The sequence below is a fragment of the Nicotiana sylvestris genome, chromosome 7 (assembly GCF_000393655.2).
Source record: "Nicotiana sylvestris chromosome 7, ASM39365v2, whole genome shotgun sequence".
Classification (NCBI taxonomy): domain Eukaryota; kingdom Viridiplantae; phylum Streptophyta; class Magnoliopsida; order Solanales; family Solanaceae; genus Nicotiana; species Nicotiana sylvestris.
In genome coordinates this window covers 110393266-110465354 of record NC_091063.1, presented here as the reverse complement: position 1 = coordinate 110465354, position 72089 = coordinate 110393266, and the positions used below count along the sequence as shown (strand labels likewise).

At 39.5% G+C, this 72089-nt stretch overlaps 1 protein-coding gene and 1 long non-coding RNA gene across 2 annotated transcripts; one reads left to right on the top strand and one right to left on the bottom strand.

Moving 5' to 3' along the window:
• Window positions 1-27034: 27034 nt before the first annotated feature.
• LOC138872484 (uncharacterized) lies at window positions 27035-34325 on the bottom strand. The gene is made up of 4 exons (XR_011400873.1): window positions 34145-34325; window positions 33418-33476; window positions 32883-32973; window positions 27035-27095 (listed from the first exon to the last, which is right to left on the bottom strand). It is a non-coding gene; the product is annotated as an uncharacterized lncRNA (long non-coding RNA).
• A 23778-nt stretch (window positions 34326-58103) lies between these two features.
• On the top strand, window positions 58104-60974 carry LOC138873620 (uncharacterized). The gene is made up of 5 exons (XM_070152093.1): window positions 58104-58389; window positions 58477-58952; window positions 59170-59198; window positions 60197-60500; window positions 60585-60974. Exons 1-5 carry the CDS (start codon window positions 58104-58106, stop codon window positions 60972-60974), a joined length of 1485 nt encoding a protein of 494 aa, XP_070008194.1.
• The last annotated feature ends 11115 nt before the right edge of the window (window positions 60975-72089 follow it).

The following is a 72089-nucleotide window of genomic DNA, read 5'->3' as shown; positions in this document are numbered from 1 at the left end:
TCCCGTGCTCCATCAGTTTAGGGATCTTCTATGTCAGGTGCATCTGCTAGTCATTTTGGTGCTAGGGGTTTCCTTCAGTCCTCGTCTCCAGCACCTGGGAGGTTTTATGAGTATGGAGAGAAGGGTCATATGAGGAGGCAGTGTCCTCGTCATCTTGTGGGTTCATCTCAGCAGAGGAGTCAGCCATATACTTCAGTGCCACTTACTTCACCACCACCCATCCAGCCAGCTAGGGGTGGAGGTCAATGAGCTAGGGGTCACCCTAGAGAGGAAGGTCAATCAGGTGGCGGTCAGGCCCGTTTATATGCACTTCCAACTAGACCCGATACTATTGCTTCTGATACTGTTATTACAAGTATTGTCTCAGTCTGCCACAGAGTTGCCTCTGTATTATTTGATCTCGGTTCCACTTATTATTTTAAGATATTGTTGTGGTGACTATTAGGGGTCTGGAGACCCAAGTGGATCTTTTGTTGTTATGTATGGTGGACTTCGATGTTATATTGGCCATGTATTGGCTATCTCCGAGTTGTGCTATTTTGGACTGTCATACTAAGACAGTGACCTTGGCTATGCCGGGTGTGCCACGGACTGAGTGGTGAGGTTCGACTGATTATGTTCCCAGTAGGGTAATTTCATTCTTGAAGGCCTAGTGTATGGTTGGAAGGGTTGTCTTTCGTATCAAGCCTTTATGAGGGATGTTAGTGCAGAGACTCCCAATATTGATTCTATCCCAGTTGTGATGGATTTTCCCGATGTGTTTCCTGCAGACCTATCGGGCATGCCACCGGACAAGGATATTGATTTTGGTATTGACCTGGTGCCAGGAATTTAGCCCATTTCTATTTCACCGTATCGTATGGAACTAGCGGAGTTGAAGGAGTTAAAGGAGAAGCTTCTGGGGAGGCCTATAACTCGCGGTATTCAATTCATCGGGTGCTGCAAAGATGTATCAGGATATGATACAGCATTATTGGTGGAGGAGAATTAAGAAAGACATTGTGGGATTTGTAGCTCGGTATCTCAATTGTTAACAGGTAAAATATGAGGATCAGAGGTCGGGTGGCTTGCTTCAGCGGATGGATATTCCAGTGTGGAAGTGGAAGTGGATCACCATGGACTTTGTAGTTGGTCTCCCACGGACTTTGAAAATGTTCGATGCTATTTGGGTGATTGTGGATCGGTTGACCAAGTCCGCGCATTTCATTCCTGTGTATACTACCTATTCTTCAGAGCGGTTGGCAGAGATCTATATTCGGGAGATTGTTCGTTTTCATGATGTCCTAGTTTCCATCATTTCAGATAGGGGCACTCAGTTTACTTTGCAGTTTTGAAGGTCTGTGTAGCGAGAGTTGGGTACTCAGGTTGAATTAAGCACAACTTTTCACCCTTAGATGGACGGGCACCGAGCGCACTATTCAGATATTGGAGGACATGTTACGTGCTTGTGTCATTGATTTCGGAGGGTCATGGGATAAGTTTCTACCGCTCACAGAGTTTGCTTATAACAACAACTACCAATCGAGTATTCAGAGCTTTGTATGGGAGGCGGTGCAGATCTCCAGTTGGTTGGTTTGAGCTGGGTGAGGCTAGGCTACTAGGGATGGACTTGGTGCAAGATGTTTTAGACAAGTTGAATGTGATTTAGAAGAGGCTTTGTACATCGCAATTGAGACAAAAGAGTTATGCTGACAGGTAGGTTCGGGATGTGTCCTACATGGTTGGTGAGAAGGTTCTGTTGAAGGTTTCACTCATGAAGGGTGTTATGAGATTTGGAAAGAAGAGTAAATTGAGTCATCGGTTCATTGGTCCTTTTAAGGTGCTTCGGAGGATTGGGAAGATGGCTTATGAGCTTGCGTTTCCACCCAGCTTGTCGAGTATGCATCCGGTATTTCATGTTTCTATGCTCCGAAAGTATATTAGGGATCCGTCTCATGTTCTGGATTTCAGCACGATTCAGTTAGATGATGATTTGACTTATGATGTGGAGCCAGTAACTATTTTGGAGCGTCAGGTTCGAAAGTTGAGGTCAAAGGATATAGCTTCAGTGAAAGTGCAGTGGAGAGGTCAGCCCGTGGAGGAGGCTACCTGGGAAACCGAGCAGGAGATACGGAACAAATATCCTCACCTTTTTAGGCTTCAAGTATGTTTCTTGACTCGTTCGAGGACGAACTTTTGTTTAAGAGGGGGAGGATGTAACGACTCGGCCGATTGTTTCGTAAGTTACCGCTCCATTTCCCCCATTTTTGCTTCTTATTTCTTTGTTTATCGGTTCTATGTGTGATCGGGTTGGTTGGCTCGGGTTCGGAAAGGTTTTGGTAAGGTTTGAGACACTTAGTCTATTTTGAGGAATCTTAAGTTGGAAAAGTCAACCGAATGTTGACTTATGTGTTAAAGGGCTTAAGTGTGAGTTCCGAGGGTTCAGATAGCTTCGGGAGATGATTTGGGACTTAGGAGCGTGATCGGAATATATTTTGGGGGTTCGGAGTAGATTTAAGCTTGAATTGGCGAAATTGGAATTTCGGCGTTTTCTGGTTGATAGGTGAGACTTTGATATAGGGGTCGGAATTTAATTCAGGGAGTTGCAATAGGTCCATGGTGTCATTTGGGATGTGTGTTCAAAATTTTAGGTCATTCGGACATGGTTTGATAGACTTTTTGATCAAAAGTGGAATTTGGAAGATATTGGAACCCTAGGCTTGAATTCAATGTGGTTTGGTTGATTCGATGTTGTTTGAGGTATTTTGAAGATTGGTACAAGTTTGAGTAGTAGTATATGATGTGTTTGTGCTTTTGGTTGAGGTCCCGGGGTACTCGGGGTGATTTCGGATGGTTGACGAAAAGTTTGGAAGTTTGTTTTGGCAGCTGAAGATCTTCCATTGCTGTCATAACCACACCTGCGGCTAGGGGACCGCAAGTGCAGCCTCGCAGAAGCGAGTTTGGAGCCGCAGATGCGGCCAAAGGTACAGTGAGTGGAAACCGTAGATGCGGGATATGAACCGCACCTGCGGACCTGCAGTAGCGGATGTTGTTTTGGAGCTTTTTGGGAGATTTTGAAGAGGGATTCAAGGGATAACGTCTGGGGGTAAGATTGTTGAACCTAAATGTTGTTTCTATGGCATTATTTCATAGATTAGAGCTGTAATTATAGAAATTAAGGGTTAAAAATTGGGAAATTAGGGTTTGGTATTGGAGACCTTGACTTGAGGATTTGAGGGGCCATTTATGGTTGGATTTTGGGACTTTTGATATGTATGAACTCGTGGGGAGATAAGGAATCTATTGAAGTAAATTTTATCGAATTCCAAGATGTGGGTCCGGGGGTTAGGTTTTGGTTAATTTGGGGATTTATGTTGTAAATTGATTATTTTCGCATGGGCTTCGTTTCCTTAGCATATTTTGATGTCGTGATTCTGATTTTGGATAGATTCGACGCGAGTTGAGGCCGATTCGAGGGGCAAAGGCATCACAGGCTAGAGTTCGGACCGGATTGAGGTGAGTAATGATTGTAAATGTTGTCCTAGGGGTATGAAACCCCGGATTTCACATCATTATGCTATATTGAGGTGACGCACATGCTAGATGACGAGCGTGGGGTCGTGCACCATTGGGGATTGTAACTTAGTCCATCCCGAATGATTGTTTTACTGCGTATTTGATTGAAACAGTTTGCTATCATCATGTTTGGGGCAAAATGCCATATCTGGGCCTCGTACCAACTATTTGGACCCTTAGGGGATTTTTTACTGCTATTTCCTCACTGTTTTGACTTTATATCTGTACTAAGTTATGCTATATGATGCTGTTTTCATAACTCAGCCATGTTTACCCATTTTTTAACACTTTAAAAGATATTTTGGGCTGAGCATCATGATTTATTGTTGCCCGAGTGCTTATGAGATTCAGACTAAGCAAGGCCAAGGGCCTGTGTTGTGAGGATACTTTTGGGTCGGGCTGCACGCCGCAACAGTGATACACTGATTATGATTATGAGGCCTAGAGCCTGAGTTTTACGCCATAAGGTGGCTTGATATGAGGTCGAAATCCTATTGATTATGCCATGAGATGACTTGATATTGTGTTTGAGACTTAAGGGGCCCCTCCTAGAGTCTGTACATCCCCAGTGAGCGTGGGTACCCATTGTGATATGAGATTTAGCTCGAGGGGCTGGTGTTGTTCCATGTTGTTGCCCGAGGGGCTGATTCTATTGATATTGTGCCCGAGGGGCAGTTTTTATGTGTTTATCTTTTCTAGTTGCTTGTCATTTACTTGTTTAATTGTTAAAAGGTATTTCAAAGAAGCTTAAATTGAACTAAGGTGTTTTTATGAGATTCCATTGTTTTATTGCACTTTACTAGTTTTACTCTGCCTCTTTATATCATATTGTTGTGTTATTTACGTGATTTCTTATAGTTCAATCTTCATTTATTATTATTACTCACTGAGTTGGAGTAATCACTTTACTCCCTGCACCCTGTGTGCAGATTCAGGCACTTCAGGTCCTGCTAGCGAGGGTTGATAGCTTCCAACAGATTTCAGAGTCCACTAGGTAGCTGCTCGGCGTTCGCAGCCCAGTGTTTCTCCCTCTTATCATCATTTTTTCCCTTGAACTAGATTTTGTAATAGACTGTGTAGTCCCTTTTCCTTATTCCTAGACTTATGTTAGATGCTCATGACTGGTGATACCCCGATGTCGGCCTGTGTTTGATTTTTTGTAGTTGTTATATTTCACTCTATTATGGAATTTATCATGTTTAATGACTTAATTATGAATTATTATCTGTTAATTTAATTGGGTGTTGTGTCAGCTGGCCTTGTCTTCACGAGTGGTGCCATCACGACTGGGTCTGGGTTTAGGGTCGTGACACATATGAAGTATGCAAAAGAGAGCTAGATAGTTTGGACTAAGTGTGGGGTGCTCTGAGTACCTCATGAGCTGCTATTGCTTTGGCCTTTGGCCTTCCTGGAAGTTCATCTTACCCTATTGATTTTATTTATGATGTACATTACACTATACTCTTTTAAGTTAGGGGTGGGAGAATTCCTTTGGAAAATTATTTTTTTATTATTTTAGCGTCTTATTTTTTTTCTTACGTAATAAAATACGTCTTTTAGTTTTTCTTACGTAATAATAATCCCCCGCGATTTTTCTTTGTACCTCGGTTCTTTTCCATGAGATGTAGTTTGAACCGGGTAGTAGTAGTTTTTAATTATTAGAGTAGATTAAGATGTAGAAAATAAATAGAGGAAGAATGATGAACCTAGACGCTTTTGACTTGTTTGATAGTAGCATATTTAAGCTTTGACATGTGTAATATCTTCTCTATGTGTTTGAAATTGATCATAATGCTTTGATAAAATTGGATAGCATGTCTTGTGACACCTATGTCCTATTTACTTGACTTATGTTCACTTTGTGATTAATGATTAATATCTCGTGGCCTCGTGAATACTTGCATTTGTTGAGAGTCGGAAGGAGACCGTCCTTAGTGAGCCATGTGCCATGTGTGATGAGATTTTTTCTTGTAGTCCATGTATTGTACTTGCATCTAGAACTTGCCCGGTATGTGAATTGAAGCAAAATTTTAGGTGATGCTCTGTTTGAAAAATAATTTTAGGCTTCCTTTGATCTTTTTGAGCTTAATGCTTACCTCTTAAAAGCACTTTAATCCTTTTACCTCTTAAAAGTACTTTAATCCTTTTACCTCTTAAAAGTACTTTAATTGTAAAATAAGTGCTAAAAGAAGTAAGAAGGGACTAAGTGTAGGGTGACTTTTGAGTAGAACCAATAAAAGAAAAAAAGGTGCACTTATTTTGTAAAATAATACACCAATAGCAAAAATTGAAAAAGAAAAAAAAAGAGAAGAAAAATCTGGAAAAAAAGAGAAGGAAAATATAGGTGAATAAATTGTTGTCTTGTTCTTGCTAATGAGGTATAAATTAAAGTAGTGCTTAAAGAAAGAGGAAACATTGTTGGGGGTGATTGTAGTTGTGAAATTAAAGTGGATTGAGGAATTTGTGCTTAAGTTATCATATGATGTGTTAAAGTGCTTAGGAGGTTGAGTCACTATTTCTAAATATATCCTACTCATCCCTTAGCCCACATTACAACCACGAAAAAGTCCTAATTGATTTTAGATCGAGTGAGCCTACATTAGTGGAGATTTATATTAAGGGCAAGACTATGGTACTAATTACATGCATGTGACTTCTTTGTGAGAGTGAGAGATTTTCTTTGATATATGTGAGTTATTAAAATATATTTGATCTTGAGATTCGAATGTGTGGATTGAACTTGCTCTCTTGTTCTTGTTGTGAGGGCATATGGTCTCACGAGGAATATGTAACATTATTAGACTTCTCTACAACATTGGATGTTAAATCCATGAGTGCATTGTGACATTGAGTTGGTCTTTGAGGCTAGAATTATTATGAGCATGTTGACTTTGTTTTGATTATTTTGAAGTGTGGTATGAGTTATGGGAAGTGTGTGTTGAATGCATATGCTAAAGTTCAATTGTTGCAATCAACCATGATCATACATGTAGCATGCTTTGAATTGTAGAAGCTTAATTTTGTTTCGTCTATTATATTTGGTTGTTTGAGGACGAACAAAGTTTTAAGTGTAGGATAGTGATGTTGGTTATATTTTCGTATGATTCAATATTAATTTACTCTCATTTTTATCGTTTTTTGATTATATTTGATATTGAATACGCCTAACTTAACTTAATTATTGAGCTTTATAGTTATTTGGGTGTTATTGGATAATGCAGGTACTTTGAAGATGGAATTTGAAAACAAAGTGAATATTTTGAAGTTTATTATTAAGTGATTGGCTCATGATTATGTCCATGCAATTGAAGACAAAAAAAACAATAAATTAAGAGAGTCAGTTGTACAAAGCTTGGAATAGTGCATCAGACTTTGATTATTTGAAATTAGACAAAGCAGCACATGAAATGAGCCTTACGTAGAAGAGTGAAAAGTTTCAGTTCGCAAGGCTTTGCCAAACTCGAGAATGTGCGTTGCTTTACATTGCGCAAGGCGTCCAGATTTGGGAGAGTTAACCATCGCGAGGCGACGTGATTTCTGATGGAGATTTCTCCCAATTCTTCTTGGACTTAGTTATTTCGTTTAGGCTTTTTCCTAACACCTATAAATAGTCTTTAAACACAATTTTTACATAACTTTTGACCAAGGGAGAGCACAATGCCCTCGTAGAGGTCGGTTTTCATCTTTATTCCATCAAACTTTGTAATTTTTATGTTTCTTTGTATGATTTGTCATTTTGCTATCATGTGTATGTACAACTAAACTTCACGTTCTAGGGTTGTGATTCTTTCATGACTATTGTTTTTCGAATATTGATTTTGATTGCTTAGTTTACCGTATTGGTTTATTTATTCAATTCTGCGCTTAATTATTTGATTGCTTGATCACCAATTAAATACTATTTACGAATCTAGAATTGAACTCGAAAGTGGGAATTCTAGATTGCACATAGGATTGAGTAGAGCAAGTTCTTGAACCTGGGCATCGGGGAACGAATTCGAGGTTAGGATAGACGTATACCTAATTGCCTTGCTTGGTTGATTAATAGGAAATATAAATGCGTTTTTGTTAGTTCTAATTTCATAGGCATATAGACGTTAGATTAGCTTGAGTAGGCGAGTAAGAACTTGACAGATTCTTATGAACGATATTAACCATGTTAACCAATAAACTAGATAAATTAGTTAGTCAATTCAATTGAAGAATACAATAGGAATGTTAGATAACCCATAACCCTAGATTGTTTTCATCATATTGATAACATAAAAATCTGCTCTTCCTCTGCTTAAAGTTCATTAGTTTTTTCTTTTTAGTTTAATTACTTTAGCATCACTACTTTTGGGTTTAATCCTTGTTTAGATAATTAGGATAGTCTAATTTAGTTAATAGTTAATCGCAAGTCCTCGTGGGTTCGACATCTGACTTTTAGTCACTTTATTACTTGACGACCACATATACTTGCTTGTGCATTTGGCGTCAACAAATATTTGTCGCAGTTGCCAGGGACTTAGAAATTAGTTGTTTTTCTAGATTTGACATTTATTTTTATCTTACAAGTTCTATTTTTTTAATAAATATTTGATTTCTCTTAGTGTGTTTCTACTTCTCTCAGCATGACATCTGGGATATGAAATACCAAGGTAAGGCTATTAATGAAGGCGCTTGGTTGACGGAAGACTTTTATAGCCCGTATTGTTAGGCTTGTCGTGGCCTAACCCCTTGGAGATCTGAATTTGAATATGGGAGTAAGGGTTGGTAATGGAACAAATATTCTCGATTAGGGAAATATGTGGAACGACGTTGTCTTCTAACAATGTTGGTAAATGATTAGTCTAAGGAGAGATTTGATCTTGTACATAAAATTAATAATTTTTGCTTGACTGTGCATAACTTGAATGCATATTTGAGTGCAAAGGTTGATGCGTGTAATGCCCAACAATTTAATGATGAGTCTGTGAAGCTGGAAAAAAAATTCTAGAACAAATTGAGCAGCTAAAACGAAAATACCAATCATTAGACCATGTTTTTCTTGATGACACCAATATTGAGAAGGATGCTCTAGAGTTATGTAAGAAAGTAGATAACATAACTTTTGCTGACTTGAGTATGTGTATATATGACGATGTAAATAGCAGTACAATTCATGAGTTAGGATGCATTAGACCTTATTCCAATCATTTTTTCACATAATGTTTAGATAGTAAGATAGTAATTGAGCTATCTGAGCCTATGAGGTAGTCAAAGGATGAGGATGAGAGTGCCTATATTCTTGAATTTATTGTGATAAAAAGCAAAAATTACATTCCTCATCAAAAGGCTGAAAAGTGTAGAGTGAAAAATTTATTACCTGGCCTGGTTATCTTTGTAGTTCCACCAAAGGAGCATAACCGCAGACTGGATGCCGTATTATGGGTACAATTCATAAGTTCGAGATGGAGGCAAAAAAGTGGTTCACGTCATGTCGCGACGTTAAATTAGGCGCTTGTTGGAGGCAACTCAACTTTACTGCTTTCTTTTATTTTATTTATTTTTATCTATATTTTTTTCTATTATTTTGTAGTGTTTATTTTTGTTTTGTAGGATTATGAGAAGAGGAAGCAAAACCATATGAAGTATGCAAAAGAGAGCTAGATGGTTGGGACTAAGTATGAGGTGACCATACAAAGGACTATCCTTGGGAAAGTCGGAGTATTCCGTGAGCTGCTATTGCTTCGGCCTTTGGCCTTCCAGAAAATTTCTCTTACCCTCTTTATTTTATTTATGATATGCATTAAAGACATTGCACTCTTTTAAGTGTGGAGTGGGAGAATTCCTTCGGGTAATTAGCTTTTTTATTATTTTAGCTTCTTATTTTTTAGTAATGTAGTATTATAGTAGTAGTTTTAGTAGCTTAATTTTTTTAAATGTGAAAAAAATTAAAAAATTGAAAAAAAATTAATAAAAATAATTTGGACTTTTCCCAACAATGGATCTCTTAGGCGGTTTTTTTGAGGGATTAAAGTCTAATAAAAAAATTTAAAAAAAAATTGAAAACAGAAAAATACAAAAATATGTCTTTTAGTTTTCCTTAGGTAATAATAATCCCCCGTGATTTTTCTTTGTGCCTCGGTTATTTTCCATGGGATGTAGTTTGAACCGGATAATAACTTGTTTTTTAATTTTTAGAGTACATTAACATTTAGGGAATAAATGGAGGAAGAATGATGAACCTAGGCGCTTTTGACTTGTATGATAGTAGCATATTTAGGCTTTGGCATGTGCAATATCTTCTCTATGTGTTTGAAATTGATCATAATGCATTGATGAAATAAGATAGTATGTCTTGTGACACCTATGTCTCATTTACTTGACTTATATTCACTTTCTGATTAATGATTAATATCTCGTGGCTCCGTGAATACGTGCATTTATTTAGAGTTAGAATGGGACCATCCTTAGTGAGCCATGTGCCATGTGTGATGAGATTTTTTGGTGTAGTCCATGTATTGAACCTGCGTCTAGAACTTGCCCGGTATGCGAATTAAAATGAAATTTTAGGTGATGCTCGGTTTGAAAAATGATTTTAGGCTTCCTTTGATCTTTTCGAGATTAATGCTTACCACAAATAAAATTTATCCCTTGTTAACCCTTTTGAGCCTCTATACTTTTATTTGGAACACATATTACAATCCTATACTCTCTTTGTTCTTAATTGATATTATTTTGATCATTTTACCTCTTAAAAGTACTTTAATTGTGAAATAAGCACTAAAAGAAGTAAGAAGGGATTAAGTATGGGGTGACTTTTGAGTGGAACCAATGAAAGAAAGAAGGGTGCACTTATTTTGTAAAATAATGCACCACTAGCGAAAATTAAAAAAGAAAAAAGAAGAAGAAAAATTTGAAAAAAAGAAGAAGGAAAATATAGGTGAATAAATTGTTGTCTTGTTCTTGCTATGAGGTATAAATTAAAGTAGTCCTTAAAAAAAGAGGGAACAATGTAGGGGGTGATTTTAGTTGTGAAATTGTAACGACCCGGCCGGTCGTTTCGAGAGTTATTTCCCCGTTCCCCCATTTTCTACTTTTTTGTTGTTCTACAACTGTGTTTTGATTTACTGGATTAGTCGGTTTGGGTCCGGAGTGGTTTTGGAGTGAATTAAGACACTTTGCCTCTTAGTTGAAAGCTTAAGTTGGAAACATCGACCGGATTTTGGCTTATATGTAAATGACTTCAGATTTGGATTTTGATGGTTCCGTTAGCTCCGTTAGGTGATTTTTTACTTAGGAGCACGTCTGAAATGTGATTTGGAGGCCCCTGGTAGAATTAGGCTTGAATTGACAAAAGTTAGAATTTTGGTGATTTTGGTCGGTAGTGGAAACTTTGATATCAGGGTTGGAATGGAATTTCAGAAGTTGGAGTAGGTTTGTGGTGTCATTTTTGACTTGTGTGCAAAATTTGAGGTCATTCGGATGTTGTTTGGTGGGATTCGGCATCGTTTGTGAAATTCGGAAGTTTAGAAGTTCTTAGGCTTGAATCCGAGTGTAATTTAGTGTTTTGATATTTTTTTGAGTGATTCGAAGGTTCGAATAAGTTCATATGATGTTATGGGACGTGTTGGTATATTTGGTTGAGGTCCCAAGTGCCTCGGGTGAGTTTCGGGTGGTTAACGGATCATTTTTGGCCTTAATGAGATTGTTGATGTCTGTTGTATATTTCTTCTGGTTTCCTCTTTTGCGTTCGCGAGTGGGTCTTCACATTTGCGAATAATGTTTTCTTTGTGATGAGGATTTTGTTCTTCGTGTTCGCAAAGAAGAGTATGCGAATACAAAGGTGTAGTCTGCGTGTGCATCACGGACACGTGAGCAGGGTCGCGTTCGTGAAGAGGATAGAGGCTGTTAGGGCCCCAGGTCCTTGTTCTACGCGTTCGCGAGGTGGTGGTCGCATTTTTAAAGGTCTGAGACTGTGAAGCATCACATTCACAAGGAATGTGTCGCGTTCGCGAAGAGTAAAGTGTAGAGGCAGTCAAGTTGTTATACGCAAATGCGAGAGGACGGTCCTGTTCGCGAAGAAGGAAATCTAGGCAGACAGTGTTATATTCAAAATCGAGGGTTTGAGCCCATTTTTCATATTTTGAGCTAGAGACCACTGATTTGGGCGATTTTTTAAGGGGGTTTTCAGGGAGTTGATTGGGAGTAAGTGTTTGTCACTTGGTTTTGGTTAAATCCTATGATTATATCTTTGATTTTATCATCTAATTGTAATTTGGGGTGAAAAATTGAGAAAAAAGTGGAAGTGTTCTTGAGATGGAAATTTGAGGTTTTGAATGAGATTTTGTGGTTGTAATTGAGGAAATTTGGTATGGTTAGACTTGTGAGTGAATGAGCTTTCGGGTTCAATGAATTTTGTCGCATTTTGAGACGTGGGCCGATTTGGGCCAATTTCGGATTTTGGTTATAATTTGGAATTTTTCTTGTGTATTGATTCCTTTAGCCAATACTGATCATATTGTGTTGCTTGTGGGTAGATTCGGGACGTTTGGAGGCCGATTTGAGAGGCAAAGGCGTCGCAAAGTAGGATTTTGGCTTGGTTTGAGGTAAGTAATGCTTCCAAACTTGGTTCTGAGGGTTCGAAACTCCGAACTACGTGTTATGTGATTAATATTGAGGTAATGCACATGATAAGTAACGGCGTGCAGGCGTGCACCATGAGAATTGTGACCTGGGTGATTCCATTGCGCCGACTAGTGATTCTATCATATTGATATCCATGTTTTTCTTTTTGTGATAAAGTAGTTGAGCTGCTAGATATCATGTTTAGTCTTTGTGCCGGTATTGTTTGGACCCTTAATGGTTGTTTCTTGCTGTCATCTCACTAGTTTTATTTAATATTCCATGCTCAGTCATGATCATGCATTTTCATATCATATCTTAGTATCATTTATTTATTGATTCATCATATCATTGTTCCGGGTTGTTTTCATGACATTGTGAGCCCATGGTTAGACTGGAGAGGTTGATGACTGAGTGAGGCCGAAAGCCTATTTATGTGTGATAATTATGGGATCGGGCTGTACGCTGCAGCAGTTATATTGATGATTACGATAGCGCTCAGGCTGTAGGAGCCCCTTCGGAGTCTGTAACACACCCCAGTGAGCGTGGATGATATTATTGAGGGATGGATTTCCCTGGACATGGATTTGATTGATGTACTTAATACATGGAGATGGATTTCTCCACATGGTTGGATTGTCCTTTTTCCTCGGTACTGGATGACTTATTATCAGTGTTATATATGTTCCGAGATGGATTTCCCTGGGCCGGGTGGCCATACACATTACCGAGTGGTTGAGCACTTGAGAGTGAGAATACATGGTGCAAATTCATACGGTCTGTGCATCGGCATGTAGAGATAGTTGAGTTGTTTTTCTTACACTATTCATATCTGTTTCACCTTTACTATTTTGAACTGTATATTTGACTTGAAAGCATGCCTATGTTTCCGCACATCTATTTATGTTACACCTATTGAGATTGAGTTCGTCACTACCTTTCAGTCCAAAGTTTGGACTTGTTGCTTACTGAGTTGGCATACTCACGTTACTCTCTGCACCTCATGTGCAGATCCAGGCGATACCAGTCGTAGTGGATGGTGCTGATGTATTTTTTCTGATCTAAACGCTCATATACTCAGTGACACCCTGGTTTTGGGATGGATTGTATCATTTTGGGATTTTTCTTATGTTTCTACAATTTTTCTTTAAATGTCTAATGCTTTCGTTAATGCTTTCAACTTATTGCTGTTGGGTTGAGTTTTGTTGAGTTGAGGCTGGCCTAGTTCCACGATAGGCGCCATCACGACGGGTGAGTTTGGGTCGTGACAAGTTGGTATCAGAGCCTAGGTTACATAGGTCTCACGAGTCATGAGCGAGTTTAGTAGAGTCTCGCGGATTGGTACGGAGACGTTTGTACTTATCTTCGGGAGGCTGCAGAACTCTTAGGAAACTTCACATTCTTGAATTCTTATCATGCGAATCTGTTGATACTGCTAAGTAAGCTTTTGTTATTCTATTCTCTCATAGATGGTGAGGACACGTCTTTCTGGGCAGGACGGACAGCCACCAGTGCCATTAGTTAGGTTCGTGAGAGGCCGAGGTTGCAATCGAGGTCGTGGTAGGGACAGAGGTGTAGCCTGCACAACAGCTAGAGCAGCACCTGCAAATCTACTAGTTGCCCCAGTTCAGGATCAGGTCCCAGTTGTGCATGCACCAGCGGGACCAGCTCAGGCACCAACTATGCCCTTCGTGATTCCAGGTCTTCAGGTGACCTTAGCTCAGATTTTGACCGTGTGCACCAGTCTTGCTTAGGCAGTCTCTGTTTCTACTATTGCAGCCACTTCACAGGCAGGGGGAGGTAATTAGACTCCTACTGCCCATACACCAGAACAGGTGGTACTAGGACTCCAAACACTGGGGGCACCACTAGCCCAGCTGGTTGCACTTGCTCTGAATTATGTGGTTCCAATCATGCCGGACGATGAGCAGCGTAGATTGGAGAGGTTTGGGAGGCTTTAGCCTCCGACTTTCAGCGGTACAGAAGGTGAGGATGCCAGGGTTTCTTGGACAAATGTTAGAGGATTCTCCGTATAGCAGGTATTTTGGATACAAGTGGGATCTCGTTCATAACTTTTCCTTCACTGGAGCTGCCTTCACTTGGTGAGAGGCTTATCATAGGCGTAGGCCGATTGGTGCAGCGCCACTTACATAATAAAGTTTTCTGTTCTCTTCTTGGAGAAATTTGTGTCGCGGTCTCGCAGAGAGAAGTTGCACAAATAGTTCGAGCAGTTGCGTCAGGATGGTATGACGGTGATACAGTAAGAGATGAGATTTTTTGATTTGGCCCGTCATGTTGTTTGGTTGGTTCCCACCGACATGGATAGGATCAAAAGGTTCATTGATGGCCTCACACACATCTGCGGATAATTATGACAAGAGAGAGGATGAACGGTGCTACTTTTGAGGAGGTCCACAGTTAGGAGCGAGTTGAGAGGGATGCAATGAGGTCTCGTGGTTTAGGTAGCTTTGGTAGTATTCCCTCTGGAGGGTCAGTTTCATCACAGTAGAGGTCGTCCTTACTGGAATGCTCAAACGGCCTTCCCTGTTCATTGTGGTGCAACATATGGCCATGGTTCTTCACAGGGCCACTCATCTCTCACTGCCCTTCCAGCTTATAGTTTGTCTCATGCACTATCAACTCAGGTTCATCTATGTTGGGGCCTTTTAGCGGGTATCCCGGTGCTCGGTGCTCCCTTCAGTCCCTAGTGACCGACAGAGGTTGCTTTGAGTGTGGAGATTTGGGTCATATCAAGAGGTTCTGTCCCCCCCTTATGGGAGGTTTATCACAGCAGAGGAGTCAGCCTTCGACTTTATCCCCAAAACTTCACCACCTACCCAGCCAACTCGGGGTAGAGATCAATCAGTTAGGGGTCGCCATAGAGGGGGAGGCCGGTCAGGTGGTGGTCAGACCCGTTTCTATGCACTCCCTACCAGACCAGATGCCATTGCTTCAGACACAATAATCACAGGTATTATCTCCGTATGTCATTGAGATGCTTTTGTATTATTTGACCCTGGTTCCACCTGTTCATATGTGTCGTCATAATTTACTCATTAGCTGGACATGCCCTGTGAGTCCCTAGTTCATCTGTTCATGTGTCTAAGCCTGTGGGCGATACTATTATTGTGGGCCGTATATACCGGTCGTGTTTAGTGACTATTGGGGGATTAGAGACTATAGTTGATCTGTTGCTGCTTAGTATGGTTGAGTTTGATGTGATATTGGGCATATATTGGTTGTCTCTGTGTCATGTTATTCTGGACTGTCACGCTAAGATGATGATGTTCGATATGCTGGGATTGCCACGAATTGAGTGGCGAGGGTCATTGTATTACGTTCCTATTAGAGTAATTTCAATCTTAAAGGCCCAGTGGATGGTTGGGAATGAGTGTCTTTATTATTTGGCCTTTGTAAGGGATGTTAGTGTAGAGACTCCTACTATTGATTCAGTTTCGGTAGTGCGAGATTTTCCGGATGTGTTTCCTGCTGAACTGCCGGGCATGCCGCCGGATTGGCATATTGACTTCGGTATTGATTTGGTGCCGGGAACTCAGCCTATTTCTATTCCACCGTATCATATGGCACCGGTGGAGTTAAAGGAATTAAAGGAACAACTTTAGGAACTCCTTGATAAGGGGTTTATTCAGCCTAGTGTGTCACCTTGGGGTGCACCTGTTATATTTGTGAAGAAGAAGGATGGCACCATGAGAATGTGTATTGATTACAAGCAATTGAACAAAGTCACAATCAAGAACAAGTATTACTTACCTCGTATTGTTGATTTATTTGACCAGCTTGAAGGAGCGAGGGTGTTCTCCAAGATTGATTTGAGGTTAGGGTATCACCAGTTGAAGATCATGGACTCAAACATTCTTAAGACAGCTTTCAAGACCCAATATGGTCATTATGAGTTCTTTGTGATGTCTTTTGTGTTGATCAACGCCCCAACAACATTCATGCATTTGATGAACAATGTGTTTCTGCCTTATCTCGACTCATTCGTTATTGTATTCATTGATGATATCCTGGTGTACTCTCGTAGCCAGGAGGAGCATGCCGAGCATTTGAGGATTGTATTGCAGTGGCTGAGGGAGAAGAAACTTTATGCCAAGTTCTCCAAGATTGAGGTTTGGCTTAGTTCATTTGTGTTCTTGTGACACGTGGTGTCCAATGAGAGTGTTCAGGTTGATCCGAAGAAGATAGAGGCGGTTAAGAGTTGTCCCAGACCGTCCTCAGCCACAGAGATTAGAAGATGTCTTGGTTTGGCTGGTTATTATCGTTGGTTTGTTCATGGTTTCTCGTCTATTGTATTGCCCCTAACCAAATTGACCCAACAGAATGCTCCTTTATGGTAGTCGGATGAGTGTGAGGAGAGATTTTAGAAGCTCAAGACTTCCTTGACCACAACTCCAGTATTAGTTCTGCCATCAGCTTCTGGTTCTTATATCGTATATTGTGATGCTTTTGGGGTCGACATTGGGTGTGTTTTGATGCATAAGGGTAGAGTGATTGCTTATGTTTCGCGTCATTTGAAGCCCCATGAAAAGAACTACCATGTTCATGATTTAGAGTTGGCTGCCATTATTCACGTGTTGAAGATTTGGAGGCACTATCTCTATGGTGTGTCTTGTGAGGTGTTTACTGATCATCGTAGCCTCCAGCACTTGTTCAAGCAGGTGGATCTTAATTTGAGGCAGCGAAGATGGTTGGAGATACTAAAGGACTATGATATTACCATTTTGTACCATCTGGGAAAGGCTAATATGGTGGCCTATGCCTTGAGCATAAAGACAGTGAGTATGGGTAGTCTTGCATTCCTTCCTGTTCATGATAGACCCCTTGTAGTTGATGTTCAGGCCTTGGCCAATCGATTTGTGTGACTAGATATTTTGGAGCCCAGTCAGATCCTAGCTTATGTGGTTTCTCGGTCTTCTTTATTTGATCACATCAGGGAGCACGAGCATGATGATCCTCATTTGGTTGTCTTCAGGGACAGGGTTCAGCACGGTGATACTAGGGATGTGCCTATTGGAAATGATGGGGTGTTAAGGATGCAAAGCTGAATATGTGTGCTCAATGTAGATGGGCTTCAGGAGTTGATTCTGGAAGAGTCCCACAGCTCGCGGTATTCCATCCATCTAGGTGCCGCGAAGATGTATCAGGATTAGAGATAGCACTACTGGTGGATGAGGATGAAGAAAGATATAGTTGGTTTTGTAGCTCGGTGTCTTAATTGTCAGCAGGTGAAATATGAGCATCAGAGACCGGTTGGCTTACTTTAGAAGAAAAAAATTTAAGAGTGGAAGTGGGAGTGGATAACCATGGATTTCGTAGTTAGGCTCCCATGGACTTCGAGGAAGTTTGCTGCTATTTATGTGATTGTGGATCGGCTGATCAAGTCCGCGTACTTCATTCCTGTGAGTACTACCTATTCTTCAGAGCGGTTGGCTAAGATCTACATCAGAAATATTGTTCGCTATCATGGGGTTCCAGGTTCTATCATCTCATATAGAGGCACGTAGTTTACATCGCAGTTTTTGATGGCCCTGCAGCGAGAGTTGGGCACTCAGGTTGAGTTGAACACATCATTACCCTTAGACGGACGGACAATCCGAGCGAACTTTTCTGATCATGGAGGACATGTTACATGCATATGTCATTGATCTTGGTGGTTCACGGTACCCGTTCTGACACTCGCAGAATTTGCTTATAACAATAGTTATCCATCGAGTATTCAGATGGCTCCGTATGAGGCTTTATGTGGAAGGAAGTGTAGATATCCAATGGGTTAGTTTGAGCCGGGTGAGGCTAGGCTATTGGGTACTGACTTGGTTCAGGATGCTTTGGACAAGGTTAAATTGATTCCAGAGCAATTTTACACGGTGTAGTCAAGACAAAAGAGTTATGCTGACAGGAAGGTCTATGATGTGTCTTACATGGTTTGGGAGAAGGTGTTGCTGAACGTTTCACCCATGAAGGGTGATATGAGATTTGGGAAGAAGGGAAAGTTGAGCCCTAGGTTTATTAGGTCGTTTGAGGTGCTTCGGAGGATTGGGGAGGTGGCCTATGAGCTTGCTTTTCCACCTAGATTATCGAGTGTGCATCTAGTATTTCATGTTTCTATGCTTCAGAAGTATATTGGTGATCCATCTCATGTTCTGGATTTTAGAACGGTTCAGTTGGATTGTGATTTGACTTATGATGTGGAGCCGATGGCTATTTTGGGGTGGCAGGTTCAAAAGTTGAGGTGCAAGGATATAACATCAGTGAAAGTGCAGTAGAGAGGTCAGCCCGTGGAGGAGGCTACTTGGTAGACCGAATGGGAGATGTAGAGCAGAGATCCACACCTATTTGAGGCTCTAGGTATGTTTCTAGACCCGTTCGAGGACGAACATTTCTCTAAAAGGGGGAGGATGTAACGATCCAGCCGGTCGTTTCGAGACTTATATCCCCATTCCCCCCATTTTTTTGCTTCTTTTATGTTCTACAAATGTGTTTTGGTTTACCAGGTTAGTCGGTTTAGGTCCGAAGTGATTTTGAAGTGAATTGAGACACTTAGTCTCTTAGTTGAAAACTTAAGTTGGAAAAGTTAACCAGATGTTGATTTATGTGTAAATGACTTCAAATTTGGAATTTTATGGTTCCGTTAGCTCCATTAGGTATTTTGGACATAGGAGCGCGTTCAGAATATGATTTTGAGGCCCGTGGAAGAATTAGGCTTCAATTGGCAAAAGTTAGAATTTTGGAAATTTTGGTCGATAGTGAAAATTTTGATATCGGCGTCAGAATGGAATTCTGGAAGTTGGAGTAGGTTCGTGGTTTCATGTTTGACTTGTGTGCAAAATTTGAGGCCATTCAAACGTGGTTTGGTGGGTTTCGACATCATTTGTGGAATTCGAAAGTTTAGAAGTTCTTAGGCTTGAATCCGAGTGTAATTAATGTTTCGATATTGTTTTGAGTGATTCGAAGGTTCGACTAAGTTTGTATGATGTTATGGGACGTGTTGGTATTTTGGCTGAGGTCCCGAGGGCCTCGGGTGAGTTTCGCTGGTTAACGGATTATTATTGGCCTTGGAGAGATTGCTGATTTCTGGTGTATATTTCTCTAGGTTTCCTCTTTTGTGTTTGCGAAGAGTATATTCTGAGTGATGAGGATTTTGTTGTTCGCGTTTGCAGAGGAGAGGACGTGAATGCGAAGGTATAGTCTGCATATGCATCACGAACGTGGGAGCAGGGCCACATTCACGAAGAGGAGTGAGGCAGTTGGGGAGCCCATGTCCTTGTTCTACGCGTTCGCGAGGTGGTGGTTGCGTTCGCGAAGGTCTGAGCCGGTAAAGCATCGCATTCACGAGGCATGTGTCACATTCAAAAAGAGTAAATAGGAGAGGCAGTCAAGTTGTTCTAAGCGAATGCAAGAGGACGGTCACGTTCGCAAAGAAGGAAATCTGGGCAGATAATGTTATATTCAAAATCGAGGGTTTGAGCCCATTTTTCATATTTTGAGCTAGAGACTATGGATTTGGGCGATTTTTAAATGGGTTTTCAGGGAGTTGATTGGGGTAAGTGTTTCTCACTTGGATTTGGTTAAATCTCATGATTATGTCTTTGATTTTATCATCTAATTTGTAATTTGGAGTGAAAAATTGGGGAAAAAGTGGAAGTGTTCTTGAGATGGAATTTTGAGATTTTGAATGAGATTTTATGGTTGGAATTGAGTAAATTTGGTACGGTTAGACTTGTGAGTGAATGGGCTTTCGGGTTTTGTGACTTTTGTCAGATTTTGAGACGTGGGCCCGAGGGCTGGGTTTTGACCGATTTCGGATTTTGGTTATAATTTGGCATTTTTCTTGTGGATTGATTCCTTTAGCCAATATTGATCATATTGTGTTGTTTGTGGGTAGATTTGGGATGTTTGGGGGCCGATTTGAGAGGCAAAGGTGTCACAGAGTACGATTTTGGCTTGGTTTGAGGTAAGTAACGCTTCCAAACTTGGTTCTGAGGGTTTGAAACCCCGAACTACGTGTTATGTGATTAATATTGAGGTGACACACATGTCAAGTGACGGGTGTGCGGGCGTGCACCGTTAGAATTGTGACCTGGGTAATTTCATGGGACCGATTAGTGACTTTATCCTGTTGATATCCATGTTTTTCTTTGTGTTATAAAGTAGTTGAGCTGTAAACCATGCTAGATATCATGTTTAGGCTTTGTGCCTGTATTGTTTGGACCCTTAGCGGTCGTTTCTTGATACCTGGAGATTGATTTCCCCACAGGGTTGGATTGCCCTTATTCCTCGGTACTGGATGACTTATTGTCAGTGTTGTATATGTTTCGGGATAGATTTTCCTGGGCCGGGTGGCCATATACAGTAGGAGTGGTTGAGCACTTGAGAGAGGGAATACATGATGCAAATTCATACGGTATGTGCATCGGCATGTAGGATAGCTGAGTTGTATTCCTTACACTGTTCATATTTGTATCACCATTGCTATTTTAAACATATATTTGATTTGAAAGTATGCCTACGTTTCCGCACATCTATTTCTGTTATACCTATTGAGTTTGAGTTCGTCGCTACCTTTCAGTCCAATGTTTAGACTTGCAATCAACCATGGTCATACGTGTAGCATGCTTTGAATTGTAGGAGCATAATTTTGTTTCGTCAATTATAGTTGTTTGTTCGAGGACGAACAAAGGTTTTAAGTGTGTGGTAGTGATATTGGTTATATTTTCGTATTTTTCGATATTAATTTACTCGCATTTTTACCTTTTTAATTATATTTGGTATTGAATAAGTCTAACGTTACTTAATTATTGAGCTTTATAGTTATTTGGGTGTTATTGGAAAATACATGTACTTTGAAAATGGAATTTGAGAACAAAGTAAATAGTTTGAAATGTATTATTAAGTGATTGACTCGTGATTATGTCCATGCAATTGAAGACAAAAGAAAACAAATAAAATTAAGAGAGGCAGTTGGACAAAGCTTGGAATAGTGCATCAGACTTTGATTATTTGAAATTAGACAAAGTAGCACAAGAAATGAGCCTTACTTGGAAGAGTGAAAAGTTTTAGTTCGCAAGGCTTTGCCTAACGCGAGAATGTGTGTCACATTACAACGCGAGAATGTGTGTCGCATTACATTGCGGGAGGTGTGACGGGATTTCTGATGGAGATTTCTCCCATTTATTCTTGGACTTGGTTATTTCATTTAGGCTTTTCCCTAACACGTACAAATAACCTTTAAACACAATTTTTACATAACCTTTGACCAAGGGAGAGCACAGAGCCGCCGTGGAGGCCGATTTTCATCTTTATTCCATCAAATTTTGTAATTTTTATGTTTCTTTGTATGATTTGTTGTTTTTCTACCATGTCTATGTAGAGCTAAACTTCACGTTCTAGGGTTGTGGTTCTTTCATGACTATTGTTATTCGTATATTGATTTTGATTTCTTAGTTTATCGTATTGATTTATTTATTCAATCATGCGCTTAATTATTTGATTGCTTGATCACCAGCTAAATATTATCTACGAATCTAGAATGGAGCTCGAAAGTGGAAATTCTAGATTGCACATAGAATTGAGTAGAACAAGTTCTTGAACCTGAGAATCGGGGAACATATTCACGGTTAAAATAGACATATACCTAATTGCCTTGCTTGGTTGATTTATAGGAATTATAATTTCATAGACATATAGACGTTAGGCTAGCTTGAGTAGACGAGTAAGAACTCGACAAATTCTTATGAGTAATATTAACCTTGTTAATCAATAAACTAGATAAATTAGTTAGTCAATTCAATTGAAGAATACAATAGCAATGTTAGTTAGCCCATAACCCTAGATCGTTTTTATCATATTGATAATATAAAAAACTGCTCTTTCTCTGTTTAAAGTTCATTAGTTATTTTCGTTTTAGTTTAATTCCTTTCGCATCACTACTTTTGGGTTTAATCCTTGTTTAGATAATTATGATAGTCTAATTGTAACGATTCGACTGGTAGTTTCGTGAGTTACAGCTCTGTTTTCCCCGTTTCTATTTTCTTCTGTGTTCTTCAACTGTGTTTTTATCATATCATGTTGGCTGATTTGGGTTCGGAGTGGTTTTGTATTGGAATGAGTCACTTAGCCTCCTATTTAGAAGCTTAGGTTGGGAAAAGTCAACTTGATGTTGACTATGTGTAAATGATCTCGAAATGGAATTCCGAGAGTTGGAGTAGCTTCGTAATGTTATTTGTGACGTTTGGGCAAAATTTGAGATCATTCGAACGCGGTTTGATAAGTTTCGACATCATTGTGGAATTTGGAGACTTAAAAGTCCTTAGGCTTGAATCCGAGTATGATTTGGTGTGTTGACATTGTTTTGAGTGACTCGAGGGTTCAGCTAATTTTGATGATGTTATGGGATGTGTTGGTATGTTTGGTTGAGGCCCCGAGGGCCTCGGGTGAGTTCCGGGTGGTTATCGGATCACTATTTGGCTTTAGAAGTTGGAAAATGCCTGATATATGGTGTTCTGAAAGTTGCAGGTCTCAGATCATTGGAAGTGCGACCGCGGTAGGAAGTTCGTAGACTGCGGTGGAAGAGTGCGGCCATAGTAGGAGTTCGCGGACCGCGGAATGGAGAGGAGATTAGGTTGACGGCCGCGATGGATTTTACGCGGACCGCAGCAAGTGAGGCTTGAGGTTCACAGCCCCGACGGAAATTCTACGGACCGCAGTGATGGTTGCGCGGCCACGGTGAGGAATATGTGGACCGCGAAATGGAAGTACAGAGGGCACTATATAAGTGATGTTTAGGATTTTATTTCACATTTTGGACTTTGGGAGCACAGTTTGAAGTGAATTTTCGGGAGTTTTTCAAGGAAATCATTTGGGTAAGTGATTCTCACACGGTTTTGGCTAATAATCATGAATATATCTTTGATTTCATCTTTTGATTAATAACTTGGAATGGAATTTGGGGAAAATTTGTGGAAACTTCATAAAATGAACTTTTGGGATTCGGAAGCCGATTCGAAGTCGGACTTGAGTGAAACTAGTATGGGTAGTCTCATAATTGAATGGGTTGTAGGATTTTATGACTTTTGTCGGATTTCAAGACATGGGCCCAAAGCTCATTTTTTGAGTTGGCTTTTTGACTTTTGGCCTTAAGCTTAGTATTTTCTTATGGGATTGATTCCTTTAGCTCGTGTTGATTGTATCGAATTGTTTATGGCTAGATTCGAAGAGTTTGGAGGTCGATTTGAGGGGCAAAGGCATCGCGAATTAGGATTTTGGCTTGGTTGAGGTAAGTAACGCTTCCAGACTTGGTTCTGAGGGTTCAAAACCCTGAACTATGTGCTATATGATTGTTTTGAGGTGACGCACATGACAAGTGATGGGCATGTGGGCATGCACGACGATAATTGTGGCCTGGTTCGTTCCATAGATCTGTGTAGTGGCTCTTTCTTGCCGATATCCATGTTTAATATGTGATTAAGTAGATGAGCTATAAATTATGCTAATTATCATGTTAGGGATTCAATCTGATACTGTTGAGACCCGAGTGGTCATTTTTTGATGTCATCTCATTAGTTTCATTGATATTCTGTACTCAGTCTTGTTTCTGCATATCATATCATGTCTCAGTCTTAGTTGTTATTATATTAACAAATCATATCATTGTTTCGGTCCAGTTTTCATGGCACTGTGAGCCCCTAGGTGAGATTGGAGAGTGATGACTGAGAGAGGCCGAGAGCCTGATTATGAGTTATAGTTACGGGTCGGGCTGCACGCCGCAACAGATTATTGATTATGCCTTCATTGTCTTGTTATAGTGCTTGGGAGGAGTGAATCCGGATTCTACACACCCATAGTGGGAGCGGATGATATTATTTAGGGAAGGATATATATATATATATACACATATATATATATATATATATATATATATATATATATATATGGATATAGATTTCTCCATAGGGATGGATTTCCCTTTTTCCTCGGTACCGAATGACGTCTAGTCATTGTTGAGTATGTTCCGGGATGGATTTCCTGGGTCGAATGGCCATATGTGGTACCGAGTGCTTGAGTGTGTGTGTGTGTGTATATATATATATATACACACCTGGAGATGGATTTCTCCTATGGGTTGGATTACCCTTGTATCCTTGGTACTGGATGACTTGCAGTCAACGTTATATATGTTCCGAAATAGATTTCCCTTGGCCGGATGGCCATATGCAGTACCGAGTGGTTGAGCAATTGAGAGTGGGAGCACATGGTGCATTTCATACATTCTGTGCACTGACATGTAGAGTTAGCGGAGCTTTATAATTTACATTATTCAGAATCTGCATGTATTTCACTGTAAAGTTGCATTCCTGAAAGAAAAGCATGCCTACTTTACTGCACAACTTATTTCTATTTTCTGCTGAGGTTACGTTCGTCACTACCTATCACTCCATAGGTTGGACTTGTTACTTACTGAGTTGGTATATTCACGTTACCCCCTACACCTTGTGTGCAGATCCATGTACTTTCGATCCCAGTGGCAGTCACTAATCGAGGTTGCAGGCTTTGGAGATTGTTGAGGTATCTGCATGGCGTTCGCAAAATCTTGACCCTCCTTCTCCATTCTAGGTGTGTTTTAGTTGTATTCAGTAAACATTGTAGTAGACTATGTTATTTCTCTAGACGTTGATGTACTCCATGACACCCTGGTTTTGGGCTGGTTGAACCGTGTTATGAATTTTGCTTATCTTATGAACAATTTATTTTCTTAAATGATAAAAGTACTCTTCTGCAAATGTCCTAAATTTTAGCATTGTGGTTGGTTTTTCGATGAGTTGAGGTTGGCCTAGTTCCACGATAGGTGTCATCACGACGGGTTGGGTTTGGGATCGTGACACTAATTTAGTTAATAGTTAATCACAAGTACGACATCCAACTTTTAGTCACTTTGTTACTTGACGACTACGTATACTTGCATGTGCGTTTGGCCGCAACAGTTGACTCGAGGGTGTGAAACATTTAAGTATGGGATGGTGATGTTGGGCTATAATTATATATTTTATGATATTAATTGCCTTATATTTTTGTATATTAATGCTAATTTATGTGACGTTTGAGGTTAATTGAATTGACTTTAAATGTGGATGCGAAGTGGGAAGAAAGTTGCACAAAATGGTACCTACAAACTATAAAATAGAGTACAAAAAGAAAACATTATACGACATTAAAAAGTCAGCATTCAAAACAGTGCAAGGCCATGAAAATTCACAGCCTTAGACAACCCAAGGCGTTGTCCAGCGCTCCAAGATTGGCGCCCCTGATGGAGCGAGGGGAGTGAAGCTGGCGCCTATGATGGTGCCTAGCACTGAAATATTGGCGCTTCTGATAATGCCCTCGCACTGACGAGGCCTATCTATCTAGTTTTGAGTCCCACTCAGTTTTGTAATCGGTTATTTCGATCTGAACTTTACCGTAGCATATAAATACTGTTTAAACTTTACTTTTAGAGGGAGAGACATTATTTTGGAGGCAAAAGGCTGTTGGAATGATTAGGAGCACCGGATCGCAAGTTTTTCTTTCGTCTTTACGTAGTTTGCAGTTTTTATGCTTTCTGCTATTAACATGATTGTTAACATGTCTATAAGTAGCTAAACTCCTTATTTAGAGTTGTGATTGAAACATTTGTGCTTGTTATGTTTAATATAATTTTGTCATTGCACTTCTCTACTTGTTCAACTACGTATTGAGTGTTGTTGTTTGAAGGTCCCTTAATGTCACGACCCGAATCAGAGGGCCGCGACGGGCACCCGGTGCCTTACTCAACCGAGTACCAACGTAACATATCTTTCTTATCATGTTATCATGAGTAAATGAGCCAGAAAACCCGTCATGAGATAAAAAGAATAAAACATAAGGGAATACTCAACATATGAAGACCCGACATGATATACAAACTAATATATGTGACATACGGGCCTATAAGGCCGACATGACCATTAGTAAACTCGAAACATAGGCCGACAAGGCCATACAATTATCCATACACCTGACATCTGTCTACAAGCCTCTAAGAGTACATAAAATCATAAAGGTCGGGACAGGGCCCCGCCATATCAATCAATACATATCCAAAGCATACTGACCAAATAGGCAACTCCGGAGCAAGTGGAGTGCACCAACACCTTCGCTGAGCTGATAGCCTACTAGGAGGACTGTCAACCTATCAATCGGGACCTGCGGGCATGAAATGCAGCGTCCCCAGGCAAAAGGGACGTCAGTACGAATAAAGTACCGAGTATGTTAGGCAGGAAAGCATAAACAAGAACAGTAATGTAAAGAGAGAGATAGAGGAGATACAACCTGTAACATCAGAGTGCCTCTGGGGGTTACTGATATGAAATGCATAATACATATATATACATAAACTTTTTAAAACATTCGCCTCTGTGGGCATCATCATCATCATATCGTACCCGGCCTGAAAGAGGACTCGGTAAAAGCCTACCCGACCATCATAAGGTTCGGTAGAATCGTACCCGGCCACATGGAGCTCGGTAAAACTCAACTGATCAGTGGTTGCACAATAGATGTCGTACCCGGCCGACTATAGCGCGGCTCGGTAGAGTAAAATAGATACATATATATAATGCATGCTCAACTCATGGAATCACCTTCTAAACCTTTTGGAGTGACTTAAGAGCACTATGGACATCCATACCCTCAATATGAACCTTAGTAGGATTCAAGGATCATACACACTTGCTTAGAATAATTTTATAAGGAAAGAACAACATGGACAACCTTAGTTGCTAGGAGTAGATCCGTTATGAAGTAGCGTATTCATTTCACTTTAGATCATGCCAAAAGAAAGAAGAAAGTGCCTTAACATACCTTAAACCTGTTGAGTCCTTAATCACTTCCAAGAAACTCTTCAAACAAGTCAACTCAATCTATCATAGTATAAGGAGATTCAAAATCAGTGCTGAGCACAGGCTAAGTCTATAACTTAAGCTAGTAACTCGTTTACGTAAATTTGGGCAGCATCTCCCTTGTAACAAGGGCCTCCTCCAATACCATATACCAACAACAATGACCAGAGCAATCCATCAATACATAATTATCAATATCAAGACACCATATAACAACAACAAGTCACAACTACATTACGACGAGCGGCAAGCTCCGATTGGAATCCGTATACCCCTTATCAATCCTTATAGACTTCTTACTTCAACATAAAAGTATCATTAACATGATAATGAAGTCATTAATCAATGATTCCAGCCTTATACCATATATTTATAACAACGAAAATAATCCACAACTTCAACTATCCTCAATTAGCAACTTTATTCACTAGTTCATGTCTAGCCCATCCATTTAACTTAATCAACATCAAGATAACCTTAGGCACAAGCAAGATCACAATATACATACCTTATACAGTAACTTCAAGTCAAAATCCAAGTTATATTCAGTTTACAACAACCCTTAATAGCAATACAACACCATAGAAGTGACTTAAGCTAATCCAAGTATTATCTTGTAGTTTATCATCCTAACAACTTAACCAACATACAAGAAATATTAAACACAATTAGTAGGCTGTTATACTCACCTTAGACAGCAGCAACAACTTGGAATTTCATCCGAATACAGCCCACAACAATCCTCAATGACAACACAACCTCAAAGAGGTGTTGTTCTTCACTAGAACTAAGTTTTGATGTTGAAATATGGTGTAATCACTTCAAAACCTTGTGGTATATGTTTAGGAGGGTTAGGAGAAGTTTGGAAACGAAGTTTAGTTGAAAAATGAGCAAAAATAGGCGTCCAAATCGTTTATAAATTGAAGTAGGTCAACCACCGCCTAAGTGGGTCCCATTGGGAGCTGCTTGCGCGATCTTAGAAAACGCGGATATCTCTCTACTCCGTTTTCGTATTGACGAACGGTTTAATTTGTTAGAAACTAGACTCGTAGAACTTCAATTTGGTAGGTAGAACACCCCATGATTCCAAGTATATTTGGAGAAATGCTCAGATATATTTGACCTAAATTTCAGTAAATTTATGAATGTAACTTGTGATGACCTTTGCCAACTCTTGTTCCACAACTTGCTTGCCTTCAAAATGTAGAAATGAATTTCATACGACTAAAATAACTCATAGAATAACCTCCTTATCATATTAATAACCCTAGTCTTACCCCAAAGTACATGTTATAACATTCGAAACTTGTCGACTTTCGACGAAACTTATTTTCTTCAATTGGTTTAGCTTCTAAGATTTCCAACCCTCTTGGTACTCGTTATTCATGATCTTAAATATTTGTAACCTCCAAGGTAACATGATTAACTTACTTTATTTTCTTCCAAATAGAATCTCACTTCCGAGCTTACATCAATGACTTACGACATACTCTCACGTATGAAAACTTGGGGTGTAACATCATTCCCCCTTTGGAACATTCGTCCTCGAATGTTGACTGATGCGCTTATCAGTTTCATAAACTATGGCTCTTACGAATATTTTAATGCTCATCTTTCCATCTAAGCAACTGTTTTGTGAATAAATCCAAATGCTTGGGCATTCTCCCCCTTTTAGGCCTCTTTGTCACACCATGACATGTGGTTGGAATTCTTCCAACATCGTAACATTTGATACCTTATGTCATGCAGTATGTACGACTGTGTCCTTGTATGAGCGCCTAGCGACTCGTCTTCTCTTTTTCCTCCATCTTTTAGCTAATCTCTAAGCCTCACTTTATGAACATATACAGAATTATGACAAGCTGTCCCTCTAGGCATCTATAGGTGTACTGATGTCTTTCGCTTGGTACTTTATCGAACTTAAGACTATTTCTATCTCTTGTTTCATAGCCTTGTATATCTATCCTTATGGATTTACTACATCTAGGTAGGTTATACTATACCATAAAACTTACTTCGGTTTATTATTACCGAGGTTTGCTACCCAACTCCAGGTTACTCTCTCGCTGCTTATCCTATATGTATAAATCTAAGTCCTTTAGTGCTTCCTCATTATTATTCATCTAAGAATAACAAACAAATCTCATCTCGAACTTTGGAACTTGTACCCATCTATTGTTTATTCACCTTAATGTTGATCTATAATCTATCACTGATAACTTGCAACCTCTTACGTAATACACTGTCACTAGGGCTCACATCTTATCGGGGAACATATGAAGTGATTTTCCTGATCCACCTAGGGATAATACTATACTTCAATAACCGTATTTCATTGCATCCCAACGCGATTCATCTTATGGGGGTATTCTAATCCCGTGCAATTAATGAAATCCCTTTCTCGTTAAATCATTACTCAATCAAAGGTCTAAGAATCATCCTCTTATCTATCACAATTACACCCTTATTCTACCGCCAGGGAAGCATTCCATCTCTTCTAAATGCACCTAGTCTCAGACTTCTCTATGTTCATTCAGGCTGTATAGAGTTTTTTATTCATATGGAAATCATCAGCTCCCTTGTTTTGATGGGTTTAATCCCGAGGACATACATATTCTCGTCACCTTCTCACTCATCTTTTCATATCCTTACTCCTATCTACCTAAAACCTTGTTGCTCTACAATACTTTACCTTAGGACCTACACCGATCTATTTATACTACTCCCAACCTTCCTTTAACTTGATAGCACCATAAATTTCCTTTTGTGCCTTCTCAGTTGTCCTTAAATGTAAGCAATTACTTTTGCTGGTCGTTCTATCACTTGTTGCATGAATACTTGGCTTGTCTTTTTGCCCACGAATACTATAATTTCCTGTACCTCATATGATCTCAAACATCACCTTTGATGGCTTTTTTTTTTACCATTCATTATCCATGATAGGTGCCACTTTCTTATGGAGTATATACAATATTGTAGTGAGACTGTTGTTACAAGATCATTTACTCTTTAGCTCACTATGCTTAGGTGGAAGCCTTCTTCCTTATTTCCTCAGCTAGTCTTTCATTGTAGTACTTAGGGAGACCTTCTGGCTCTTGTAAAGTTGCGAGCTTGATATATCGTACACCCGAAGGTAATTTTCGTTATTCTTACTCGCCTATAATAATCCTTAGTTACATAAATTTATGCCTTTGTGCTCGTAGGGTTACTTCTAAGCTCAAATTTTTATTGTCTCCTTAGTGGCACTCTCTCTTATTTTTATAAACCTTAAAAATGGTACCTTTAATTGCCTCAACTCCTATCTGAAATTTTTTCAAATGATTGCGATCTCGTATCTGCGAGACTGAATTCACTATGCCGCGGTTCACTACATTTATCTTGCATGATCTATTGATTTATCCGTGACCTCTTGTCTAGCCATAACTGGGCTCTTCCTGAATCAACTACTAATTACTCGTTGGTCCATTCTCATATATATATATATATATATATATATATATATATATATATATATATATATATATATATTCTGCATAATCCCTCTTGGGATATATCCTTTGTCTTAACTTATCTCTCGCCACTAGCTCCTAATGTATCAAGTGTCCATTCACACTTATTTATCAATAACATCCTGGCCGAAAACTTTTACTGTCTCTCCCCGGTGCCGTGCTTGTATAATGTTCTGGAGTCGCAACATATCTGCATGAACTGAATAAATGCAACATCATCCTTTTCTCCTTTTTACCACATTCTTCCTTTACCATTCCATAGTTAACTGAACCGCTTAACTCCGACTTAATATCATATCACACCATATTCCCCCCTTCAGGGGAGTACTAAGATTTAGTACTACGACGATCTACCTATAGTTGTTTTACCTCTTCATCTTTGGCGTCTTTTCACATTATCAATGAACCTTAATCACCTTATGGTAACCTTCTGTACCAGAGATAACTAAATTTCTTACGCACGAAGGTGACACCTACGGTAACTGGCACACTTAGTCCCTTAAGATTAACTCTTCTCAGAGTGCTTGCTTTAGGTAAGCGACTTCCTAAATTAACCTTTAAAGGTTATTCGTCTGTTGTCTATTCTATTATTGTTGGAGCACGATCTTTGAAATTCTCACGATGTCGACCATTATCAAATCCTCCGGTCCCTAATTCATGTTCGGTTTTATCTTGTTCACCAGCCCATACTGATTTTTATTACTCTGGGGTCTAACCTTTCCTCCTGGTAATCACGTTGAAGTCACCAACTCATTTCTCGAAATAAGAATATGACTTTATGGCTTATACTCTTTTATTGCCTTAAGGCTTGTCACCTCTTGTATTTTCCTTCACTTGACTATAGACTCTGTCATCGTGTCATATTTTGATTTACTGTTATCACCCATATATCACATCTTACTCATGATGCTTCATTTATTTTCTTCTTATTCTCCGGATAATATTTTTTTTGTCTATCACTTTATTCTGAAAACTTCAACAAAAAGTTCTTTCCCTATAAGCTCCCCTAGCTTCATCTCACTGGCTCTTGGGAATGCCTAACATTCTTTTTTTTACTCGGGGCTAGAGTCATACTAAGGTAAATATTTGTCCCTTCTAGGATCCCACTGCCTATCTTCTGAAATTTTTGAATATTCCAGTATTCGTATCTGATTGTACTACTCTAGAGTTCACCATCTGGGTGTCTTAGAAGGAGATCTATTACCACATTTGCACCATCTTTCGGAAACGTTAGTTAATGATAACAACCTATCCACAATTTTTGGGTTACTCTAACTCCAACTGGATCCTGATATCCCATCTTTCTCTTAAATAATATCTGTTAGCTCCCATAGAACATAACTGAGATGGGTGTGGCCAATTGTACTTACCTCTGTCATTGATGAAGGTACCAAAATGCTTATATTTCTCTGCCTGATTTGAAAATATTGATAATCTTCATTATCTGGGTGCCTCGTACCCCTCTTCACCTTACTTCTTTTACTTGTTAAAACTTGTATCTAGCTTCTGAATTCCTCATAGATTTTCACCATATTCGTGAATAGATATCCGTGCCTTAAGGCTCCTTATTAAGAAGCATACACATCTTAGTACACACACGATCTGTTGAAGACCTCATATTTACTCATCATAAGCATGATGTGAAATCGAGTTCCTCTGACTCAACTCTTTCACATCCACATGCAATCTCTTACCAACTATCTTTGTGGAAGTAGGTATCGTTGTATTACGACTAAAGTCGAATTTAGGAGTTTGAATTCTTACAACTGAGCTCTACTGCACGATCTAGAGTAAGAAGAAAGAGTGACTGACCTAAATGCCCTGTAGTCTCCTGCTTATAAGTGTGGTGCACAACACACCCATAAACAAGACTCTACTAGACACGGCTTGTAGACTCCCTAGGACAGAACTGCTCTGATACCAACTCTGTCACGACCCGAATCAGAGGGTCTGCGACGGGCACCTGGTGCCTTACTCAACCGAGTACCAACGTAACATATCTTTCTTATCATGTTATCATGAGTAAATGAGCCAGAAAACCCGTCATGAGATAAAAAGAATAAAACATAAGGGAATACTCAACATATGAAGACCCGACATGATATACAAACTAATATATGTGACATATGGGCCTATAAGGCCGGCATGACCATTAGTAAACTCGAAACATAGGCCGACAAGGCCATACAATTATTCATACACCTGACATCTGTCTACAAGCCTCTAAGAGTACATAAAATAATAAAGGTCGGGATAGGGGCCCGCCATACCAATCAATATATATCCAAAGAATACTGACCCAATAGGCAACTCCGGAGCAAGTGGAGTGCACCAACACCTTCGCTGAGCTGATAGCCTACTAGGAGGACTGTCAAGCTATCAATCGAAACCTGCGGGCATGAAATGCAGCATCCCCAGGCAAAAGGGACGTTAGTACGAATAAAGTACCGAGTATGTTAGGCAGGAAAGCATAAACAAGAACAATAATGTAAAGAGAGAGATAGAGGAGATACAACCTATAACATCTGAGTGCCTCTGGGGGTTACTGATATGAAATGCACAATACATATATACATAAACTTTTTAAAATATTCTCCTCTGTGGGCATCATCATCATCATATCGTACCCGGCCTCAAAGAGGACTCGGTAAAAGCCTACCCGACCATCATAAGGTTCGGTAGAATTCAAGGATCATACACACTTGCTTAGAATAATTTTATAAGGAAAGAACAACATGGACAACCTTAGTTGCTAGGAGTAGATCCGTTATGAAGTAGCATATTCATTTCACTTTAGATCATGCCAAAAGAAAGAAGAAAGTGCCTTAACATACCTTAAACCTGTTGAGTCCTTAATCACTTCCAAGCAACTCTTCAAACAAGTCAACTCAATCTATCATAGTATAAGGAGATTCAAAATCAGTGCTGAGCACAGGCTAAGTCTATAACTTAAGCTAGTAACTCGTTTACGTAAATTTGGGCAGCATCTCCCTTGTAACAAGGGCCTCCTCCAATACCATATACCAACAACAATGACCAGAGCAATCCATCAATACATAATTATCAATATCAAGACACCATATAACAACAACAAGTCACAACTACATTACGACGAGCGGCAAGCTCCGATTGGAATCCGTATACCCCTTATCAATCCTTATAGACTTCTTAATTCAACATAAAGGTATCATTAACATGATAATGAAGTCATTAATCAATGATTCCAGCCTTATACCATATATTTATAACAACAAAAATAATCCACAACTTCAACTATCCCCAACTAGCAACTTTATTCACTAGTTCATGTCTAGTCCATCCATTTAACTTAATCAACATCAAGATAACCTTGGGCACAAGCAAGATCACAATATACATACCTTATACAGTAACTTCAAGTCAAAATCCAAGTTATATTCAGTTTACAACAACCCTTAATAGCAATACAACACCACAGAAGTGACTTAAGCTAATCCAAGTATTATCTTGTAGTTTATCATCCTAACAACTTAACCAACATACAATAAAGATTAAGCACAATTAGTAGGCTGTTATACTCACCTTAGACAGCAGAAACAACTTGGAATTTCATCCAAATACAGCCCACAACAATCCTCAATGACAACACAACCTCAAAGAGGTGTTGTTCTTCACTAGAATTAAGTTTTGATGTTGAAATATGGTGTAATCACTTTGGAATCACTTCAAACCCTTGTGGTATATGTTTAGGAGGGTTAGGAGAAGTTTGGAGACGAAGTTTAGTTGAAAAATGAGCAAAAATAGGCGTCCAAATCGTTTATAAATTGAAGTAGGTCAACCACCGCCTAAGTGGGTCCCATTGGGAGCTGCTTGCGCGGTCTCGCGAAAACGCGAATATCTCTTTACTCCGATATCATATTGACGAATGGTTTAATGCGTTAGAAAGTAAACTCGTATACCTTCAATTTGGTAGGTAGAACACCCCATTATTCCAAGTATATTTGGAGAAATTCTCAGATACATTTGACCTAAATTTCAGCAAATTTATGAATGTAACTTGTGATGACCTTTGCCAACTCTTGTTCCACAACTTGCTTGCCTTCAAAATGTAGAAAATGAATATCATACGACTAAAATAACTCATAGAATAACCTCCTTATCATGTTAATAACCCTAGTCTCACCCCAAAGTACATGTTATAACATTCGAAACTTGTCGACTTTCGACGAAACTTATTTTCTTCAATTGGTTTAGCTTCTAAGATTTCCAACCCTCTTGGTACTCGTTATTCATGATCTTAAATATTTGTAACCTCCAAGGTAACATGATTAACTTACTTTATTTGCTTCCAAATAGAATCTCATTTCCGAGCTTACATCAATGACTTACGACGTACTCTCACGTATGAAAACTTGGGGTGTAACACTTAATTAGTTGTGCCTATTTATTATGTATTGCTTAGAAAAGAGTATATATTTAGGTAGTTGTTGAACAACGTCACTCCTAATAAATGTGAGGAATCAATACAATGGATTTAAAAGTAAGTTTAGGAATAACAAAGTCTTGACGTGGTCATAGTGAGCGGTAAGATAGTGCCTACTAGCGTAATTCGGGTCTAGTAAGTTACTGTAGTTGCTCGAGAGATAATTACGACACCTAAAGTGCTCATGATCAATAGGGAATACTTAGGCGAAATTATAGGAGACGTAGCGGGAAGAAACCAGACAATTAAAAAAATTATAACTCTAGGCTTTTTCCAATCTTGTCTCCATCCTTTAGTATCTTTAATTGATAATTTGTACTACTTTAATAATTATTAGTTAATTAGTTAGAAATAAAACTCTTAATCTTTATAACTTACAAAATTATTCGAACTTGTCTTCTTAGTGATAATGAATAATTGTAGCTTAATCTTAATTCTCTGTAGGATTCATGTTCAGACTCTTAGATCGGATTATATTTGCAACAATCGTTTAATCCTTTTATAAGGTATAGTTGGGCGTGATTTGTTTAAAATTAATGTAAAAATGCTTATGTTATGTATTTTCTTCTCTATAATGATCGCCGACAACTGTCTTGAATACAACTTATTGCAAATTTGGTTTTAAAAGAATGCTTTATTTTAGAAAATAAAAATATATACTGGTCTCACGTCCTTAAATATATATTTGTTAATCTTTTAAAGAAGGCAAGAGAAAGCTGGAGAAAAAGAAAAAAGAGAAAGCGACAAAGGTGACATGCAAGAGCCAAGAGTAAGAGGGGAATGATGTAAGGGAGAATATGTGTCCCCAGGACCAAATCTTTTAAGGTGGAATGTGCTTAACTTTGCCTGCTCCGTAGAATCTTTAAGACCCCATAAATAAATTGGCTTTTTTGATGGCAACAATTCCCCTACTTCCAACTATTTTCTCATATTTTATCTAGAGTATATACCTTTTTATCTTTCTATTATTATTTTGCTGCTCGGATTAAATAACTCTTAAAGTTTGGCTGCTTTCTGTTTATTTAGATACCAAAGAGAATTTTATTATTCTATTAAATTTATTCCTTCTCTGCTCTGTCCCGTTCCCTATTATATGCAGGATTGTCAATAAAGAACTATATTTTCTGGCGACAAAATAGCTAGCGAATAAATGGATCCATCGCAATAGGCACTGCTTTGTTTAATTCTGGATCCTACTATCACCATCTTGTCGAGCCCGGGGAAATTTCTGACGCAGGCCTAGGCACTGCCGAGCCAGCTGTCACGAACCCGGTTCGCCCTCCATGAACCATCGTGACGGTACCTAGTCCTCTACGACTAGGTAAGCCTAAATTGCGGAAGATAACCAAAGTGCGGAATAAAAATAAATTAAAACAGAATGAAGAGTGATAAAACAGTGTTTAAAAGTACCGCTCGACATACAAAATATTTAACTCTCAACCAATACATAGTTCCAAGACCCGGAAACTCATGAATCACAAGCTAAGGATCACTACACAATACTCTAACTCTAGAATATCTAACAAGGAAAATAAATACAGAAGGGCAAATGTTTAAAAGCTAGAATAGAAATGGACTCCTCGGTCTGCAGACACGGCAGATGTACCTCGAAGTCGCTGGAGCAGTCGCCTCGCCTCAAGGGTGATAGGACTGAGTCGCAGTACTTGGATCTGCACATGAAAACATGCGCAGAAGGGACATGAGTACACCACAACGGTACTCAGTAAGTGCCAAGCCTAACCTCGGTCGGGTAGTGACGAGGAAGGTCAGGGCCCTACAGAGGTTAAATAAAATACAAAGTATAATAGTGTAGAACAAGACAGTATAATTAAGTGCAACAGTAAGAAATAACATAGAATAGAAAGAGCAACAACAACTAGAACAGAGGCAAAATAATCACGGAAAGGAAATACAACTCAACACAGAGATAACAACCGGGGTTACCTTCCAGGATACTATCCTGTAGTCCCAATTACATCTATCCAGTGGATCTCCCGGGATACCGTCCCGTAGTCCATCATATATATCAAGATCTCCCGGGATCCCGTCCCGTAGTCCAACTATCAGTGCGCGGGGATCTACCAGAATCATGATCCGTAGTCCCAAATATAAATACCCAGTACTGGGGGAATCTACCGGGTGCATTCCCGTATTTTCATATAACTGTGCAGGGGGATCTACCGGAATCCCATATCCATAGTCTCAAAATAAACAGGCGGGGGGGGGGGGAGGTAGCTACCGGAATCCCACATCCGTAGTCCCAATGTAAATACACAGTAGTAACAGGAAAATATTCAGAAATGACAATTTCATATTAAGGCAAACAAGTAATTCTAGCCTAGAATGCTGCACAAAATTTAGGTAAGGCAGTTTGAGCAAGTAAGACAATTAAGTCACTTAGACATGCTTTCCTAAGCTAACAACAGACATAATAGTGCAAGTAACAAAAACAGGAAACGAAACATACTAGTAACTACTTAAAGAAAATCGGATTTCCAATAATTAGCACAAGTACGCACTCGTCACCTCATGTACAAGGCATTTCAATTACAAAATATACTAAATCCTAAGGGGAAGATCCCCACACAAGGTTAGACAAGCCACTTACCTCGAACCGACTCAATAATCAATTCGAAACCACGCTTTTGCCACGAGTACTCGACTTCAAATGGCCCAAATCTATTCAATTCAATTTCATAACGTAAATAACACTTCAAGTAACTGATTTTACAAAGAAATTCTAAGCTACTACGCGAAATTAGGTTAAAATGACCAAAATGCCCCTCGGTCCCACGTCTCGGAATCAGGTAAAATTTATATTTTCAGAATCCTCACACTCTCCCGAGTTCATGCATACCAAAATTATCCAAATCTAAGGTCAAATTCCCAATTAAAAGTCGAATTCTAGGTCTAAGAACTTTCTTCCAACTTTTCCCTAATTTTCATTTCCAATCCGAAATTAAATGATGAAACTAATTATAGATTGATGGACTATAAGTAGAAAGGGTTAAAGAATCGTTACCGAATGATCTCTTCTTCACTTTCCTCTTAAAATCACCCTCTCCCGAGCTCCAAATCGAATTTCCAACTTTTGAAACTAAACCCTCAAAATTTCATATTTTTGCTCAGTTGTTTCCGCATCTGCTGTAGCAGTCTCGCATTTGCGGAACAATGGTCGCATTTGCGACTTTTCACTTAAGGCCCAGCTTTCCCAATCTGTGGCTATCCTTTCGCAGATGCGTGGCCGCTTCTGCGGTCCCTACTGCCTTTCCTCCTTTTCCGCTTCTGCGGTATATCCGCCGCTTCTGTGGCTCCGCACCTATGGTCCCACACTTGCAGGTGCGGTTATGATAGAAGAACATCTGAAGCTGCAACTCCAAAGTCCCAAAATCCTTCCGTCAACCATCTGAAATCATCCCGAGGCCCCCGGGACCTCAACTAAACCTACCAACATATCCCATAACTTCATTCAAACTTGTTCCAACCTTCAGAACGCTCAAAATAACATCGAAGCACCTATTTTTTATCGGATTCAAGCCTAAAAATTCCAAAAACTCTATAAATATGCTTTCGATCAAAAAGTCTATCAAACCTCGTCCGAATGACCTAAAATTTTGCACACACGTCACATTCATTCAACACTGCAAAGCTACTCCAACTTCCGAAATTCCATTCCAACCCTCGGATAAAAATCTCACTATCGGGCCGAAAACTTCAAAATTCGAACTTTCGACATTTCAAGCCTAAATTAGCTACGGGCCTCCAAAACACAATCCGAACATGCCCCTAAGCCCGAAATCACCCAACAGAGCTAATGAAACCATCAAATTTCCATTTCGAGGCCGTCTTCACACTGTTCTGACTACGATCAACTTTCCAACACTTAAGCTCTCATTTAGGGACTAAGTGTCCCAAAACTCTTCGAAACTCAAAACTGAACATCCCGGCAAATCAAAATAGCAGAAATAAACTTGGGGAAAGCAGTTAATAGGAGATCGGGGCGTTAATTCTTAAGATGACCGACTGGGTCGTCACATCCTCCTACACTTACATATTCGTTTGTCCTTGAACGAGCATAAGGACATACCTGAAGTATTGAAAAGATGAGGGCAACGGCTGCGTATATCCTGCTCGGTCTCCCAGGTCGCCTCCTCGACCGGCTGACCCCACCACTGAACCTTCACGAATGTAATGTTCTTTAACCTCAGCTTTCTAACCTGCCTGTCCAATATTGCCACTGGCTCCTCAACATAAGATAGATCCTTGTCCAACTGGACTGAACTGAAATCCAACAAATGTGACGGATCACCGTGATACCTCCGGAGCATCGAAACATGAAATACTGGATGAACTCTTGCCAAACTGGGAGGTAAGGCAAGCTCACAAGCAATCTACCCAACACGCCTCAATATCTCAAAAGGGATAATAAACCTCAGACTCAACTTCCTTTTCTTCTCAAATCTCATAACGCCCTTCATAGGCGAAATCCGAAGAAGAACCCGCTCTCCAATATATAGGAAACGTCACGAACCTTCCGATCCGCGTAACTCTTCTATCTGGAGGGGTGTACAGAGTCTATCCCGAATCACCTTGACCTTCTCCAAAGCATCTTGAACCAAGTCTGTGCCCAATAGTCTAGCCTCACCCGGCTTAAACCAACCCATCTGGGATCTACACTGCCTACCATATAAAGCCTCATATGGTGCCATCTGAATGCTGGACTGATAGCTGTTGTTGTAAGAAAACTCCTCCAATGGCAAGAACTGATCCCAAGACCCTCCAAACTCAATCACACATGCACAGAGCATATCCTCAAGAATCTGAATAGTGCGCTCGGACTGTCCATCCTTCTGTGGGTGAAATGTTGTATTCAACTCTACTCGAGTACCCAACTCATGTTGAACGGCCCTCTAGAACCGTGATGTGAACTGAGTACCTCTATCTGAAATGATGAACACTAGAATACCATGCAGACGAATAATCTCTCGGATATAAATCTCCACCAACCGCTCCGAAGAATAAGTAGTACACACAAGAATGAAATGAGCGGACTTGGTCAGCCAATCCACAATCACCCAAATAGCATCGAACTTCCTTAAAGTCCGTGGTAGCCCAACTACAAAATCCATGGTGATTTGCTCCCACTTCCACTCTGGAATCTCTATCTGTTGAAGCAACCCACCAGTCTCTGGTGCTCATACTTCACCTGCTGACAGTTGAGACACCAAGCTACGACTCCAACTATATCTTTCTTCATCCGCCTCCACCAATAGTGCTACCTCAAATCCTGATACATCTTCGCGGCACCCGAATGAATGGAATACCACGAGCTATGGGCCTCCTCCAGAATCAACTCCCGAAGCCCATCAACATTGGGTATACAAATCCGACCCTGCATCCTTAATACCCCATAATCACCAATATTCACATCTCTGGCATCACCGTGCTAAACCTTGTCCTTGAGGACAAGAAAATGAGGGTCATCATACTGACGCTCCCTGATACAATCGAATAAGGAAGACCAAGAAACCATGCAAGCTAGAACCCGACTAGGCTCCAAAAGATCCAATCTCACAAACTGGATGGCTAAGGCCTGAACATCCATCGCCATAGGTCTATTCGGTGCTGGTAAATAAGCCAAACTCCCCAAACTCTCTGCCCGGGTCACTTTAGGACAACTAAATTTTCTTGGATGTTCTCTTAAGAGGTGGGTCTTATTTTGTTTGCTTGAAGAGAAGCAAAGCTTAAGTTTAGGGGAGTTGATAACTAGGAATTATGACGCATTTTACACTCCTTCATGCTTAAGTTTTGATTAGAAATGTGTACAAAATAGTCCCAAAGGCTCACAAATTGTGCTTGATTGCAGGTTTGATCAACAAGTTGACAAGATGTCAAACACCAGCTAATAAGGGAGTGAAACTTGCACAAGTACCAAGACAAGGCAAAGCTCAGTCAAATAGGGATAGTGCGGCTGCACACCATTTTGTGTGGTCCGCACAAGTGAAGTTCAGAGAGTGTGCATCTCAGGCCAAAAAGGCAATGCGACCGCAAAGGATTTTCTGCGGTCCGCATTGGATTCACTGCGGCCGCACTCGATTTAGTACGGTCCGCAGAGTCAAAGTTCAGAGAATTTCCAAGATTAAGATTGAAGCCCAATGCGGTCCGCGCTCTGTTTCATGCGGACCACACTAGAAGCCACCGCGGTCGTACTAAATTTTTTGCGGTTCGCATTGCCCAAGTTCAGAGAGCTAGATATTCAAGTCAAGAGCTTTAGTGCGGCCGCACTATCCCCATAGGGGTAATTTTGTCCAGAATTGTCAACTCAGTATAAATACCTTCTTTTCCCATTTTTAGGTTAGCAGATAGTTTTTCCTGAGAGCTGCGCTCGTGACTTAGCTTCTTTTACCTGTTTTGAGTAATTTTAGCTCCATTTCAACATTGAATCTTCAAGTTTAATTTAGCAATTACTTAATATGAGTTTTTCGTCATCTATTTCTTTGTTTTCTTCTCTAATTATGAGTAGCTAGACCCATAAGCTAGGGGTGTGGCTCAACCCTAGTGTGGGTAATTGATGGATCTTGTATTTTGATGCTTGATTCTCTATGGGTGTTTGATATTTGGACTAATTTTATGTTTAATTGCTGAATTAGTGGTTACAAATACTAGTTTGTGTTTAGTTGACTTTGTCTCTTCTTGAAAAAGAGAGCCTAAGTCTCTGAAATTGGTCCAACAAGGAATTGGGGCGTACTCGAGAGATTGATAGCCCCAATTAAAGGGTTAAACCTAGAGATAGTAATACCCGACTTGAAGCTTCATTGCTTTTGCAAATTTGCATACCCAATCGGTCTTGAGAAAGTTAGTTCGGGCAAAATCACTCGAACTACCGAGCTGTATAGAGTGAGTAGAATCGTGCAATGGCTATATCATACTCCCCAAATGTGACAATCATTCCTTAAACTCAAGTATCCGTCAATTGACCACCTAGGCGAAAGTCACTACCCTAGTGTCTTTTAATAATTTGAACAACTCGCAATAGTTTAACCTTAGCTTATTTTAGTTTAGTTGAGCATTGTAGTTTTATAAAATTAGAATCATAATCAAAACCAAAAATGTGTAGAAGTGCAATTTGGAGCAATTACGCATCTCTCATTTAGATAGACACCCGACTCCAATATCTAGCTCCCTAAGGAAATCGATCCCGACCTTAATTGGGTAAAAAGCTGCTTCGACCTCTCTCGCTACTCCGGCAACAGATCAATGCCAAAATCAATATCTCTATCAGGCGGCATGCCCGGAAGGTCAGTTGGAAACACATCGGGAAAATCTCATATTATTGGAACTGAATCAACCGAAGGGGTATCAATACTGACATCTCTCACATAAGCTAAATACGCGTCACACCCCTTCTCAACCATACGCTGAGCTTTAAGAAAAGAAATAACTCTACTGGGAGTGTGATCTAAAGTACCCCTCCACTCAAAACGCGGTACACATGGTATAGCCAGTGTCACAGTTTTGGCGTGACAATCAAGATTAGCATAATGGGGTAACAACCAGTCCATGCCCAAGATAATGTCAAAATCTACCATGCTGAGCAACAATAGATCGGATCTGGTCTCAAAATCACTAAAAGCAACCAAACACAACCGACAAACGCGGTCCACAATAAGAGAATCTCCCACAGGAGTAGAAACATAAATAGGGGAACTCAAAGAATCCCTAGATACACTCAAATGCGGAGCAAAATAAGAAGACACATAAGAGTAAGTGGAGCCTAGATCGAATAGAACCGATGCATCTATGTGATAAACTAGTATAATACTGTGATGACAAACTCGGAGGCAAAAACCTCGGTTTGGACAGGAAGGGCATAGTATCTGGCCTGGCCTCCCCCTCTAGGGCGACCTCTATCTCCCCGACCTCCACCTCTAGCTGACTGAGCAGGTGGGGTAGCAATTGGAGCTGTAACTATAGCCTGAGAACTCTGCGGGGCACATTGTGGATGGGAAGTTTGTGGAGGTGCACCCTCCCAAGTCTGGGGCAATCCTTCACCATATGGAGTGTGTTGCCACAATCAAAACAAGCTCTAGGAGGACGTGGCGGTTGTGACTGGCTCGGGCCAGGTCTGCTGGACTGACCCCTGAAAGCACCCCACGCAGGAGGCGCGATAGATATCAGTGGTGCATAATAAGGCTCCTGAGGTCTAGGAGGAGCTGGAATGCCACTGGCTATTGGAAGAACTAAATGAACAGGGCGACTCATATAACCCCTACCATAACAACCGGCCCCTAAGGCACGGGCACCAGAGAAATGGCCCGACTCTCGAGACCTTTTAGCCTCCCTCTCCTCTCTCTCCCTAGCATGCATACCCTCAATCCTCCTAGCAATGCTGACCACCTGCTAATAAGAAATATCCATCTCCAACTCACGAGCCAAGTTAGACCTGATGCTGGGAATAAGGCCCTCAATAAACCGGCGAACCCTCTCGCGAACAGTAGAAACCAAGGCTGGTGCATGACTAGCCAAACTGGTGTAACAGATAGCATACTCTGAGATAGTCATAGTACCCTGGCGCAAATGCTCAAACTCTGCTTGAGGCTCTGAGGAACATACTCTCTCAGGAACAAATCTGAAAACTGAGTCCAAGTCAACGAAGCAACCTCATTCGGACTGTCTAACTCATAGGTGCACCACCACTCATAAGCGGCTCCTCGAAGCTGGAAGGTAGTGAAGGAAACCCTGCTCGATCCTGATATACCCATGGTATGGAGAATGCGGTAACTCTCATCTAGAAATCCCAGAGCATCCTTCGATGCTAGACCGCTGAATATAGGAGGCTTGTACCGCTTGAACCTCTCAAGCCTCAGCTGCTCCTCCTCGGAAGCCGCTGTCCTACCCTCAGGCTGAACTGGCATTGCAAGCGGTATAGGAATAATCTCAGGGACCTGCTCAACATTCACTCGCTGCTCAAGAGTACGGGCGGTGGGAGTCTGTGCTCCTTCCCCGTCCTGAGATGTAGCTGCAGCAAGGGGAAGCAATCCTGCCTAAGCCAAAGTAGTGTACATGCTCATGAACTGTGCTAGTCTCCTGAAGACCTAGAGTAGTAGTAACTGTAGGCGTGTCAGGTGCCTGGACCCTTGCTAGAACTGATGGTGGTACCCCGGCAACAGCTCACGCAGGTGCTCTGGCTACACCACGTGCGCGTCCTCGGCCTCTACCCCGGCCCCGGCCTTTGACGGCTGCAGTAGGGGGAACGGGTGCCTGATCATCTCGGGTAGCACGTGTCCTCACCATCTGTGAGAGAATAGAAGACAGAAGTTTAGAATTGTGATGTCAAAATATCGCACGACAAGGAAATCAAAAGTGGAATTTTCCAAATAATTACATAGCCTCTCGTAGATAAGTACAGACGTCTCTATATCGATCAGTGAGACTCTAATAAACCGGCTTATGATCCATGACTCCTATGAACCTAGAGATTTGATACCAACTTGTCACGACCCCGGTTCGCCCTCTGTGAACCATCGTAATGGAACCTAGTCCTCTACGACTAGGTAAGCCTAAATTGCGGAAGATAACCAGAGTGCGAAATAAAAACAAATTAAAACATAATGAAGAGTGACAAAACAGTGTTTAAAAGTACCGCTCGGCATACACAATATTTAATTCTCAACCAATACATACTTCCAAGACCCGGAAACCCATGAATCACAAGCTAAGGATCACTACACAGTACTCTAACTCCAGAATATCTAACAAGGAAAAGAAATGCAGAAGGGAAAATATTTAAAAGCTAGAATAGAAAGGGACTCCTCGGTCTACGGATGCGGCAGATGTACCTCGAAGTCGCTGGAGCAGTCGCCTCGCCTCAAAGATGAGAGGACTGAGTCACAGTACCTGGATCTGCACATGAAAACATGCGCAGAAGGGGCATGAGTACACCATAGCGGTACTTAGTAAGTGCCAAGCCTAACCTCGGTCGGGAAGTGACGAGGAAGGTTAGGGCCCTACTGAGGTTAAATAAAATACATAGTATAACAGTGTAGAACAAGACAGTATAATTAAGTGCAACAGTAAAAAATAACATAGAATAGAAAGAGCAACAACAGCTAGAACAGAGGCAAAATAATCACGGAAAGGAAACACAACTCAACACAGAGATAACAACCGGGGTACCTTCTAGGATACCATCTTGTAGTCCCAATTACATCTATCTAGTGGATCTCCCGGGATACCATCCCGTAGTCCATCATATATATATCTGAAGGATCTCCCAGGATCCCGTCCCGTAATCCAACTATTGGTGCGCAGGGATCTACCGGAATCTTGATCCGTAGTCCCAAATATAAATACCCAGTACTGGGGGAATCTACCGGGTGCATTCCCATAGTTCCATATAACTATGCAGGGGGATCTACCGGAATCCCACATCCGTAGTCCCAAAATAAACAGGCAAGGGGGGGGGGGTGAGGGGAGCTATCGGAATACCACATCCATAGTCCCAATATAAATACACAACAACAACAAGAAAATATTCAGAAATGGCAATTTCATATTAAGGCGAACAAGTAATTCTAGCCTAGCATGCTGCACAGTATTAAGGTAAGGTAGTTTGAGCAAGTAAGGCAATTAAGTCACTTAGATATTCTTTCCTAAGCTAACAACAGGCTTAATAGTGCAAGTAATAAAAATAGGAAAGGAAACTTACTAGTACCTACTTAAAGAAAATCGAATTTCCGACAATTAGCATAAGTACGCACTCGTCACCTCACGTACAAGGCATTTCAATTACCAACTATACCAAATTCTAAGGGGAAGGTCCCCCACACAAGGTGAGACAAGCCACTTACCTCGAACCGGCTCAATAATCAATCAGAAACCACGCTCTTGCCACGAGTACTCAACTCTAAATGACCCAAATTTATTCAATTCAATTTCATTACATAAATAACACTTCAAGTAACTGATTTTACAAAGAAAGTCTAAGCTACTACGCGAAATTAGGTTAAAATAACCAAAATGCCCCTTGGGCCCACGTCTCGGAATTAGGTAAAATTTATATTTTCAGAATCCTCACACTCTCCCGAGTTCATGCATACAAAAATTATCCAAATCTAAGGTCAAATTCCCAATCAAAAGTCGAATTCAAGGTCTAAGAACTGTCTTCCAACTTTTCCCCAATTTTCATCTCCAATCTGAAATTAAATGATGAAACTAACAATAGATTGATGGAGTATAACTAGAAAGGGTTAAAGAATCGTTACCCAATGATCTCCTCTCAAACTTTCCCTCTCCCAAGCTCCAAATTGAATTTCCAACTTTTGAAACTAAACCCTCGAAATTTCATATTTCTGCCCAGCTGTTTCCGTATCTGCGGTCCCGAATTTTCGGAACAATGGTCGCATTTGCGACTTTTCACTTAAGGCCCAGCTTTCCGCATCTGCGGCTATCCTTTCGCAGATGCGGGGCCACTTCTGCCGTGAAGACCCCTCTTCTGCGGTCCCTGCTGCCTTTCCTCCTTTTCCGCTTCCACGGTATATCCGCCGCATCTGCAGTCCCACACTCGTAGGTGCGGTTATGACAGAAGAACAACTGAAGCTGCAACTCCAAAGTCCCAAAATCCTTCCATCAACCATCCAAAATCATCCTGAGGCCCTCGGGACCTCAACCAAACCTACCAACATATTCGATAACTTTATTCAAACTTGTTCCGACCTTTGGAACAATCAAAACAACATCGAAACACCTATTTTTCATCGGATTCAAGCCTAAGAATTCCAAAAACTCTAAAAATACGCTTTCGATCAAAAAGTCTATCAAACCTCGTCCGAATGACCTGAAAGTTGCACACACGTCACATTCAACACTGCGGAGCTACTCCAACTTTCGGAATTCCATTCCGACCCTCGGATCAAAATCTCACCATCGGACCGGAAACTTCAAAATTCGACCTTTCGGCATTTCAAGCCTAAATTAGCTACGGACCTCCAAAACACAATCTGAACACGTCCCTAAGCCCGAAATCTCCCAACGGAGCTAATGAAACCATCGGATTTCCATTCCGAGGCCGTTTTCACACTTTTTCGACTACGGTCAACTTTCCAACACTTAAGCTCTCATTTAGGGACTAAGTGTCCCAAACTCTCCGAAACTCAAAACTGAACATCCCGACAAATCAAAATAGCAGAAATAAGCTTAGGGAAAGCAATTAATAGGGGATCAGGGTGTTAATTCTTAAGACGACCGGTCGGGTCATCACATCGACACTTAGATCAACTCGGTTCTATTGTATTTAGCTTGATTCAGCTGAGTTCGATTATGAAAATTCGGCATGTGAGTTGGCTCGTATAAGCTCGAGCTCAATTGAACCAACTTGTAATGATCTGGCAGGTTGTTTTGTGTATTGTAGCCATGTTCCCCTATTTATTGCCTTCTCTATGTTCATTTGTGGTTATGAGACTTACAGGGGTAGTTGGATTGGTTCCGGGGAAGTTTCGGAGTGAATTGAGACACTTAGTGTCACGACCCAAATTTCCCTCCGTTGGGTATCATGATGGAACCTAGTCTTAGGGACTAGGTAAGCCTAACATTAAATGAAACAACAATAGTATTTAAATAACATCTAACCATTTGAAATAGAAATTCTCTTTAAAATTTACAACTCCAAAACCAGTAGTACAAGTCATAAGTTCTACAGAGTTTGCTAGAAAACCTAAAAAATACAACTGTCTCGAAATAAGAGTGAATAGTGTAAATACAAAATAAGAAGGTGACTCCGAAGTCTGCGAATGCAGCAACAGGTTTACCTTGAGTCTCCACAGCAACGATCCCACAACTACTGACGTTCAAATACCTGGATCTGCACAAAAATTTATACAGAAGCGTAGTATGAGTACACTACAGTGGTACCCAGTAAGTATCAAGACTAACCTTAGTGGAGTAGTGACGAGGAACAGTCAAGACACATTCTGAACTAAATAACCTAAACGAATATAAGTGTAGAACAATAGAGTACGATATCTATATAAGGACTACACATAATGACAATGATAATAATATGGTAATTGCAGTAAGAAAGGAAAACAACAACTAACAGCGAAACACCATAATAATAATAGAGTAGGATGAGCGAAACACAATTTAAATCTGGTGATCACAAATAAAGGACATTCAAGTAATAACTTAACAAAAACGTCCGCTTTCATACCAAGTTTTAGCCAATAACCATCACGAGGTATCAAACCTCAAAGTATTCACAATTCACGGGTCCAAATTCTGGAACCCTAACCACTTGGCATCCTGTGCCCTCATTACCAATTTATAACCACACTGGCGAGTCACGTACCAAGAGAGTCATTCTCACATAGAAGGCAAGTAACAAAGGTGTGCATCAATGCTCAACAATATCAAGATCCATCCTCTTAACTGATAGGAGTGCTTAACTATGTGTATACTTGTGCAAGTGTTCTAACATAGATCTTACCAGCTAGTAAGTATAGAAAAAGAAACAAACAACACGTAAAATGTTTTTTCCACAATTTTCACAAAAATAGAACTCATACAGGTAAGTGCATCTCTATTCAAATATCAACAACAAGAATGCCCTAGGCCATCACAAGTCATCACAAATCAATCCCCGATATAGCCCACCTTGTCTCGCCATGTGTGCAATAATAAAGTAAGTGACCGTCTTGTCTCGCCACACGTGCAATATAATATTCCCACCTTGTCTAGTCACATGCGATATATATATATATCTCACACCTTGGCACGCTGCACGTGCAAATATCAGAAGTAACAATAGCACGGCAGGAACCTCGTGCAATCCAATAACACTCGCACGAAAGAAACCTCATGCATTACAATAACAACAACCGCACGGCAGAAACCTCGTGCATCATAACAACAAGTACAACAACAACAAATGACAATAAATACAAGAGTACGAGAAGTACATCAACTCAAGAACTTTCAATCATAAAGAAACGGTAAATCTAGTTTACAAGGAATAAACACAATAGAGAATACTAGGCATAATAAGAACAATTCACCAAAGGAGAAATAATATGTAACAACAATCCCACAATATGCAGTTCAACAACAAGGGAGCTAACACGAGTCAATTAATTCCAAATAAGGACCTGCCAACTAAGATATAGGATATCTAAACTTCTTTTAAGGTTGGGCAATTACGAAGAAGATACAACCACTTCAATTAAGGATAAGCATCAGAAAGATAATCATAACCTCAATTAGGACTAAACAATTACAGGAGAGATATTAATAATTTCAAATAAAGACAAGCAGTTGTGAAAAGATAGCATGACAATAGAAGAGGTAAAACTCTTCCGTTAAGTCAAAGGCCAACTTTCCACAAATAAGTCCGAGCACGCACTCGTTAACTAGCATATACGGGCTACAATTAGCATAGGAGACTCAAATACTAAGGGGTAGTTCCTCCACACAAAGTTAGGCAAGATACTTATATCAAAGAAGACAAACTGATATTCAAAAATGGACTTCTCGGGTGAAATAACCTCCGAACGGCTCAAATTTAGCCAACATAACTTCAAAGCATAAATAAAACTCATAAGAAACTATTCCGGATCATAAAGTCTTAATATTTATCAAAAACTAAAAATCAACCCAAAGATCGACCCCCGGGTCCACACCTTGAAAGCCGACAAATTTCACAAAACCTGAACACGCATTCCGATACGAGTTCAACCATATAAAAATTATCAATTTCCAATACCAATTCGTCCCTCAAATCATGATTTTTCATTTCGAAAAATTTTCTTCAAAAACCTCCATTTTCCTCAACTCAAAACACAAACTAAATGATAAAAATAAAGATAAAATCATGGAATATAATAAATTCTAGGTGCATAACACTTACCCAATCGATTTGCTTGAAAAATCAACAAAGAATCACTCAGAACCGAGCTCTACAAGTCAAAATATGATAAAATAGACTAACCCTTCATTTTGCCCAGGTCTGTATGCATCGCGGACGTGGAGAAAGGGTCACGTTCGCGAAGAAGAAAATAAAGGCTGCCAAGAAAACCCTTCGCAAACGGGAGGGAAGGGACACGAATGCGAAAAAGGAAAAAGGTAGACCTTTGCGAATGCGAATAAGAAATATGAGGTGGTGAGAAGAAACACTTCACAAATGAAAAAGGCACTTCGCGATCCCAAAGAAGAACATCAGATGACATAAACAAAAATTCAAAAATAGGGGAAAATGGCCCATAGCCCATCCGAAACATACCCGAGGCCCCCGAGACCCCGTCTAAACATGCCAACAAGTTCCATAACCTAACATGAACTCTCTCAAGGTCTCAAATCATATCAAACAATGTCGAAACTATGAATCACACCATTAATCGAACTTATGAACTTTCACATCTTCCAACTTCTAAAACTCATGCTGAAACCTATCAAATCAACCCGGAACGACGCCTAATTTTTTAGAAAAGTACCCAATGACATAAAGGAGTTGATCCAACTCTCGGAATTGCATTCCGACCCCAATATCACAAAAGTCAACTATTGGTCAAACTTCTCCATCTTCCAAACTTTAACTTTTCCAATTTTCGCCGAAATGCTTCAAATTACCCTACGGACCTCCAATTCCATATTCGGACGCGCGCCTAAGTCTAAAATCACCATACGAATATGTTGACATCATCCAAAAGTCATTCCAAAGCCGTTTACACAAAAGTCAAATTACGGTCAATTCTTACCGCTTATGCTTCCAAAACTGAAATCTTTCTTCCAATTTGACTCTGAATCATCCAGTAACTGAATTCAACAATGCACATGAGTCAATACACATAATATGAAGTTGTTCTATATCTTATGCTGCTGAATAGAGCTTAAATTCTCAAAATGACCGGCAGGGTCGTTACAGTTAGTCCTAAAGTTGGAAGCTTAGGTTAAAAGAGTTGACCAGAGTTTGAATTTTATGTAGACGACTATGAAATTAAGGTTTAATGGCTCCAATAGCTTTGTATGGTGATTTTAGTCATAAATGTATGCCTGGATATTGATTTGGAGGTCTGTAAGTCATTTTAGCTGAAATTGGTGAAAGTTGGAAAAATTGAAGGTTTAGAAGGTTGAGAGGTTTGACCGAGAGTTGACTTTATTGCTAATGGGGTTAGATTTCTGTTCCAGAAAATGAAATAGGTCTGTTGTGTCATTTATGACATGTATGCAAAATTCAAGGACAATCAAAGTTGGTTTTGTATGTTTCGGCATTAGTTTTAGAAGTTGAAAGTTCAATAGTTTATTAGGCTTGAATTGGGATGCGGTTCGTGATTTCGATGCTGCTTGGTGTGATTTGAGCCTTAAACTAAGTTCATATAGTGTTTTAGGACCTGTTGGTATGTTTGGAAAGGGTCTCGGGAGCCCTGGGGGTGTCTCGAATAAGTTTTGGACATTATTCCTCATGTTTTGGGAAGTTGTTCTGATGTCTGATGTAGGTTTCATCGCGTTCGCGACACAGGGGTCGCGTTCGCATAGTGTTCCTTGGTGGCAGATGGTTTTACTCTTCACATTCACGAAGGTTAAGTGTAGTTGTGCATCGCGATCGCGAGAAACGAGTCACATTCACATAGAAGGATGAGGCCGGCTTGGGCACCAGGCCTTAAGCCTTCACGTTCACGGTCAGGGGGACGCGTTCGTGTAGGAAATGCACTGTGAGGCATCACATTCGCGACAGGGGCATCATGTTCACAAAAAAGGTTTTGGTGGCTGGTATATATTATGCTTCCACGTTTGCGAAAAAGAAAGAACTGGGTCGCAGAATGTTAAAACTCAAATCGAGAGTTAGAGTATTATTTTCATATTTTGAGTTATAGAGCTCGGTTTTAGGCGGTTTTGGAGGGGATTTTCATGTCTTGAATCGGTATAAATATTTTTGACTCGGATTTGTTAATAATAATGATTCCATCTTAGTTTTATCATTTATTTAGTGAATTAAAGTGAGAAAAATGAGGGATTTTTGTAAAATTTTCAAAAGTGAAAATTGAGGATTTGAAGGTCGATTTGAGGTCGGAATTGGATAATTTTGATATAGTTGTATTCAATATGGAATGGCTCTTCGGATTTTACAAGGTAACGAGTGATACACGGGCTATATGTAGTATTTGGCCGGTTTAGACTATTTAGACTCTTCCCATACCTTTAATCGAATTATTATAACATGTCACATATTTTATTGTTAATCTATTCTTACATTTGTTGATCTACTCTTACATACGTATTTGACATTGTAACACTTGTTCTACCCTTTACTTCTTCTTTTGCTCTTATATGCTTTAGTTGAAGTAATTGCTTCCCTTATTATCTTGTTACTCCTTTAATTATTGAACTACCTTATTTGGAGTTATTATTTCATGGAATATATTCTTGTTGAGTTATTTGTGTTGAAGTTGTAAAAGTTGTTACCACATTGAGGCGAAGTTGTTAATTGTTGAGATATTTTTCTTGTTGAGATATTCACTTTTATTTAATTATTGTTGAGATTCTTGTACACATTGTGGTTGAGCCATGAGCTATTTATTATGGAAATATTGGTATTATTGAATTTGTGATAAGTTGTGGCATATGGTCATTTGTGGTGCGAGTTGTGATTGTGTTGCGATATTGATACGCATGCGGTGGTATAAGGCTAGGAGTTGAAACACATGCGGTGAGATAGGGTGGGCTTGATACGCATGTTGCTACTAGGGTAACTACTTGAAGCCATAAGATGGGCTAAAACGCGGGTAGCTATTTTGGGAAAAATAGTTTCTAAAACTAAATGTAAGGCTTTCGCGGTGATATAAGGAAAGATTGTGATTGAAATTATGAAATGTGAATACGAGATAGTACCTCGATTTTGATTCTTGTTGTAGTGCTACAGGTAGTGCTGGGCTAGGCGCCAGATGTGCACCTCTTCCAAATTTCTTCATTTTTTGGTTCAGCTTGTGCAGATTCATTCTGTTTAACTCTTGATCAATTCTTACACATGTGAACACCAAAAGTAAGCTCAACTAATCACAACCCACATGAAATTACACGAGATTAAAGTAAATGCGAGGCGGACGCGCATACAAATGCACATACTTTTGGAAGAATATCAGATGGCCCTCATCTATAGGACCATCAATACCAATAGAAAAAAAAACATCAACTGATTTTGGAATTGGAGTAGGAACTACATCATCAGTATGTACATCTAGAATTGCCTCTTCATCATCCTCCATATCAGGAATTGTGTATCTTGAAGGTCTCCGATTACCCTAGATCTCTTAGACTTTTTCCTGCTATATTTTTTCTTCTTTTTTAAAGGGCTGGCAAGATCACCCTCTGTTGCAAAACTTGAACATTTTTTATTTTATAACTTCAAAGAGGACAATTTTACACTCCAATCTTGGAATTCACTAACGTCAGGTTTTCAATCAAAGCCTTGGGTTGAGTCCTCCTTGGCCAAAGACCTATATCAATGGAATGTATATAAGTTTAAATCCAAATAGGAAGATCATGTAAAGACCCTATCAATCATTTTATGTTTTAGAACCCTCATTCATCTATTTGAGACTCCTCGTAGTTGATGGTTTTTGAAATGTAGGGAAGGGAGATTCAGGTTCCGAGAAATTTAGAGGTGTTTTGTGATGCTTAGTTCCTAACTAGATGCTCAAGGTTAGAAGAGTGGACCAAAATCAACACTATAAGTAAATAACACCAGATTGGTGATTTGAAGGTTTCAATAGGTTCGTATGGTAATTTTGTACTTGTACATATGTTTGGTTCATGTCTTCGGTGTCCTGGAGCTGATTCGGCACTTCAAGTTGAAAGCTAAAATTTTGAACTAAAGAGAATTTGAGATTTTGGTTTGATGCTTGATTTTTGGTTTTGTTGTTGTTTTTAGTGTTTTGAGCATTTGAATAAGTTGGTATAGGGTATACATACTTGTTAGGATAATTGGACGGTGTCAACAGTGCTCGAGTAAGTTTTATAGTGGTTTCAGTGTATTTCAGATTGACTTTGAATCACTAGTTTACTAGTGCAGAGTAGTGCATTGCGATCGTGGAGCTGAGTCTTGTGATCGCGTAGAAGAAACTTAGCCAGGGTGATTTATGCTTTGCGATCACGTAGAAAATGTTCTCAATCCTATAGGGTCTTCTGAGTGTGCATTGTGTTTGCATGAGAAAAGGTCATGATCGCATAGGAGCCAGGCCAGTTGGCCTTCGTGATCGTGTGGGCTCAGTCACAATTAAGGAATTGGATCTAGGGGTATATTTTATCCAGATTTCAGGATTTAGCTATTTTCACTATTTTTTTAGTTTTGGAGAACGAGAGGAGGAGATTTTGAAGAGGGATTTCACTCCAACCTTGAGGTTATGTAATTTTTATTTTGATTTGATCATATATCTTGATACCACATGGATGTCTACACCTATAACATGAAATCAAAGAGTAAAATTTGAGATTTTTATCTAAAACTTAGGAGAGTGTATTTTGAGATTTTGAACACCGATTTGGACTCGGATTTGTGAACTAATCATATAATTGGTCTCGTGGTATTATGGGTCAATGGAATCTAACCTTAGACTTAGGTTTTGACCATGCAGGATAGGGTTGATCTTTTATCAACTTTTGAGATTTGATTAAAGATTGAAGCTTTATAACTTGGAATTGATTTCTATGACTTTATTTGACCATGTTAAGTATTGTTTGGATATAATTGGGGACGTTTGGAGGAGAATTTTAAAGGAAAAGAAACATTTAAGGGTTGACATTGTCCCGGGAGAAGGTAATTAGTCTCGTGCCTAACCTTGTTTAGAGTAAAGTTTCTTCAAATTGGACTTATGTATTACATGTTATGTGATTTGGGATAACATATATGTGAGGTGACGAGAGTATATACGTACACTAAGGCTATACCATGTTTGGAGTAGTTTTAGGCTTCTTTATGCCTTGTTTGATCATTTGTCCTTCTCGATTTATGCTTTATTTCAGTATATGAGTACTTCTGCCTATTTATACAAGTTAGAAATTATGTTTAGGCTTATGACATCTAATTTAGGTATGATGGGATATTTTTGTGATTGTTGATATGCTTGATTTAGTCGTAGTAATACATTATATTATATGAGCATACATCCGCGTCTTTATTTGTTATGTCCTTGTGAATCTTATTGGTTATTTATTGAGCATAAGCATACACCTTAGAGATGCAAACATTGATACTGATTGATATGATTATAAAATATTGGGACACTATAAGCAGATACATGCAGAATTTTTTTTTTAAATATCAAGTTTGATATAATAAATATTGGTACATATTATATTAAATCATGCGATTCTTTCAAAAGTACTCTTTTCTGATTAAGTTACTATCAGAAGCTGCTTAGCCTAAATTTCACTTAATAAACTAAATCAGTTGAATTTATAAAGTAAGGCAACAAGCACTTGATTTAATTCAATTTTGTGATTAAAGGATAGTGATAATAGTAAGATCGAATAAAGAAATCAATTGCCTATAACGAAAGGGAAAAGACATTCTTATTGATAAGTTTATTGTAGATCTTGAATTGCTCAATGCTAACTTAGTCGATGGTTTTTTTATAATAATAGTGAGAGACAATGATTACTAGAACTAAAAATGACTGATTGAGTCCTTACATTCTCTCTCACTTAATATTTGTCTTTGAACATACCAGGAGTCGCTCTACAGCCATCAAACCACTATATAAGCTTATCGTACACACACCCATTGGTGGTATCATGTCACATTAATCCATACAAGCCCATTAACACATTCCTGACCAAATAATCTTTCTTCAACCTTAGCTTACAATCCTTAGAACAATAATCTTTCTTCAACCTTAGCTTACAATCCTTAGAACCAAATCCCAACATCTGTAACTCCCTCTATGATATGATTCCTATATATATACACTGTATCATTCCCCACCATCTGCATCAAGCCATAAATATTTACTCCTAAGAAGAAAGGCCCAAAAATCAACCCATGATGACACTTTGTGATCTCGGTACCTTTGAATGTTTTTCCAATGACATCGATACAAATGTGTTGGCCCAAGTAAAGGAAAAGTTTTGAAGACTGACAAATGAACTAATACATGGACCAAGTCCATATTGTGAAGCACGGTTGTGATCAACTCAAATATGTGAGATGCACGTGAAGGAGATAAACCTAACTTACCTGAAATGATATCTCCTGATCCTAATCGAAAAGGTTGCATATTGGATAAGGAGAAAGACTCCTTACACAAAGAGAAACACGGTGTAAGAAATGGATAGAGTTAGAGGACGAAACCAACTAGAACTCTTCCACCAAGGAAGAGTAGCATTTGTATTCTAGTCAATCTCTTTTTACTAACTCCATAAATATCAGTGTTGTTCTCTTTTACAGGTAATGCACATAAGCAGAAGTTAAACATGAATTGAGAGCAAAATAGCAAGGCAATTTTGCAAGCAATTTATGTGTGATTCAAGTGTGCAATTTTGAAGCTACTTGAATAAGATAGAAGAACCAGTTCCAAGCGTCTGTCTTTTTATTCTTGTTCGATTTTTGCAGTTGTTTTAATATTGTTCCTTTCAGCTTTATCTAGAAGCAATTCTATTAGGTACTTAAAGTTTTCAAGTTAGAGTTAACTTGAAGTTGTCGCAACAGTTGAGGTTGTGTGCTACAACGGGATTAGACTTAATCCTAGGTTTACAAAAGAGTTTTGGTAAATACATTTTTGGCTCAGTGATTTTAGTAGAGAGTTTGGGAAAATCCTACTGGATGGTATGTCATGGTTTTTTCACCTTTTGAGCCAGGTATTTTCCATATAAAATCTCTGTGTTCTTTAATTTTTATATTTATTATTCCGTAACAGTAGTAGTTGAAACACATAGAAGAACCAGGTCTTTCTTTAATCAGGTTAAACGAAAAATTGGGCACCACACAAATCACCCCTCCCCCCTCTTGTGTGGTATTGAAGTATAGAACATCAATTGGTATTAGAGCAGGTTATCCTTGTAGAGGCTAATACCTTAGGAACATATCAAGATGAGTACACCACCTAGAAACTGGGAAGTATAATCCACTGCTAGGCCTCTATTCTTTAATAGACAGTACTAATCCTGGTGGAAGAATAGGATGAGAGACCACATCATAGGAGAAGATTATGAACTTTGGGACATTGTTACTGATGGTCCCCTGACTACTATAAAGAAGAATGTTGAAGTAGTGGATGTACCAAAGACTAGATCTGACTGTACTACTGAAGATTTGAAGAAGTGGGAAAAGAATGCCAACGCCAAGAAATGGCTTGTGTGTGGACTAGGTCCAGACGAGTACAGTAGAATTCAAAGTTGTACTACTGCTAAGGAGATCTGGGACACTCTACAAGTGGCCCATGAAGGAACTCCTCAAGTAAAAAGACAAGGGGAACACTGATGTGTTGGCAATATGAGAATTTCACCATGAAGGAAGGAGAAACCATCCAAGAGATGTACACAAGATTCACAACACTAACAAATGAACTTAAGTCTCTGGGAAGAATTATCCTTGAAGAAGACAAGGTTGAGAAAATCTTGACAAGGGTCTTGCCAGTAACTTGGGAAAGTAAAATCACTGCTATTCAGGAATCAAATAACATTGCTACTCTCAAGTTAGATGAGATGATTGAAAATCTCACTTACTATGAACTGATAAGGCAAACCATGAAGATGGATACACACAAGAAAGAAAGAAGCCTAGTTCTCAGAATAGCTGAAGGTACAGACTTAGAGGATGATGAAATGGCTATGTTCACAAGAGATTTCAAGAAGTACCTAATGAGAGGAAAGGGTTCTTTAAGAGGCGCAACCTTCAATAAACCCAGGGCTCCTGAAAAATAGACCAACGAGGGCTGCTACAAATATGGTAATACTGACCACATGATCAAGAATTGTCCGCACTGGGAAATTGAATGGAAGAAAGAAAGGGCTGAACGAAGAAATAGGAAGAAGGAACAGGTTCAACCCAAGAAGAACAAAGGATCAATAAAGGCTATGGTTGCTGCTTGGGGAGAAAGTTCATATGAGGATTCAGAAGATAAAACTGGAGATAAACAAACATTTATGGCCATTGGAGAATCAGATGATGAACAAGAGGTAAGTGTGATTCATCTCAAAGATAAGATTAAATTTTTCTCTAAAGAAAAGCTATCTGAATTACTGCTAGACTTCATTGATGAGTCTGAAGTCATAAACAATGAGAAGGAACAGCTGTCTAGGGAATGTGTGATCCTAAAAGCTAAGTGCAAAAATTTGGAATTCAGGGCTAGTGAAAGTGATAGTAAAAATACTGAGTTGAAGAACCAGGTTCTTGAACTTGACACCACAGTCATAGAACTTAGATCTGAAAATTTAAAACTAATATTAGGAACAGGTAAAAAGAAAGCTGATCACACACACCTCACCTTAGAAGAAAATCTAGGAAAAATGAAGGATGAGCTGTACAAGAGAGATGAGCAGATAAGAGTCCTAAAAGAAGATTTAGGCAAGGTGAAGCATGAACTAGATAGAACTTGCAAATGGAATAATTCCTCTGATGCACTATCCTGGCTACAAGATCATCACAGTTGCAATAAGAAAGGACTTGGCTATGGGACCCCAACACCTAAGTGGGATCCCAAAAGCAAGTACATCACACTTCTTGAGAACAAAATATGCACACACTGTGGCAAGACTGGTCATTACAAAAGTGAGTGTAATGCAAAAGAAAAGGCCAGTCAAAAGAACAAAATCTATGTTGAAGGGAAAAATATGTATACACTAATTTATATGTGGGCTGCGCTTCGGGGAAGACGAGTTGACTCCACAAAGCAGAAAATTATTGCCTCAGATATTCCACTAACGGTTACCTAGCCCAAGAAAGCAAATGAAAGGGCAATCTGCTAGAGGCACTTTCCTATTCCTTGCCGCAACGTATCCCAGGTTGGCTACCTTTCCCTTGCAAAATCCTAGGAGACTCTTGCTTGGATGGGCTAAAAAGAATATAATTCACCCCTTTGCCTATAGAAAGGGATCCAAACTAGTTTGGGTTCCTAAGATTAATCCTGATTTCATTTTGCAGGTCCAAGTGAAAAGAAGTAGCCAAATATGGTACATGGATAGTGGCTGCTCAAAGCATATGACTGGAAGTAAGAACCAGTTCCTTTCACTTGAGAACCAAAAAGGAGGTAATGTCTCCTTTGGAAATGGTAAGAAAAGTGAGATCATTGGGGTTGGAAAGATAGGAAAGACAGACTCGCATTCCACTTAGAATGTCTACTTGATAGATGACTTGAAATATAGCCTAATCAGTGTATCACAACTGTGTGACAGAGGTAAATTGGTAGCATTCACTTCTACCAAATATTTTGTGATAAATCTTGCCACTGACAAGATTGTTTTACAAGGAAAAAAAGTTAACAATATTTACATTATAGATTTGTCAACTCTTTCAGAAAATGAATTCACTTGCTTAAGTGTGTTGGACAATGATCTCCTCCTATGGTACAAAAGACTTGGTCATGCAAGTCTAAGTCAACTCAACAAATTACTCTCCAAGGACCTGGTGATAGGGTTACCTAACATCAAGTTTAAGGAAGACAAAGTTTGTGAGTCTTGTGCAAGGGGGAAGCAGGTAAGATTCTCTTTTAAAAGCAAGAAAGCGGTAAGCAGGACCAGGTCGATGAAACTGGTTCATATGGATCTCTGTGGTCCAATGAGAACATTAAGTAGAAGTGGTAAGAAATATGTGATGGTGCTTATTGATAATTACTCTAGGTTTACTTGGACATTGTTTTTAACATCTAAGGATGAAGCATTTGTCATGTTTACTGCCTTTGTTAGAAAAACTCATAAACAACTAGGTAATCAGCTTGCATCAATTAGGTCTGATCATGGAACTGAATTTGAAAATGCTAAGTTTGCTGAATTCTGTGATGAGCATGGTATATATCATAATTTTCTACCCCTGGGACTCCACAACAAAATGGAGTAGTTGAAAGAAAGAATAGGACTCTTGAAGATATGTCTAGGACTATGCTTCTTTCTAGTAAACTGCCTCATAGCTTCTGGGTAGAGGCTGTAAATACTGCATGTTACATCATTAATAGGTGCATGACTAGACCTCATGTAGAAAAGACTCTTTATGAGTTACTTAAAGGGAGAAAATCAAATATATCACATCTTAGGGCATTTGGAAGCAAGTGCTTTGTGCACAATAATGGAAATGACTCCCTAGGTAAGTTTGATCCCAGAAGTGATGAAGGAGTATTCTTGGGATATTCTTCACATAGAAAAGCTTATAAAATGTACAACAAAAGAACTTTGTGTGGAGAAGAAAGTGTACATATGGTTTTTGATGAAACTAACATTCTTTCAAAGAGACAAGAGCATGAAGATGAAGCTATTGGGCTGGTAAAAGAATTGAGTGAAGTCACAGCTCAAGCTGAAGCTGCACCAAAATAAGGAATAAGTGATGGAACAAGTTCTTCCATCCAGGGCAACCTGATAGGGGGAACTAAACAAAGAAAAAGTGAATCTAATTCCCAAATGGAACCTGTCCATAAGCCTGTTCCGCAGAAACAGAACATGGGAGAAGCTCCAAACAGAAATCAGTTGGTTGTGAAACCTTACAAGTATCAAAGTTCTCATCCTATTGAGAACATCCTTACTGACCCAACTTCTGGAGTTAAAACTAGATCTCAATTAAAGAATATGTGTGATTTTGATTCATTCTTATCTCTTATTGAACCTAAAAATGTTGCTGAGGCTTTGCAGGATGTAGACTGGGTGAATGCAATGCAAGATGAACTCAATCAGTTTGAAAAAAGTCAAGTCTGGCATCTAGTCACAAGACCCAAGGACATATCAGTAATTGGCACTAGATGAGTCTTCATAAACAAACTTGATGCATAAGGAACAAGGCAAGGAACAAGGCAAGGTTTGTAGTCCACGGTTACAAGGAACAAGGCAAGGTTGGTGGTCCAAGGTTATAGCCAAGAGGAGGGCATAGACTATGATGATACCTTTGCTCCAGTTGCAAGACTAGAGGCAATAAGACTCCTCATAGCCTTTGCAACACACATGGAATTTACCCTTCACCAAATGGATGTGAAGAGTGTCTTCCTAAATGTTTACTTAAAGGAAGAAGTCTTTGTCAAACAACCTCCAGGGTTTGAAAGCAATGAGTGTCCAGATCATGTATACAAACTGGACAAGGCCCTATATGGACTCAACCAGGCTCCTAGAGCATGGTATGAACGCCTATCCAAATTCCTGCTTGAACATGGATACAAAAGAGGTAAGATTGACATCACTCTATTCTTGAGGGAAAAAGGTAAGGATCTACTAGTAGTACAAATATATGTTGATGACATAATTTTTGGGGCAACCATTGAAAAACTTAGTAAGGAACTTGCTAAATTAATGGGGAGTGAATTTGAAATGAGTATGATGGGTGAACTTAACTTCTTCTTAGGCTTACAGATCAAACAAACCCAAATGGAACCATAATCCATTAGCAAAAATATGCAAAAGAGTTGATTAAGAAGTTTAAAATGGATGAATCAAAGTAAATAGACACACCCATTGCAGTAGCTACTAAATTAGACATAGATGAACCTGGTTCATCTGTTGATCAGAAGTTGTATAGGGGTATGATTGGTTCACTTTTGTATCTTACTACTAGCAGACCTGATATTGTCTTCAGTGTAGGGCTTTGTGCTCGTTTTTAAGAAAATCCTAAGGAATCCTACTTGACTGTTGTCAAGAGGATACTGAGATATTTGAAGGGCACTACTGACCTTTGCCTTTGGTACCCTAAAAGTAGTAACTTTAATGTAGTAGGATATGGTGATGCTGACTATGCAGGTTTCCTTATGGATAGGAAAAGCACCTTAGGTATGACTCATTTTCTTTCTTCATGTCTGGTATCACGGGCCACTAAAAAGTAGAATTCAGTGGCCTTATCCACTGCTGAGGCTGAGTATGTTGCTGCTACCTCTTGTTGTGCTCAACTGTTGTGGATCAAACAGCAGCTGATAGATTTTGGCATTGAAGTTGGTTGCATCCCTATTTTTTGTGATAACACTAGTGCTATTAGTATGACTAAGAACCCAGTTGATAAGAGGACTAAGCACATAGACGTTAGGCATCACTTCTTAAGGGACAACTATGAGAAATGATTGATTACTATAGAATTTTGTGCTACTGATAAGTAGATTGCTGACATTTTTACTAAAGCACTGAGTAGTGAAAGCTTTTAAAGGAACATGTTAGATTAGGGATGATTAAGATCACCTAATGGGATCAGCTAAGAATGCACAATGAGAAAAAAAAATTGCTAGGAAATCTGGAACTTGTGTAAATATCTAGATTAATTTTTACTCAGTTTCATACTGTAAATAGTATACTCCTGTGACATGTGTTGATATGACTCACTGATCTCTAACAAATTTCTCTTCTTTGGAAAATAGAGGCATGATCAAGAAGATTCTAAATGAAGAACCTGGTTAATCAGTATTGGTTCATCTGAATAACGAGGTATGTTTTCTATACTCTACACAATTAGAAATATAAATATTTAAATAACGAGCTAAGTCCTACTTATGTCCAAAAACATCAGAAAATCCTATCCATTTATTTTTTGAACCAGTTGTGTCTCTACTAGAATTCTCACCACATAAATTGCCTAAAATCTAGGGAAGCTTAACCGCTCATTCAACCTGAAATTTCACGTTGATTGGACTTCTAGTTGACTGCAAAAAGCTATTGCTAGTCATTTTCTTAAGTTTCTCTCTTTAAAAACCCATCATCACCTTCTGCCACCCTCATTATTCCAAAACTGTTAAAATTTCTTTCAATCTCAACTGTGCTATCTTCCAAAAGCCAAAGAATCAGTCACAATGTCGAACCCTCAAGATAACCCAGGCACTCCTCCACAACCTACCTCTTCTGATTCCTCCACACCTCTTCAACCTAGTACAACCCCCCAGCCTATATCCTAGGAGGAGACATGTTAAGATGCTCGCTCGTAAAACTGTGGCTACAAGTGCACTATCAAAAAGATTGAACATACAATTGAAGGATAGCCAAGCCCAAGAATCTGAACACTTAGACGATTCCTTCAATTCTGCAAGTAAGGGGGAAGCAACGATCTTCTAATTCTGAGAAGATTCAGAGTTCCCTTTCTGAGGTACGTTCCGTTTTGGTTGAAAGTGTAGAAAATAGTTTTCTTCTTGTTGGGACTGTTAGCAATATGAAATGCTTGAGTTGAGAAGAAGAGGAGGTAAAAATAAAAATGTAAAAGATAAAGAGAGTGAGGGTGCAAACTATGATGTAAGGGGAACATGGATAGAAGTGATTGATTCGTCACCCACCTCTAAGATGGTTAGACCAGCAATTTGTGGGCTTGAGGATGAAATTATAGGAGAAAGTGACAAGAAAACAGGGGGAAGTGGATCAGGGGAGACTACTGAGGGTTTGGTAAATTTAAGTTTTCATGTGGATAAACCCGGTTCATCTATTGAAGAAACCCTAGCAGACCTTCTGAAGAAAGTAGGTGCTAGTTATAATCCCAAGAAAAGGAGAACACTAATACCTAAGGTTCCCAGCACTACAAAGAATACCTAGAAAAGAAAGGCTAATTCCCCAACAACTACTGAAATTCCCTTGCCAAAGGGGAGAGCCACAAGAAGTATGGTGAAACAGAGTGAGAGTGAATTACAAAAAGTTTTGGCTGAAAGCAAGAATAAGAGGATGGATAAAGGAAAAGCTAAGGTTGCAGAGTCCTATGAGGCTATTGATGTTTAGGAGATGGAACAGGTCCATCAGGAGGAACATACAACTGTGGAGGTTCAGACCCCCAAGCCCAAAAAGACCAAGACTTCTTCCAAGAAGTCTTCATCTGTGTCTGAGACTGCTAAACCTTCATTGGCCAAGAGGACAAGGTATGCAGTGAAAAACAAACAAGTTAGAATTATTGAGGAGGAGCAATGGAGTGGTGAAGAAGAGAGTGAATCTGATGATGAACAAGACAAGCTGGCCAAGTTTGGCAAGAGAAAAATCTTGAAGGGTAGACTTCTGAAGGATTTGGTGAAACCAGGGATGGTTTGATTGGTTGATGTTTTAGCTGCTCAGGGCTGGAAGGACATGGTCCTTCAGTTGGATGATAGGTTGGCCAGCAATAAGATCATTGAATTCATATCCAATGCAGAGGTCAAGGATGACAGAGTTACCAGCCAAGTGAAAGGGGTTCAAGTGACCTTCGATGCAGAGAAGCTGGGTGAGATTCTTGACATCCCTACTGAGGGATATGATAACTACACAAGGCAAAGATGGCCAAGTTTGTACTCCCTTCCTACTACCCTTGCAATCACCAGGAGATTCTATGATGTCTCAGAAGTGAATGAGGCCAACGTTGTTCATAAGAGTGAAATTAAGCTACAACACAAAGTTCTGTTTGAATTTGTCAACAACTACTTGCTGCCTAGGCAGGAAAGAAGGCACATTGCTAACTATATGGACTTGGTATTGATGGAGTGTCTTGAAAGGGGAAGGCCGATCAACTGGCCTGCATTTATTATCAAGCTACTGTGCAGGGTTATCAATGGCTCCAAAGCCCATGCTACTCCTTATGGGTTTATTCTGACTACTGTGCTTGATCAATGTAAGGTTCCTCTGAATAAGTGGGAAATGGCTACAAGCAATGATCACGTTGGAATCAACACTTTGATTGCTTGTGACTATGAGGTCACTGCCATTCCTAATGAACCTGGTTCATCCAAGAAGACACCTATAAATAGCAAAGTCACAGCTCTAGTGCAGGAGAGTGGGGCCAAGGATGCTGATATAGCTAGGCTGAAGGCTCGCTTAGCAGAGGTTGAATCTGAGAGGGATGCTCTCAGAACTGAGCTCACCAAGGAAAATTAGATGGCATTCTTCAAAATATGTTGAACCTTCTTCAAGCCCAAAACTAACCCTCTAGCTCTCCCAAGCCTTAGGACTTCTAGCCTTCATCTCTTGAACCTGTCTAGTACCACCAGTGACCCAGATTAGGGATTTCTCTTTCTTTTGCTCATGTTTTGAATATTTTTTTCTTTCTTTTTGTGGATTGTGGTAGCAACATATCTCATATCAATGAAATCTACTGTTTTTGATCTTGTTGATTGTTAATATTTCCTTGATAGTTTGAATGTGTTTCCTTGATTACTGATGATTAATCCATGATTGCACTTGCAGTTGCCCCAGTGGCCATGAGTAAATGTTAATATTCTGGGAATCACACTTTGTTTATGCAACTTTTCGATGATGCAAAAAGAGGTAAGAGGTATTGTGCTTTATATATTCTGAATAAGTGATATTTATAACCTAATGAACCTAGTCCTTGATGATAAGTAAATTTTTCTAACTTTGTATTGATGAATAAGCTAAGTTCTGATAGAGCCTAAGTGAGTGAAAAACACAGAGTTTGTCATCATCAAAAGGGGGAATTTGTTGGCCCAAGTAAAGGTGAAGTTTTGAAGATTGACATATGAACTCATACATAGACCATGTCAATCTTGTTAAGCACAGTTGTGATCAACTCAAACATGTGAGATGCACGTGAAGAAGATTAACGTAACTTACCAGAAATGATATCTCTTGATCCTGATCGAAAAGGTTTCATAAGGAGAAAGACTCCTTACACAAAGAAAAACACGGCTTAAGAAATGGATAGAGTTAGAGGATGAGACCAACTAGAACGCTTCCACCAAGGAAGAGTAGCATCTATATTCTAGTCAATCTCTTTTTACTAACTCCATAAATATCATTGTTGTTCTCTTTTACAGGTAAAGCACATAAGCAAAAATTAAACGTGAATTGAGAGAAAAATAACAAGGCAATTTTTCAAGCAATTTATGTGTGATTCAAGCGTGCAATCCTGAAGCTACTTGAACCAGATAAAAGAACCAGTTCCAAGCGTCTGTCTTTTTATTCTAGTTCAATTGTATTATATATTTTAATATTGTACCTTTCCGCTTTATCTAGAAACACTTGTATTAGGTACTTAGAGTTTTCAAGTTAGAATTAACTTGAAGTTGTCGCAACAGTTGAGATTGTGTGCTACAACGGGATTAGAGTTAATCCTAGGTTTAGAAAAGAGTTTTTGTAAATGCAATTTTTGGTTCAGTGATTTTAGTGGAGAGTTTGGGAAAATCATACTAGAAGGTAGGTCATGGGTTTTTCACCTTTTGAGCTAGGTATTTTCCACATAAAATCTCTGTGTTCTTTAATTTCTATATTTATTATTCCGCAACATTAGTAGTTGGAACACATAGAAGAACCAGGTCCTTCTATAATCAAGTTAAACGAAAAATTGGGCACCACACAAATTACCCCCATCTTGTGTGGTATTGAAGTATAGAACATTAAAATGATCTCACATATATTCTATAAGTGAGCATTTGGTTAACTGCTTATTATCTATCTCAAGGCTGATTGGGCATTGTTTGCCATGCATTGCCACTTATATTATCGTCGTGCCAAATCTATTTTTTTTTACCAAAACAAATAGTCCCCCAACTTTTGGGAGTCTAAAACCAAAATGGCAAGTTTTTGGACTTAAAACATGTTTCTACAGTTTTAAAAAAAATACTTTTCTACCTAAAACGTAGTATTATACTGCACTTTACTTTAAATGAATTTTAGCCGTTAAAGTAAAGCGCAACTGCATTTTACATAGCGCAGTATTATACTGTGTTTTACCTATTAAAAATATAAGTCCCCTTCTTTCCCACTATAGAAACCATAAAGCTTCTATTAAAAAACAAAACAGCGGTCCCCCCTCCCCCGATTCAAAAAAATTTCGAGTGGACCCTACCCATCGCACAAAAAGTAAAGATTGTAGGTCTCGCATACAACCCAAGCCTTCGATTGTTGTGGTTTCCTCGTTTTGGGCTCAAAATTTCAATTTTCCGACTTTTCTAAAAGCATAAATCGAAGTATTCCGATTTAGTTTATGTTGAAACTCGTATAATAATGCATATTAGTTGTCTTGAATGTGTTTCCATGTTGTTTTGTGTTTTGTTTGCTATTAAATTTGTATGTTATTTTTATCCAGATTAAATTATTAGTGTTTAAAAAAATAGTTAAAAGTTGAGAAATAATTTTTCTTGTTAATAAAAATATTCATAAATTTCTTTTACTGTTTTATATGTAATTTCGTGAATGTTACGTTATTAAAATATGTTTGTTGTTTTTATTTAGTTTAGATTATTTATTTGCTTAAAGAATAGTGCCCTTTTAGCGTAGTAAAATATAGAGCCTTATAGCGTAGTGAAATATAGAGCCTTTTAGCGTAGTAAATTATAGAGCCTTTTAGCATAATAAAATATAGAGCCTTTTAGCATAGAATATTTGTAGTTTAAGTATCTACTAACTACAAACTCTATCCAATTACACTTCAGAAAAATTAATTATTAATTTATAAAACAAACACACAGAACTAACAAATTAATATATGCTATCAAATTAAATATTGAGCATGGAACTCATAGATATATACCCTGTCCAATTAAAAATTAATTATTTAATTTATAAAACTAACAAAATTGTAAAAATATTGAAATTGACACACATAAGAATTCAGGACAACTTGGTGCTATTGGGCCTCAAATATCGATTCTGAAACCCATAGATATTTACTCTGTCCAATTAAATAATTAAATATTAATTATTATTGCTGAAACAAAATTGTAAATATATTGAAATTGACACATATAAGAATTCAGGATAGCTTGGTGCTACAGGGCCTAAAATATCGAGCCTGGAACCCATAGATATATACTCCGTCTAATTAAATAATTAAATATTTAAATTATAAAACTAACACACAATTAATATTGTTTAATTTACAGTAGACGACATGGATGTGTCGCCTGTGCATCCTGGACCTTTCTCGGATGAGATATTAGTATTACATGGCGATCATAGGTTTGCCTACGTATGGGAGGGAGAGCTAGTGGAGCAGACTCTCCGTGCCAGGAGAGTGGACGACGTGTGGGACTTTATCAGGGAGAGAGGTTTTCATTCCCACATAGTCCAGCGCCTGCGTGATATGGGCTTCTATAGGATTTTTGAGATTGGGCGACTGCAGCTCAACTGGTCTTTGATCACGGCGTTGATAGAGCAGTGGCGACTGGAGACGTACACTTTCCACCTACCCATTGGCGAGGCCACCAACATGCTTCAGGATGTTCAGGTTTTATATGAGCTGCCTGCTGATGGACTGGTTGTTGCACTGCCTCAGTATATGAGACCTATGACGCGTGCCCAGTATTTGGACTTGCTGCAGGAGTTCACTGGTTTCAGGCCATAGGGTGAGGCTACAGCTTTAGGGGCAGTCGCATTTCTGTGACAGCTATTAGACAGCATTTGGAGGTATTGCACCCCGACAACACCGGCAAGACAGAGGATCTACATATTCACCGGTACACGAGGTTGGCGCTGCTCCTTCTTTTTGGGGGTGTCTTGTTCCCGAACACTTCAGGAAATCTAGTGAGTATGCGATTTCTACATCATCTTCAGCAGCTAGATGAGTTACCCCAGTACAGCTGGGGTGTTGTTGTTCTCGCTTACCTGTATAGGAGTATGTGTCGGGCTAGCATGGGCACCCAGAGCGACGTATGTGGTTTTCTACCACTTCTACAGGTGACAACATATTCGAATACTCTGTTCATTACTTCCAATTCTATATAGTCAAAATGACTCTTAAATTTTCCATCGACCTTATATATTAGGTTTGGGCCTGGGAGAGTTTCCTGCCATTGCATCCACCTCTACAACCATTACCTCCCGATGTAGCACCTTCGTTACTCCCTCTAGCTAGGAAGTGGGTTCTCCGGCATGGAAACTACCAAACCATCGATGCTCAACATAATCTCCCCCTTGTCAGGGATGTGTTGGATATGCTAGAGGCCGCACAGGTAAATATGTACCTAACTTACTTGTTATAAATTCACTTGTGTTGCGAATACTCACTTTTATGTTATTATTTGATAGTTCATCTAGACGTCATACATCGATGACTTGATAGTTGGCCTGCCCGATTATTGCTCAGTCGGCCGACTGATTTGGAGCACTTCCATCCCGATGATATGCCTCGATATTCCGGAGCATCATGCCACAGAGCGGGTACTTCGCCAGTTTGACTATCCGCAGATTATACTGAGGGAGCCTACACATTATCAGCGAGATGATCATTCGAGGGTGGACGACGGATTTGTAGCATGGCTAGAGGCGCAGGTCCATACTTGGGAGCAGCGAGAGGACCTGATTCCGCCACCACCTTCACAGATCTAGGTGGCATCTATTGAGATTTATACGTCTTGTTTTCGCCGTCACACCCGACTGATGATCGGGAACCCCATTCATCAAGCTGGCGATCGGTACTGACCATACGCCGGGAGGTACGAGGCACTGGTATGTTTTTTTGGAACCCATACTTATAACTGTGATATAGCGTTATGTAATTAATATTTTAAATGTTTTGCAGGCAATTGGTCATCATTTATTCTACTGGTTGGGACTGCAGATGCAGCAGCATGCCAACAATCCTACAGTCGCTGAGTATGGCCGGCATGTGGTAGATCTAGCTTTCCGGACACTACAGTGAGCCAGAGAGGACGAGAGGTTAGATCACGCTGCTGAGTATGTGGCGCCAGAGTAGCACTATCGGGGTAGGCCTGTCGCACGAGGCAGGGGTCAGGCATGAGCCAGGGCTGCCCCACAAGGCAGGGGTGCCCCATGTGGTCGTAGGGGATGGTGAGGAGGTGGTCCCCAGCAAGGGGGCATTGAGGCACCTGTTGAGCCACCTGATGAGGATCTTGGAGATGATCTGCCGGGTTACATCCCTCAGTAAGACGAGCCTTCCAGCAACATGTTGTCGTATAGCCTTCAGCTGGAGCTTCCAACATCACAGGTCACCCCATCAGATCCATTGTTGATCACGGGTACATTCGAAGGAGATGTAGAGCAATTCTTTTCAGGCCCATCTATCGCAGCTGAGGATCGGCCAACCCAAGACGTGGATGGTGGGCACAGGTTGAGTTTTGCCTCATCCCTGGCTGTTGCTGCGGTTCTATCACAGGCGCAGGTATGTTTGTATTACTATTAAATTTTAATTTATCTTTTTTCCTTAATGATTTGCCATAAATTAATTTTAAATTTTCTTATTAAGGCTTTATCCCAGCCCATCACGGACACCACTTTATGCAATGATGAGGACACCACAGATGCTTATATTCAGGAGCCCGACGAGACCATGGTAAGAAAATATTTTTGACTTAACACGTACATTACTAATATACATTTTTCATATACTAAGCTTACTAATTTTTTTGTACGTTGCTAACGGACCGACGACCCCTTCTACTGATCCTGCCATCTCTACTGACGATCATGATGCAGCACATCCTTACATAAAAAGGCGACGTAATGAGGATGATCCTGATAGTGTACCCGGGCGACAGGGGATGCGCCTCAGGCCAGCAGCTGTATTGAAGCGCACAGGTTGTGGGACACTACAACACAAACTCAAACATAGCAAACCTAACATAACATAAATTCAGTACAACTAATGAAAACACATGACACGACAAACATAAAGATGCACTACTATGCTCAACACGTATATGTCATTATTCAATTACGACCGTCCAGTATTCTCTGGTCCAACCACTTAAATTTGTCTTCCAGCTTATTTTTTTCTTCTTCTACCTCCTTGAGTTTCTCCATCAACTCTACAACTTCTCGTTTGGATTATCGCTCTCTTTCCCATTGCTTCAAACACAAACTATGAAGAGAATACAACTTGTCTTTGTAGTATTCCTGCTGACTGAGTTCATCAATCCATACCTCAAAATTGCAAACAGGTTCGTCAGAAACCCTATCAAACTTGTTCATACACGCCTAGTAGCAGCGTCCAGCTTCTTCCCAACAATCGTGCATCATGCATTTTTTGCCACACTCGCACCTTGGGACATAAAGGGGTTGAGACATTTGTTAAAGCGTAAAGAAAAACCTTGCTATTATGGAAATATTTTCTATTGGCTATTGTTAAGCACATAAAATAACTACAGTGCGCCTGTTATTTATAGGCAAGATTTCACACAAAACGTAGTATTGTACCGTGCTATACATATTCAATTTTTCTGAAACGAAACAACTTTTGCGTAATCGGTCAGCTTTTCAGACTGACAAGACAACACACAAAATGTAGTATTGTACAACGCTATATATATTCAATTTTTCTGAAACAAAACAATTTTGTGCAGTCGGTCAACTTTTCAGACTGACAAGACAACACACAAAACGTAGTATTGTACCATGCTATACATATTAAATTTTTCTGAAACAAAATAGCTTTTTCTCAGTCGGTCAGTTTTTTAGATAACAAGACAACACATAAAATGTAGTATTGTACTGCGCTATACATATTCAATTTTTCTGAAACGAAACAGCTTTTGCGCAGTCGGTCAGCTTTTCAGACCGACAAGACAACACACAAAATGTAGTATTATACGGCGCTATACATATTCAATTTTTCTGAAACGAAACAGCATCGTCTTGATTTTTCCTTTATTATCTTTTATTTTCATGTATGTTGCTTTAGTTATGGTTGTTGTGCTTTTATCTCTTCGAATATTATGTTATGAAATTTCAATCTTCAGATTGGTTTTCTTTACTAATACCAATAAGTTGAATGCTAGAACTACCATATCATCATCCCAATTCAAAAGGTCATGTTAAAAAATAAGATGTAACAAGATTGTGAAACATAATTTTATTTGATAGATATTGCAACATACACAAGTACAGACACTTATTACAAAAAATATTACGAAAACAAAACACTAGGTGTATCCTTGATTGGTGGGTACATTCGACGTACTTGTACCTGGAGCTGGATTACCACCACCACCCATACCAGCTGAAGAACATTTACGACAGTCGTGTCTTGTTTGC

Coding starts and splice junctions, on each gene's coding strand:
- LOC138873620 (XM_070152093.1), top strand. CDS start 58,104: ATGGTTGCTGCTTGGGGAGAAAGTTCATATGAGGATTCAGAAGATAAA. Junction 58,953..59,169: donor CCTCAGATATTCCACTAACG/GTTACCTAGCCC, acceptor TTCATTTTGCAG/GTCCAAGTGAAAAGAAGTAG. Junction 60,501..60,584: donor AAGATGAAGCTATTGGGCTG/GTAAAAGAATTG, acceptor TCTTCCATCCAG/GGCAACCTGATAGGGGGAAC.